Here is a 61,118-nt window from a genome sequence, read left to right on the forward strand (position 1 = left end):
ACTGCAAGATCTGGCTCTACCTGTGTGGTCATCATGTTGTGGATATTCTGAAGTGGTTCTAAATTTAAATCATATTCTATATACACATTTTTAACAGTATGTTATTAAATGTGATTTAGTATTTGTGACTTTACAAGTGTTCTCATATAAATTATTCATAGATTGAAAATCAACCCTTGATTGGTGAGCCCAGTTTGGGGGCCTGAAAATGAAGTCATTATATTAAGTGGGGTCATTTATAAAATTTTGCATGTATAAAATTTTAACTGCAAAACAGAGGCAGAGTATGAGAAGTGTAGATCCTAATCTCAGGGTTATTTGCAGCAAAATGACCCCAAGGGACCTTGGAGAGTGGCCAGGGTTTGGAGGCTCCAGGAAGGCCAACAGGGTGTCAAGTCAGAAAGAGGGAAGTAGCCACATCAGGTCCCAGGAGGACACTGGTCAGCCGCAGAGCACTGCACCCTGTCCTTCTGTGGCATCTGCTGCCTCCACGCTCAGAAAACAAATACTTAACATGGAGATCAAGCTCCCACTTGGCTGGGAGGAGATGGTAGCCCCATCGTTCCTCACTTTTTAACAAAAATTCTTTTTATCTCCTCCCATTGCCCACCCTGTGTTTGCAAGGTTCTTCTTACCATACTGCATTTAGTGACAATGGAATCTCCAAGAATCAGACATTTATTACTGCCAGCCAAAATTTTATTCACAGGAAACCACTGAATTGATTGAATTCATTATTTTAACAAATAATTATTAAGTAATAATGGTAGCCCTGGAGCTAGAGCCAAGGGTAGAAAGATAGGGAGGTCCTTGCCCTCTAGGGAATAATAGGCTTGAATGCACATTTGGGTCAGAAGTTGCTCTGTGGCTTGCAAAGTGGGAGTTAGGTTTAGGAAATGGACAGAGAAAACGAAGGCGGAGGACCGCATCAGAGACACACTTGAGTCAAAACTTGAAGGATGAATATGAGTTTCCAGGCATATGGGAGCTGGGGGTGGGTGTGGGGGTTATGGGTCCCTGCAGAGAGAATAGCATGTGAGGTGTAATAGGAATAACTGAATCACTAAGGACGTGCTGTGTTGGGCACTGGAACAAGAGCTTTACAAACATTATCGTGTGTACTCTTCACTGGGTGCCTATGAGGAAGATACCTTCATCCATTTTCATCCCTAGGAAGCAAAGGGACTTCCAATAACTGCCTGAGGCCACACAGTTAGGAAGAGATGAGGCGGGCCTGATTCTCTGTCTCTTGGATTCCAGAGCCTACGACCACTTCAGTATCTTTGGGCCATGATAAGCAACTTGCTTTTGCTGGAAAAGTGCGGGTCAGAGACCCCTCCCGTAGGCTGTAGCAGAGCACGGCAGCCTGAGCAGCATGGGACAAGCCTAACCTGCATTTCCGTCACTCTCTCTGGCAGCCTGTGAGTGCACAGCCCCAGCAGAAGCCCATCCCGGGGACTGGCTGCACAGCTGTTCTGCAAACTTAAAGAAACAGCACATCTCCTCAGTCCTTGCACATTACTTCCTGGAAATGTCCAAATCTTGGTAGGGTTTCCAACATATCGCCCCTGGACTCCCATTCTAACCTGATGTCTTATAAACATTCAGGGGTTCATTGGAAAACCCAGGATTTCTCTGAGGACCCAAGCCCATCCACCTGCTATGTAAGCAAGCCCCCCTCAGATGCATTCTGGAGGGAAAATCACATAAATTCCCTTCCAATATGTAACTCTTCTTAAAGTCTTCCTTAATGCAAACTTCTGGCACACACACGTGCCAGGGCTGTACCTCTCTAAAGGAAGGGAGAACAGCTGTGGCCTAGCCCAGGCCATTTGCCACACTTGCATGAAATGTTTCCCCTATGGAAACTTATTGTGGAATATAGTTATGGAGGAAATTGAGATAAACAGGCTTTTCCTTTTTTGGACAAATATTTGAGATGAAATCTATTGCACACAGCAAGACACTTAGCTTCTGCCCAGAAATGGATGTCACTTGGGCAACTTGTGGTGACCACATCAACTGAAGCTGACAGTGACAATGAAGAGCATCCTAGGTGCAGCTGGGCACCCCCACCCCATCACTCTCACCCCGTTCCACCGTTCCCGGGCCACAGAGGCAAGAGGATACTCTCAAAACTTAAAGATAGCTTTAGTTTTAGGAAAATATGGCAGAACAATATTTTATGCCTCAGAATAATAGGTGGAATCCAACTGCTCCTCAAGGTAGCATAAACATAATGTACAAATAGGCTTACAAAGGCTTTCCCTAGATTGTGGAGGATTGATTTGTGGTAGGCTATTCAGGGAACTTCAGGATGGCCAGGCTATTTTGAGGCTAATGTCTTGGAGAACCCTTTCTCTCTTCTGCAAACCACTCCCGTGGCATCATCTCAGAGACAAGCTGCTGGCCTGTGCAGCCCACACCCTGACTCAGGGCGGTATTTTTCTCAAGTCCTCTCCTTTTAAGGCCATCAGGGATCTGAGCCCCCACGGGTAGGGAACAGGCCAGGCAGCTGGAGCGTGCAAGAGTCATCACTACGAATAGCTTGACTCAGAAGTTTCTAAAAAGGAACCTGGACCACCTGAGCCTCCCCAGAAGACGCCTCAGCCACATTTACCCTGCTGCTGCTGTTGGTATCAGGCAGAGCCATCTGCACATGCGGGAACATGAAGGGCACTTTGCAAGACTTCAGCTGGTGGGTTAAATGTGGCTTACAGCTGTCGCTGAGGCACACTCCCCAAAATAGTCTCAACACAGCAGTAGGAAAGATGACACAGAGGTGACTGAGACTAATAGCAATACAGTATTACTATTATCCCTGGAATAAAGTATATAAATCAAGGTGTTAACCATCAGCAGCATAGAAAAGCGAGGGTTAAGTATAGGAACTTAGCTGCAAAAAGAAAAACACAAACAAGAAAAAAATACCCTCAGTTAACGGGCTACATAGTCTAGAAAATGCATTATTTGAGAAAGCAAGTGGTATTTATATTATTAACACAGAGCAGGGAAACAGGATAGAATAGAAACCTGTTAAAAACAGGCAACAACAGAAACAAAATAGACAACAACCCTAGAAGAAAAATGCTTTGCCTTGAGGGAAAAACTGGAAAATCGTGAGAGGCCTACCAGTGGCCCGGCTGGGTGTAACGGTCTCCTCATCCTGGACTTGGTCATGCAAACCTCCAGGAAGGGGAAACGAACACTAGAGTGAGAGGCTCAAGTTGAATCTGTGATTCTGTGATCTAAAGAAAGTTTGTGTCTATTTTTAGACACTAAAGTTTATCTCATATTGATATAAACTCAAAAATCAATGATACTTTGAGATATGTCATATCACAAAAAAGATTTCTCTTCTAGTATATTATCATTTAACTGATACAGACAGGTCTAGACCAGGTGTGGTGGTTCATGCCACTTTGGGAGGCTGAAGGGGGTGGACACCCAGAGCCCAGGAATTTGAGGCCAGCCTGGGCAACATGGTGCAACTCTATCTCTACAAAAAGTATCCAGGTATAGTGGTGCACACCTGTAGTTCCAGCTACTAAGGAGGCTGCAGTAAGAGGCCCACTGAGTCCAGGGAGGTAGAGACTACAGTAAGCCATGATCACCACTGCACTCTGCTGCCGGGGCAACAGAGGGAGACCTTCTCTCGAAAAGAGGCAGGAAGGCAGGAAAGCAGGAAGGAAGGGGAAGAAAGAGAAAGGGGTGTAATTTGATTTGTTAATCTAAGCAATAAGATTTATATGAACATAAGTTGCTATATTGATGATAAGTCAAATATAACCTAATCAAGCTTCTAAATTTAACTACAAATTTATAGGAAAAGATGGGACAGAAACTACAAGAATGTAATCAGTTATATCTAGAATGTGGAGGATTCCGCATGACAGACAACTTGGATTCTTCAACATGTGTATTTCAAGGAAATGAGAGAGACTTATTTGCTTCCAGATTTGAATGACATGTTAATAAACATTTATGAGACTATAAGGGAAATCTGAACATGGACTGGATATTGAATGTTGAGGGATTAGAGTTAATTTTTAGAGGTACAATTGTGATACTGTGATTTTAATTTTTAAATGTGATTTATCTTTCAGGAGCACTAAAATCGTTACTAACGAAATCATATGATTTCTAGGATTTACTTCAAAATAATCTGGGGTGGGGATAATAAAATAAGATTAGCCATAAATAGTTACTGAAGTGGGTGAAATGTACGAGGGGCTTATTAGACATTTTCATAATAAAATACATGAATGAATGAACAAAGCATTATAGAAATTCAAGTAAAAAATAGCTCGCGCTTAGCAATAAATCAGAGAATGCCGGGCACTTTAAATGATAAACCAAGATAAGATCTTGCCCTCTAGAGGACAATTCCAATTCAGGACAGACACACTCATGCCCTTGCCCACACGGGAAGAGTCAGGATGAGATGTGCTGATTGGAAGGTGGCAGGGTAGGGGAGGGGAGAAGGTGAGGTTGATTGATGGGTACAAACAAACAGTTAGATGGAGGCAGTGAGACCTGATGCTGGACAGTAGAGTAGGGTGACTAGAGCTAACAACAACATATATTTCAAAACAGCTGGAAGACGGGACTTGGAATGTCCCAACACACCGAGTTGATAAACCCTCAGGGTGATGAACACCCCAAACACCCTGACATGAATATGTACAAATATTACAAAACAATTTTAAAATTCTCACAAGAATAATGCGAAAAATTCAAAAGAGAATGAGATGTGCTGATGTATATGGAGGGCCCAGCTCCAGACTGGGTGCAAACTTCAAGCCACTGAAGATTTTATGTCCAAGTTTTTCTACTTTGAAATTCCAAACTTATTTTTCTACCGGATTTATAAGGGACATGGGACAACATAAACTGGGTCAAGTGGTAAGAGAAAGTAAATATGCCCTCAAACTTATACCAGATCTTCTGACAAGTCTTGACTGGTAATTGTTTCCTTCAAATTTGTGAAAAACATTAGAAATCATGTTCATCTCTCATTTTTAAGTGTCAACACTTGGCGTTACTCAACAGCTTCTAATGGAATAAAAAAGGGCTTTGTTGTTTTCCATGAGCTTTTCCTTTAATTTGTGTGTGTGTGTGTGAACATATTGGTTCTAAGCATTTATTAGCCCAACATTTTTGAGTGGAACTCTCCACTTGGCAATATCATTTGTCTTATTAGATTTTTGTAATGTGTGCTGAAGGTTAAAACTCCTTTTCCCCTTCACGAAGTCTGAGAGGTGTCTGTTTTCTGGGTTTTCTTGAGACAACCCAGAGGCTTTGCATACCTGTGTCTAAAAAGTCTCCAGATTTTTCTTACTAATTATGCACTTTTGTAATCAAGTGGACAAATGAGAATATGACTGTGGTGAGACCGTCATCTAAACTAACAGTCTTTATGTATAGAAGCAGCACTGACAAGGCTCATACTCCTCTGTTAGCAAGTCAGCACCTTCCTCTTGCCAGCAACCCACCCCAGGATATTTGCGGCTTATCAATACTTATGAAAACAATAGTCATTATTTACTAATTAGGAGATGATCAGATATATCTATTGATAGCAACAGGCTATTTAAAAGTGAAATAACCACAGCCGGTCGCGGTGGCTCAAGCCTGTAATCCCAGCACTTTGGGAGGCCGAGGCGGGTGGATCACGAGGTCAAGAGATCAAGACCATCCTGGTCAACATGGTGAAACCCCGTCTCTACTAAAAATACAAAAGATTAGCTGGGCATGGTGGCGCGTGCCTGTAATCCCGGCTACTCAGGAGGCTGAGGCAGGAGAATTGCCTGAACCCAGGAGGTGGAGGTTGCGGTGAGCCGAGATCACGCCATTGCACTCCAGCCTGGGTAACAAGAGCAAAACTCCGTCTCAAAAAAAAAATAAAAATAAAAATAAAAATAAATCAAAATAAAAGTGAAATAACGTATCAAACAGATTTTTTACCAACTCAAATTCCAGTTAGATATTTTTCATTAAGTTGATTGTTAGATTGCAGCTACAATCAAACTTAAATATTATAAGAAGTTTCGCTGGTCTTTTAAAATCATGCAAAAACTCAAGGGGCGCTATTAAATGTAGAATTCCCAATTAAGTTTTGTTCTAAAATGGTCAAAATGAACGAGTCCACTGGTTCACATTAATTTGGATTCTTCTTCTGCACTGTTTTCACATACCTGTAATCATTGTGTACTATTTGTGTTCTTTCGATTTCCATTTAACGTTCTGCTTTAATATTCTGCCATGTTGCTGCAAGGTCTTCATAGCCACCACCAAGATTTCATGTGGTAAACATTTCAAAAATTACTTAACCATGTCCTAATTGTTGGTTATTTAAGGAATTTACAACTAAAACACCACTCTTGTGACAAAGCTCTGATGTATCCAGACGTGCTCATGGCAAGCCGTCCATCAGCAGCTCTGCTAAGCGCTGTCAGAGCCCTTTCCAGAGGAAACCAGGAAACATCTTACAAGAGGCTTAAGGCCTCTACAAAATGACTTCAGGTTTAGAATTTCAATTGCACTGTGAGGCACCTACAAGAACCACTACGTTGTTTGGCTTAGAATTGAGGGAAGTGTCATTTCGTTTCTGTTCTGCCTGCCGGCTCCTCCCTAGGCCCTGCGCTGTCCATCTCTCCCCATCCTCAAGCCCTTGTCACCTTCCAGTGGCCCTTGTTCAAAGCGTAGCCTCTGCTTCCCACCCTGCCTCCTCTGACTACCCAGAACCCTGAGTTTGTCAGTGTCTCAAACGCGTGATTACGCAGTTTCACTTTGACTGATTTATTTCTTTCCCACTTAGAATACAGTATGAGCACCTAGAGAGGAAGGCTGATTCTGCTTTGCTCATGGCTGCACACCCCCAGTGCCTGGCACAGAGCTGGTGACAAGACCCTTGCTCTCATTACTGGCTTTTTCTTGTTATTTAAGTCTCAGTGCAGTTTCTCCACAGTCACAGAGTTGATGCCCACCCACTCACTGCACCTCACCTTCCAGGTCACTCAAGGAGTTCTCACCAATCAATTCTAAAAAGCAAGCGGAAAATGTCAATAGAAGCCTGGACACAGTGGCTCATCCTGTAATTCTAACACTTTATTAAAGTACATAGCTCCAAAAAAATTAGTGTTCTGATTTCTGTCTCTCCAAACCACAACCACTGCCCTGCTCCCTTCTCTCCTCCCCGCCTCCCTTTCTCCCATCCCCACCCACGCCTAGGACACCTCCAGCATGGGTTACTACTGGTTTTGCTGGATTTATCTCCTGTCCTTTACACTTTGATCTGAGGAACAGCTGAGATTTAGGACAGCAGCAAGGTGCACCTCTTTCCAGGTTACGAAACAGGATTTATGATTAGGTTCAAGGACCCCTCCTAGTCACTCAGTGAAGTCTGTGCACCGGAAAACTGAGGTAGCAGTTTTCTGAGCAGCAGAAAACGGTGGTCCTCACAGAGGCAGAGCGGCCAGGCTGGATGAGTCAACACTGCCATCTGGTGGCCCCTTGGAGGGTGATACGGATTCTGGCTTTCATTGAAGATCAGGTCCCTTGCTTTCCTGAACCTCAGCCACCTCTCCAGCAGGTTCTCACTGCAGAAGAGGTGAGGCCATTGGTCAGCTTGAGGACGAAGTAGGAGGACCACACTTTCGATCACCTATACTTGCCCTGTGGACATCAGCTCATGTCCCAGGCTGCTTTTAAAATATTTTCCCATTATAGAAGAAATATTTTTCAAAGATGATTCACAAGCTCCAGGGGTCATTCAGACAAGGGAGAGCAGCGTGACAGCTGAATTCAAGAGTGGAGCAGATGCACATGAAGCTCCGCCTGGCAGAGGCACAAGACGCTGAGTCTGGCTTGGAGGGCGCTCATGGCAACAGCGGGCACAGGCCTCTCCTTCCATTGGACATAGCGGCCACACAAAGCGCCTCAAAATGTACCCACACACACTATGGACCCTTCCAGTCTAGAGAGAAAAGAGCATAGTAGGTCAACAGATACATCAGCAGCGATCCTGTGGGTCAAGCAATGCACTCACACACTTTGTCCTGCTGATCAGAACTCAAGGGTGAGGCACTCACCTTCAGGCTCCTCCAACATTCCAAACTGCCCATGGACAGAGCTACTACCCCTCCATAGAAATGACAACTTAAAAAAGGGATTTGAAGCTCCTTTCCAAGTTTAGACCCAGGCCTGCTACTAGAAACTCCAGAGGAGGGATGGGGAGAAGTTTGCACTGCTCACAGATTTAATGTTTCTCTCACAACCTGAAGTAGGCAGCAGAATGGATTTTCAATCAACACCAACAAACGGATCACTCCTAGGTCCTTTAAACAAATTCCATGTCTCTTTATAGATTTTAGGTGCCTCCTATGTGTCCAAACTTTGTAAAATAGGCATATAAATAAGGTAAATGAGAGGGACAATATTTAAGAAATAACAGCAAACAATTGCATTAATATTTGATATAAACTATAAGTATCAAGTTAATAGAAGCTCAGAAGAAATTCATAAAATATAGAAAAGTTGGAAAAATCTCAGTAAAGAAAATAAAATTTTATCTGGACTTTAAGAGTATGATTTATAAAATTCAAGGGGAGTGTACACAAAGTCAGACAATGTTAGTTAAATCACGGAAGAATGAGAATATCACACCCACTTAACCAGCCTGTCCAAGAAGTATGTCGAAGAGAAAGGTAGGGAGTTGAGTAGGGAGGAGAGGATGGTGTGGAGAGTTCTGAAAACTGTTAACCTTAAATAATGAGATTCAGAAAATATGATTAAGTACAGAGTTCATTCGAGGGCAAAGCTTGAGAATGGCCACCTGGAAACTGCCTCTAAATCAATAGGGTTAATGTTTCAGAGTGGAGAAGGTTTCACTTAGAAATTTTAGCAGGATCACGTTTTCCATACAAGACCAGGGCATTTGCCACAGCAATTTGATTGGTTACAGATTGCCACTCATTCCAAGGTTACATTATTATGCTGTGAGAAGGGTAGTGATCTAGGGGATCTTAGCTCTCGTGCTCTTTTGTCTCAATTATTTATAGGGGAAAAAAAGGTAGATGTTGCACCTGCATGCCACATGACTCAGGATGCATAGCCACATTTCTTTCAAGGCTCAGAATAATTTAAAGTTCCAACAGATTTAGGCTGTATTATTTTAAGTTTGAATTAATTTCATGAAGCCAAGAAGGAAGATTTGGACTTTATGGAGTAATGAGACTGGTGATGGGTACTGAACAACTCTGGTGGGTTTGCACTGTGTGGGCCTAAGATGCAGAAGGTGCAGTGAGGCAGTAGCCATCTGCTCTAGCACTGCTGAGCAGAGCTGTCACCGCTCATGCGTGTTACCTGTTGACTCACCCGGTGGCCTGGGCTGCCCATGGGGTCCCAGCTCCTTAAGCTCCTGCCAGGCCCTTCTACAACTTCTCCCAAGCTCTTGGGCCAGGTATGTGTCTAGCCACGACAAAGGAGGCCAGTACCTGATCACCGAAGTAAAAGGTCTAAGGCAGTAGGACTGCCACAGGTGTCCCCATGGTCCCGGGTCACAATCCAGTCTGTTGGCCCTCTCCATTCACATCATTGCCTCCCTGATAGCCTGTGCCATGGGTTTTAGGCTTAGCATCAGAAACAGGCTTATATATATCATCTAATCAGCTCCGGCTACTTATGTGAGCCCAAACTCTATAATAAATCTCCTTTTATGTTTCCTAGCGCTTCTCTGATTGAATCTGTCTGCTGAGGAGATAAGAAATTCTCAAATTGTGTATGCATAATAATCATCTGGGATTTCCATGTCCTATCCCAGAGACTGGGACAATAGGTCAGTTGAACCTGGAAGTTCATTTGGAATAAGTGCTCTGTGAAATTCTGATCCAGGCAATCTCCCAGTTACAGTTTCAAATTCACAAATACAAGGAATGAGGGATCTAGAGGCAGAAAGCTTTTTTTTTGTATGACATAACCACATTTATTTAAGAATGTTTTCAAATGGCAAATAGCAAATTTCAAAAATGCAAAAACCGCAATTGCTTTTGCACCAAACTTAAAGTGAATTGTGTAAGCCCAGCAATCCATGGGTTAACAAGCCCTCCAAGTGATTCTGATGCATACTTGGCTGACTACAGCAGCTGTCCTCCCTCAACCCCTCCCTCCAAACCTTCCTCCTTTTTTTTAAATTGCATTTTAGGTTTTGGGGTACATGTGAAGAACATGCAAGATTGTTGCATAGGTACACACATGGCAGTGTTATTTGCTGCCTTCCTCCCCATCACCTATATCTGGCATTTCTCCCCATGCTATCTCTTCCCAACTGTCCCTCTGATATTTCCCCCAACAGACCCCAGTGTGTGATGCTCCCCTCCCTGTGTCCATGTGTTCTCATTGTTCAACACCTGCCTATGAGTGAGAACATGCAGTGTTTGATTTTCTGTTCTTGTGTCAGTTTGCTGAGAATGATGGTTTCCAGGTTCATCCATGTCCCTACTAAGGACACGAACTCATCGTTTTCGATGGCTGCATAGTATTCCATGGTGTATATGTGCCACATTTTCCCTGTCCAGTCTATCATCGATGGGCATTTGGGTTGGTTCCAGGTCTTTGCTATGAACATTGTAAACAGTGCTGCAATGAACATTCGTGTGCATGTGTCCTTATAGTAGAACAATTTATAATCCTTTGGATATATAACCAGTAATGGGATTGCTGGGTCAAATGGAATTTCTATTTCTAGGTCCTTGAGGAATTGCCACACTGTCTTCCACGATGGTTGAACTAATTTACACTCCCAACAGTGTAAAAGTGTTCCTTTTTCTCCACATCCTCTCCAGCATCTGTCTCCAGATTTTTTAATGATCACCATCTAACCGGCCTGAGATGGTATCTCAACGTAGTTTTTATTTGCGTTTCTCTAATGACCAGTGATGATGAGCATTTTTTCATGTTTGTTGGCCTCACATATGTCTTCTTTTGTAAAGTGTCTGTTCATATCCTTTGCCCACTTTTGAATGGGCTTTTTTTTTTCTTGTAAATCTGTTTTAGTTCTTTGTAGTTTCTGGATATCAGCCCTTTGTCAGATGGATAGATTGCAAAATTTTTTTCCCATTCTGTTGGTTGCCAATTCACTCTATTGACTGTTTCCTTTGCTGTGCAGAACCTGTGGAGTTTGATTAGGTCCCATTGTCTATTTTGGCTTTTGTTGCCAATGCTTTTGGTGTTTTGGTCATGAAGTCCTTGCCTATGCCTCTGTCCTGAATGATTTTGCTTAGATTTTCTTCTAGGGTTTTTATGGTGTTAGGTCTTATGTTTATGTCTTTAATCCACCTGGAGTTAATTTTAGTGTAAAGTGTCAGGAACGGGTCCAGTTTCTGCTTTCTGCACATGGCTAGCCAGTTTTCCCAACACCATTTATTAAACAGGGAATCCTTTCCCCATTGCTTGTTTTTCCCAGGTTTGTCAAAGATCAGATGGTTGTAGATGTGTGGTGTTGTCTCTGAGGCCTCTGTTCTGTTCCATTGGTCTGTATCTCTGTTTTGGTACCAGTACCATGCTGTTTTGATTACTGTAGCCTTGTATTATAGTTTGAAGTCCAGTAGTATGAAGTCTCCAACTTTGTTCTTTTGCTTAGAATTGACTTGACTATGTGGGCTCTCTTTTGGTTCCATATGAAGTTTAAGGTGGTTTTTTCCAGTTCTGTGAAGAAGGTCATAGGTAGCTTGATGGGGATAGCATTGAATCTGTATATTACTTTGGGCAGTATGGCCATTTTATCAATATTGATTCTTCCTAACCATGAACATGGAATGTTTCTCCATCTGTTTGTGTCCTCTCTTATTTTGTTGAGCAATAGTTTGTAGGGCTCCTTGAATAGGTCCTTTATGTTTCTTGTTAGTTGTATTCCTAGGTATTTTATTCTCTTTGTAGCAATTGTGAAAGGTGGTTCATTCTTGATTTGGCTCTCCTTAAGTCTCTTATTGGTGTATAGAAATGCTTGTGATTTTTGCACATTGATTTTGTATCCTGAGACTTTGCTGAAGTTGCTTATCAGTTTCAGGAGATTTTGGGTTGAGATGATGGGGTCTTCTAGATATACAATCATGTCGTCTACAAATAGAGACAATTTGACTTCCTCCTTTCCTATTTGGATACCCTTTATTTCTTTTTCTTGCCTGATTGCTCTGGCTAGAACTTCCAGTACTACATTGAATAGGAGTGGTGAGAGAGGGCATCCTTGTCTAGTGCCAGGCTTCACAGGGAATGCTTCCAGTTTTTGCCCATTCAGTATGATATTGGCTGTTGGTTTGTCATAAATGGCTTTTATTATTTTGAGATACGTTCCATCAATACCTAGTTTATTGAGGGTTTTTAGCATAAAGGGCTGTTGAATTTTTTCAAAGGTCTTCTCTGCATCAATTGAGATAATCATGTGGTTTTTGTCTTTGGTTCTGTTTATGTGGTGAATTACATTTATAGGCTTGCGTATGTTGAACCAGCCTTGCATCCCTGGGATGAAACCTACTTGATCATGGTGGATAAGTTTTTGATATGCTGTTGCAATTAGTTTGCCTGTATTTTATTGATGATTTTTGCATCTATGTTCATCATGGATACTAGCCTGAAGTTTTCTTTTCTTGCCAAGTCTTTACCTGGGTTTGGTTTCATGATGATGTTGATCTCATAAAATGATTTGGGAAGGATTCCCTCTTTTTGGATTGTTTGGAATAGTTTCAGAAGGAATGGTGCCAGCTCCTCTTTGTATGTCTGGTAGAATTCGTCTGTGAACCCATCTGGACCTGGGCTTTTTTTGGGTGGTAGGCTCTTAACTGCTGCCTCAATTTCTGCCCTTGTTATTGGTCTATTCAGGGTTTTGACTTCTTCCTGGTTTAGGATTGGGAGGATGCAAGTGTCCAGGAATTTATCCATTTCTTCAAGGTTTACTAGTTTATGTGCATAGAGTTGTTTATAATAATCTCTGATGATGGTGTGTATTTCTGTTGAATCTGTGGTGATATCCCCTTTATCATTTTTTATTGCATCTATTTGACTATTCTCTTTTATTTTTTATTAATCTGGCTAGAGGTCTGTCTATTTTGTTGATCTTTTCAAAAAACCAACTCCTGGATTTATTGATTTTTTGAAGGTTTTTTTGTGTCTCTATCTCCTTCAGTTCTGCTCTGATCTTATTTATTTCTTGTTTTCTGCTAGGTTTTGAGTTTTTTTGATCTTGGTCCTCTAGTGCTTTCAATTTTGATGATAGGATGTTGATTTTAGATCTTTCCTTGCTTCTCATGTGGGCATTTACTGCTATATATTTTCCTCTAGACACTGCTTTAAATGTGTTCCAGAGATTCTGGTACATTGTGTCTTCGTTCTCATTGGTTTTGAAGAACATCTTTATTTCTGCCTTCATTTCACTGTTTATCCAGTCAACATTCAAGAGCCAGTTGTTCAGTTTCCATGAAGCTGTGTGGTTCTGAGTTCGTTTCTGAATTCTGAGTTCTAACTTGATTGCACTGTGATCTGAGAGACTGTTTGTTATGATTTCCGTTCTTTTGCATTTGCTGAGGAGTGATTTACTTCCAAGTATGTGGTCAATTTTAGAGTAGGTGTGATGTGGTGCTGAGAAGAATGTGTATTCTGTGGATTTGGGGTGGAGAGTTCTGTAAATGTCTATTAGGTTTGCTTGGTCCAGGCTTAACTTGAAGTCCTAGATATCCTTGTTAATTTTCTGTCTTGTTGATCTGTCTAATATTGATAATGGGGTGTTAAAGTCTTCCACTATTATTGTGTGGGAGTCTAAGTCTCTTTGGAAGTCATTCAGAACTTGCTTTCTGTATCTGGGTGCTCCTGTATTGGGTGGATATATATTTAGGATTGTTAGCTCTTCTTGTTGCATTGATCCTTTTACCATTATGTAATATCCTTCTTTGCCTCTTTTGATCTTTGTTGCTTTAAAGTCTATTTTATCAGAGATGAGAATTTTAACTCCTGCCTTTTTTTTTTTTTTTTTTTTTTTTTTTTTTTTTTTGCTTTCCATTTGCTTGGTAAATCTTCCTCCATCCCTTTATTTTGAGCCTTTGTATATCCTTGCATGTGAGATGGGTTCAGTTCCTGGATACAGCACACTGATGGGTTTTGGCTTTTTATCCAATTTGCCAGTCTGTGTCTTTTGATTGGGGCGTTTAGCCCATTTACATTTAGGGTTAATATTGTTATGTGTGAATTTGATCCTGCCATTTGGATGCTAGCTGGCTGTTTTGCCTGTTAGTTGATGCAGTTTCTTCATCGTGTTGATGCTATTTACTATTTGGTATGTTTTTGGAGTGGCTAGTACTGGTTGTTCCTTTCCATGTTTAGTGCCTCTTTCAGGAGCTCTTGTAAAGCAGGCCTGGTGGTGATGAGATATCTGAGTACTTGCTTGTTCACAGAGGATTTTATTCTTCCTTCACTTATGAAGCTTAGTTTGGCTGGATATGAAATTCTGGGTTGAAAGTTCTTTTCTTTAAGGATGTTGAATATTGGCCCCCACTCTCTTCTGGCTTGTAGGGTTTCACTGAGAGATCTGCTTTGAGTCTGATGGGCTTCCCTTTGTGGGTAACCTGATCTTTCTCTCTAGCTTCCCTTAGCATTTTCTCCTTCATTTTGACCCTGGTGAATCTGTTGATTATGTGCTTTGGGGTTGCTCTTGTTGAGGAATATCTTTGTGGTGTTCTCTGTATTTCCTGGACTTGAATATTGGCCTGACTTGCTAGGTTGGGGAAGTTTTCCTGGATAATATCTTGAAGAGTATCTTCCAGCTTGGATTCATTCTCTGTCACATTCAGGTACACCTATCAAATATAGATTAGGTCTTTTCACATAGTCCCATATTTCTTGGAGACTTTGTTCATTCCTTTTTACCCTTTTTCCTCTAATCTTGCCTTCTCGTTTTATTTCATTGAGTTTATCTTCAACCTCTGATATCCTTTCTTCTGCTTGGTCAATTCAGCTGTTGAAACTTGTGTATGCTTCACAAAGTTCTCATTCTGTTTTTCAGCTCCATCAATTCACTTACATTCCTCTCTAAGTTGTTTATTCTTGTTAGCATTTCGTCAAATCTCTTTTCAAGGCTCTTAGTTTCTTTGCATTGGGTTAGAACATGTTCTTTTAGCTCACGGAAGTTTCTTATTACCCACCTTCTGAAGCCTGTTTCTGTCAATTCATCACATTCTCCATCCAGCCTTGTTCCCTTGCTGGTGAGGAGTTGTGATCCCTTGTAGGAGAAGAGGAATTCTAGTTTCGGGTGTTTCCATATTTTTTTGTGCTGGTTTCTTCCCATCTTTGTGGATTTATCCACCTGTTGTCTTCGTAGTTGTTGGCTTTCAGATTGGGTCTCTGAGTGGACATCCAGTGTGTTGATGATGAAGTTATTTCTTTCTTTTTCTTAGTTTTCCTTCTAACATTCAGGACCCTCTGCTGTAGGACTGCTGAGGTCCACTCCAGGCCCTGCTTGCTTGGGGAGCACCTGCAGCAGCTGCAGAACATTAAGGGTTGCTGCCAGTTTCTTCTACCATTGTCCCAGAAGGATACCTGCCCAATGTCAGTCTGAGCTCTCCTTTATGAGGTGACTCTTTGGATATATGGGGGTCAGTGAGCTGCTTGAGGAGACAGTCTGTCCTTTATAGGAGCTCAAATGCTGAGCTGTGAGCTCCGTTGTTCATTCAGAGCTGCTGGGCAGGTACGTTGACTTCTGCTGCAGCAGAACTCATAAACACCCCCCTTTTGTCCCAGGTGCTTTGTCCCAGGGAGTTAGGGCTTTATAAGTTTCTGTCATGCTGCTGCCGTTTTTCAGGGCTTCTCTGCCCAGCAAAGAGGCAGTCTAGTCACTGTCTGCCTGCAGAGGCTTTGCTAACCTGCTGTGGGCTCCACCCAGCTGCCGTGTGAACTTCTCTGCAGTCCTGTTTATACGGGTTTAGTTAGAATTGCCTCGGCAACAGCAGTCCACCTCTGTAATGGCTCTCTGTAATGGTGGGCTGTCTCAGCAATGGCAAACTACCTCCATAGTGGTGGACTGCCTCGGTGATGGTGGATGCCCCTCCCCAACAGAGCTGGACCCTCCTGGGTTCTGATGTGCTTGCTGTGAAACTCTCAATCCAGAGTGATTCAGATTGCTGTTTTTTTGTGGGGGTGGGACCAGCCAAGCCTGATCGCCTGGCTCCCTGCCTCAGAGTCCCCTTTTTTCTTCAGTTGAATGAGTGACTCTGTCTCCCAGGTGTTCCAGTCGCCTGTTGAAAAGGTGCCAGGATCTGTGTGATTTCCCATGAGGTGACACAGTATGCCAGCTGAAACAGCCGCGCTGAGATTTGTGGCACTTTTTTGCCTGGGAATCTCCTGGCCTGGCTCCGTTTCAGTGCCTTTTTATTGGTTGAACGGGCAACTCTGTCTCCAAGCAGCTCCAATCGCCAGCTAAAATGGTGCCCGGACCTGTGTATTTTGTGTAGAGACCCGCTGTGCTGGGGCACCGGCCAAAACAGCCATGCTGGCGACCCTTGGGGCTCCTCTGCCCGGGAATCTCCTGGTCTGTGGGCAATAAAAATCAGTTTGTAAATGTGGTGTCCACTCACCGTCTGTGCTTTCACTGGGAGCTGCTCCTAATTGGCCATCTTTGATCTGTCCATCAGAAAGCATGTTAATATGCTTTTGTGCCAATAAGGGTTCACCAAGGTAACAGGTACAAGAGAAAGGCAGAAAAAGAAACCTATCAGGGTAATTAAGACTTTTTTTTTTTTTTTGAGACAGGGTCTTGCTCTGTAACCCACACTGGAATGCAGTGGGGCAATCACAGCTCACTGCAGCCTCAACCTCCTGGGCTCAAGTGATTCTTCCACCTCAGCCTGCTGAGTAGCTGGGACTACACAGGAATGTGCCACCATGCCTGGCTCATTTTAAAATTTTTTATAGAGATGGGGTTTTCCATGTTGCACAGGCTGGTCTCAAATTCCTGGGCTGTTGTGATCTGTCCACTTTGGCCTCCCAAAGTATTAGGACTACAGGCATAAGCCACCACGCTTGGCTATTTTGGTAAGAAATACTGTTTTCCTACTAAACTGTCTATATTCCTCTTGGGTAGGCTTGCAAAGTCACTGTGACTAGAACAGGAACTATGGCGGCATGGGAATTATGGAGGCACAAGAGTGGTATCTGGCAATCATAGGCTCAGCTTGTTTCCAACCTCCCAAGTCAGCACAGCCCCACTGAGCAGACTGCTGGCAAGTATTTAAGCCATCTGTCAGATAATTAAGACAAATCTAAACATCTACATGCATTCAGTGTATATAAATGGAGTCATAGCTAACCTCTCCAAAAAGAAAGCAGTTTTCCATCAATCATTTGTAATATTATCAGATACTTTCAATCCCCTTGCATGCAGGAATGAAGAAAAAGTCTCTATATAGCAGCAGCTTCTCACTGGAATCTTAAAGGCTAACTCTAAGAATGAATTCTACTTCTAATCTTTATAAAGGCTGCCTTTTCACACAAGGAACGTGCCTGAATGATCTATAAAAGCTACCCAAATAATTAGTAGCCAAATCAATACGCCAAGCATCTTCGGGAGTTGGTGACACTGACTCCAAAACTGAGGCCATGCTAAAATGTTAGCTGAAGGTTGTAAATAAACATTATGAAACACTAATTATGTGCCAGCAATCATTACTCAATTTGTAGAACTTCCCTATAAACCTTGGGAGGTGAGAACTTTATAGAAAATCTCACACACAACTTTAGGTACTATAGAAAATTCCAAAATGGGAAATCCTTTAGAAAAAGAATATACCTAGTATACACAAAGATGAAAAAATACAGATTTCAAATGGAATAGTCTAGTTTTTACTTGGGACATTGAGGTAATTTTAGGTGTCAACTGACTGGATTAAGGGATATCAAGACAGCAGGTAAGTGTTACTTCTGGGTTTGTCTGTGAGGGTGTTTCCAGAGGAGACTGGCCTATGAGTTTGTGGACCGAGGGCAGATTGGCCTGTGTGAGCTGACACCATCCAACTGAATGGAGCCCAGATAGAACCAAAAGGCAAAGGCAAATAATTCACTGTCTCTCTCTCTCTCCCCAAGCCAGGATTCCGTCTTCTGCCCTTGGGCAACACAACTCCAGGTTCTCCAGCTTTTGGATTCTGGGACTTGATCAGCAACACCTCACACCCAACTCCTTATTTTCAGGACTTTGAGAGTTGTACTATCAGCTTCCCTGGTTGTGAGGCCTTCAGACTTGAAATGAGCCATGCTGCCAGTTTCTCTGGTTCTCCAGCTTGCAGACAGCCGGGCATGGGACTTCTCAGTCTCAATAATCGAGTAAGCCAATTTCTTTAATAAACCCTTTCTTATCTCTCTGTACACACATATCCTATTGGTTGTGAGTCTTTGGAGAACCCTAATATAGACACTGTAAGAGAAATATGAACCAGGTTTTACCACTGTGTCCCCAATGCACGTGATAGCAAGTGACAGTACTGATGTTTTGCAATAAATGTTTACAATGTGCACCTACTAGCTTTTGATAATTTGAATTATTCATAAAAGAGAAAATGAACAAAAGTGGTATCTAAGATTAACCATCAACTTAGTAAAATTTCATTTATACCACAGGTTGTCCTGGTACAAAGCAAACAATAACGCCGATGTTAGGTATAATTTGACTTGTTCAATAAGAAGAAAATTGTTAAAATATATTTAATAGATCTAAAACAAAAATTTTGGCTCTATCAAAACTTAGGTCTCAATTATAACATTACTAAAGTAGTTGTGAGAATTATCCCAGATTTCTGGCTAAAACTTGTGTAAAGGGTTATTTGTTTTCATAATTTTATTTTGGTTGAAGATTTTCTCCAAAATTCCAGACTGCTTAACAGTCCCAGAAGTGAAAAATCTTAAAGATAGTTCATTTATATCCATTAGAGTCTTAATAAAACCCTAGTCCCTTTAGGCAAGCTGGTGGAATAAATATCAGAGCCCTCTTCATAAGTTTGCCCAAAAGGTCAACTTTTACAGATAAATTCCTGGCTCATTAGTGTAAGGAAAAACTAATATGATCTGTTTTTCATACAACAACAAAAAACCCTCTGAAAAATAGTAAAGGGTGGCAAAAATGAATATGAAAAGAAATTCTACTTCCTATATCTGTCTTGCTTAGAGGAAACAGGCTGTAGCAAAATGAATACTACAGGTTTCGCTTTTAATAAACAAAACCATCCAAAGTACAGTTCCAAAGTACAAAATCAACCAGTTCTAGACTGATTAGTGATAACAGTACACAGATCAGTCCTTCCTTAAGGGAACAGTCTCCTCCCTGATGCCCTCTTTGGTCACTATGCAGATCCGGAGTGCATCCCCAGTGTACACGTCTCTCTCAGCCGCAGAAATGAAGACATCTTTCACCAGCCGCATGGCTCTGTCCAAGGACAGTGGGACATGCTCCACATTCTGCATGTTCTTAAAACCAACCTGGTGGGACAGGAAACTTTGGTGAGATGTCATGTGACAGTAACAAGTTTCCTTCAATACTCTCATGTGTATGAGGATTTGTGATGAAAACACTACACAAAATTAAAATGTCCCTCAGACTGAATATAAACTCTTCCAGACCTGGATGAACTACACACATCAGAAATCTGACAAATATTCACTGTGAAAGCTCCCACGCTTGAGAAGCACATGACCTAGAGAGGTAGATGTATGGAGGCAAGTGATGAGGGAATTGTTATAACTAAGAAGAAAATAAGAGCCAGAAGAGCCCCAATAGCTGTCCATTAAGTCTCCTAGAAGAAGAAAGGCTTCAACTTTCAGCAGACAGGACTTCTGAGTAGGTGAGTGCTGAAGGCTACACTGAAGAGCATAGAACATTCCAGACTGAAGATGTGGGATGGAGTCAGGAAGAAGACATCTTTTCTGGGAAAAGCAGAGTTAGGCTCTGGGTAGAGTGGGTGAAAGGTGAATAAGCAATAAGCAGAGGAGTAGCTATATATAATTTATTTCAGAAAACTGAGCAGGATGAATTAGGGAAGTAAGCTTGTAGGCAGAAAGGATGTTAGGAAATAAATCCAATAATCTGATAATGCAGATCTGAATTTGGCTAGCAGTAAACAAAAAGAGGGACAAATTAGAATACAGGTGACCAGCTGGGTGTGGCTCACGCCTGTAATCCAAGCACTTTGGAAGGCTCAGGTGGACGGATCATGAGGTCAATAGTTTGAGACCAGCCTGGCCAAGAGACCAGCTTGGCCAATACGGTGAAACCCCATCTCTACTAAAAATGTAAAATTAGCTGGGCGTGGTGGCTGGCACTTATAACCCCAGCTACTCAGGAGGCCGAGGCAGGAGAACTGCTTCAATCTGGGAGGCAGAGGTTGCAGTGAGCTGAGACTGCACCATTGCACTCCAGCATGAGTGACAGGGCGAGACTCTGACTCAAAAAAAAAGAAAGAAAAAAACCGTTGTTGATCTTTGAACAACAGTTTTCAACTCCTCAAGTCCATTTATACATAAATTTTTTCAATAAACATACTGGAAATTTTTTGGAGACTTGCAACAATTTGAAAAAACTCAGATGAGCCACATAAAGTATTTTTAAAAACTAAGAAGATGGTATGTCACAACTGCATGTAGATACTATTTTATCATTTACTACCATAAAATACACATAAATTGATTATAACAAGTTAAAGTGATCTCTCAAGGTTCTCCTTTGTTTTTCACTGTGTTTAGTGCAGTATTATAAACCTTAAATAACAAGTGACCCAAACAAAGCACTATTAGTGATGTTGGAATTGCTCCCTGAGAAGCAGAGAAAGTCATGACATTACAAAAAAAAGCTGAATTGCTTAAATGTACTGTAGATTGCCACCACTCCAGACAGATCATTCTCCTTATAAACAGATGATGCAACTTGCAGTATTAATAAATACAGTATAGTACTGTAAATATATTTTCTCTTCCTATGATTTTTTTAAATAACATTCTATTTTCTGTAGTTTATACAGCACTTAATAATACATACATAAAATATGTAACAATCGACAGTTTACATTATTGGCAAGGCTTCTGGTCAACAGTAGGCTTATTAGTAAAGTTTTCTGGGAGTCGAAAATTGTACGTAGATTTTCCAATGCTCAGGAAACTGTGCCCCAATTCCTGTGTTGTTCAAGGGTCAACTATATGGTTGGGTGCTAAAATACAGTATTAGGTAACACAAAAAGGGTGAGTAAGGGGAGAAAGGCATTTTTATGATCTTCAGGTAAAGGTGGCAAGAGAATTAAAAACATGGGTGGAACCACTGCAGACGTAAAGGGGTTGGAAGTCATAAGAATACAGGAAAACAAAGCCATGGGAGTAGGTTAGGATCCACGAGAGAGTAGGGAGAACACACAGAGAGATGATAAGGTTTGTGTAGGACACATTAGCCAAACTCAAACAGTAATTTATAAGAAAGTCTTTGTATCTCCACTCTCCTAAGCTAATGAAGAGGAGAACTTGGAGGAAAGCACTTCAGCTGAACATCATGACAACTTGGACAGTATCATTACCTGGACACAGTATTACCTGGTTGTCAAGCAGGGGCTGTAGCATGGCACTTGCTGAGCCTCCAGCCTTGAAGGAGTCTCTCTGGTAAGACCCTACTGGGTCAAAGCTGTATACAGCCCCCTTTCCTTAAAAAAGAAAACAGTATCCATAAGGATGGCATCCAATCACAATCCCAAATCATTGCAAAAATAAATCAGGTCAAAACGTGACAAAAAATGGACTATCGCCTTGGCTAAAACTTCAGGGAAGGGTTGGAACACAGTGACTTTTGCACTGGTGACAGCTGCACCACACACTGTTGCATGGTGAAAGACAGAACAATCACCGTTGCACAGGTACCACTCAGCAGACAGCCCCAATCCCTGTGTAGGTGTGTTGTTCAAGGTTCAACTGTATGCTTGGGAGTTAAAATATAATACTGGGTAATAGAGGAAGGGTCAGTATGAGGGAGAGAGGCATTTTTATGATCTCTGGAAACATGGACTGGAACCACTGCAGACATAAAAGAGTTGGAAGCCATGAATATAGAAAACAATCAAAGTAGGTAAGGACCCACAAGAGAGCAGGGAGAACAGAGACAGAGAAGGTTACGGTTTGTGAAGGGTACCTCAGCAAACTCAAACAGTAGTTTATAAGGAAGTCTTTATATCTCAGCTCTTCTAAGCTAACGAAGAGAACTTGAAGGAAAGCACAACTTATGTATATGTCCACAAGACAAAGCAAAAAGAAGACAATTCTGTAACATGTATAATACAATACTATTTTTGTTTAAAAGAATAAGAAAACTATTTATTTGTACAAGCACAAAGTATGGAAACAAACTGTGGATGGTTATCTTTGAGCACTGAATTTGAGGCAAGAAGGGAATGACTTCATACGCTTCTGTATTATTTGAGTTTATTACAAAGAACACAGGTAGTTCTGTAATTTTTAAAAAAGGCCTGTTAAAAACAACTGTGCCTGGGCATGAGAAATCACAAATAATTTACAAAATAATGATTTTTAAAAAATATAACTGATTTGGAAAACACATCATATACCAGAACTTAGTTACGCAGGGAGATGTGATATGGGGACAAACTTCTTACTAACCATGTACAACCACCATTAGCGTTGTATGTTTTCTACTACAGAACTGCATAAACTGAATTCTCTGGGGGAGGAGGCACCATCTGAGGTCACCTAAGAAACTGTGGTTAGTGTTTTTACTGGAAGGGAGCTTGGGAAAAGACATGAGATCATAGCAGGTAACCTACTAACCTCAATATACAAAAAAAGAAAGAGATGTAATGTGTACAGGCAAAAAAAAAAAAAAAAAGTTGTATCTCTCATGAGACCGACAGGCCACAAGTAAACTGAGGCCCAAAACTTTACTTAAGGATGGAATCAATCTCAGAAAACCACACACAACAAATTTAAAAAAACAAACAAAAGAAAGGGTGGGATATATCTAAGAACATAGCTTTAAAGACCCTCTAGAAAAAGCAAGAGAGACACTGGTAAAATCAACACACACATACACAAAATAAGAAAATAAAAATAAATCAACGTAGAATGGCATCAATCTTGATTACAAAGTGCTCTTCCTCGTCAAAGTAAAATCCAAAAATAATTTCCATGTAAAAAAATAAAATCAGACAAATTTTAAAAGAAATACAGGTAAGCTTTGGATGGGAGGGGTTTTTCTAACAAGGCAGGAAACTGAATGTCTTAAAGAAATTATCGACTGATTAGACTGTATGAAACACAGAAATTTCTGTGTAGTGAAAGACATCACCCAAAAGAGAAAAATACCACTCTTGGGGGTATCTATAAGATTACAGAGGGTTGACACAGTTGAACATAGTTCTTGAAAATCAGTAAGAAAACTAACCTGCAAATAAGGAAATGGGGGAAAGTTAATATATGAATCAGTCTCCAAAGAGGAAATTTAAAGTCAATATATGTATGAAAACATTGCCCATAATAATATAAATTAAAATAATGGATTGTTTAATGGGCAAAGATATGTTTCAAAATGTGTTAATTCTACTGGGAAGGTTACATAAAATCAGGTACTCAGGATACTGGTGTGTCCTTTAGAAAGGGTGTAGTCAACAAAATACAAAAAAAAAAAAAAAATCTGGCCCAATACTTCTACTACTAGAAGTTTATTCCAACAAGCCAAGCATAATCGGAGAAGTACACAAAAGTATATTTACAAAGATGTTCGTCATATTGCCTGTATTAAGAAAACAGGAAACCAAACGCCCTTTAGAGGACTTATTAGGTAAATGACGGGACAGCCATACTGTGTAAGTCAGCAATTAAAAATCATTGTGTTATAGCAGCAAAAACAGAAGGAAAAAAAATATACAAAATCATTATGCATATAGCTTAGATCTCGATAATACATAATGTATATATAGTTACAGAAAAACCGATACCAAAGTCCTACTTATATAAAACTGCATGCGTGTAATGTATAAACATGTACTGATTGTTTTCATTAAAGAAAAACAAAAGCCACTTTTAATTTGGGAAAAAAATTTTTAAAGGCATGACAGCAATTAAGAGATTAAAGACAGAGAGGTTAGTGTGGACAGTGGTTGATATCAAACCAAAGAGTTGTGGACCTTGCAGTCCTAAAGTTTCAATATGGAGCACTGCTCTCCAGGTCCCCACATCGACCAACACCGAAGACAGTAAATGAAGTCTCCTGAGACATTAGCAGAGTCTCCGGACTTAGCGGACCAAGCTCAAGAGTAGCAAAGGGTAGGAGCAAAAACACATGAGATGGAAAGCTGATGTAAACAAAACACAGACTTTCAGTCCCCTTCTTCCTCCAAGGCCTAAAGCTGCCAACCAGGTTTTTCTTCCTGCAGTCCCACCTCATTCCAGGAAAAAAGATTAAATAAATTCCTGGCCAGCTCGGTGGCTCACGCCTATAATTCCGGCACTTGGGAGGCTGAGGTGGGCAAATCATGAGGTCAGGAGATGGAGACCATGCTGGCTAATGTGGTGAAACCCCATCTTGACTAAAAAGAAAAAAAAAAAAATCCAAAAAAATTCAAAAAGTAGCTGGGCGTTCTGGCAAGTGCCTATAAACCCAGCTACTCAGGAGGCTGAGGCAGGAGAATTGCTAGAATCCAGGAGGTGGAGGTTGCATTGACCTGAGATCACACCACTGCATTCCAGCCTGGGCAACAGATTAAGACTCTTGCCTCAAAAAAAAAAAGATTAAAGAAATTCTTCATCTGAAGAAAATGCTGCTTAAACACCCAGTTAATGGCTACAAGCCATGTCAACAAGGACTTATAATCAAATTTTGGTATAACACTTTTCAATGTGAATGGACACCAAAAAAAAAAATCAGAAATTTGAAGGAAGCCTCTAACAGAGAAGACAGAGGCTAAAAATGAACAGACATTAAAAAAAAAAAGCACTGTAATGAAATATAGAAAACTGCAAAGAGAGTACACGACATCTAACAAAAACCGGATTTTTTAAAAAAGAGTCAGAAAATAAGAAAAAGCTCTTAGAAATTAATGTCACCAGAAATAAAAGCAATCAATAAAGAATGAAAAGCTAAAATTAGCTGGGCGCGGTGGTTCACACCTGTAATCCCAGCACTTTAGGAGGCCGAGGCAAGTGGATCACGAGGTCAAGAGATAGAGACCATCCTGGTCAACATGGCGAAATACCGTCTCTACTAAAAATACAAAAAATTAGCTGGGCACGGTGGTGTATGCCTGAAATCCCAGCTACTCAGGAGGCTGAGGCAGAAGAATTTCCTGAACCAGGAGGCAGAGGTTGCGGTGAGCCGAGATTGTGCCATTGTACTCCAGCCTGGGTAACAAGAGCAAAACTCCATCTCAGGAAAAAAAAGAAAAGCTAAAATTAAGAAAATCTTCATACAGTAGAGCAAAAAAGACAAAGAGATGGAGAATATATGGAGTAAAAAATAAGCACCGGGTCATAATCTAGGTGGTTGTAGAGAAGGTGGGGAGGGGTAGGGCAGGAAGAGAGGAAAAGAAGGTGGAGAAAGGACAAAATAAATAAGAAACTCGAGGCAAGGAACATCACTATACAATTTCAGAACACCAGGGTAAAGAAAAGATCGTAAAAGCAAAGTCTCAAAAAGGTCCCGTTTTCAATTTTCAGAAATCTCTTCTAAAATAAGGAAATAAATCAAGAAAGAAGACAGCACAGGATGTGGTGAAATCTCAGGATGGCAGTGTACGTCTGTCTTAGCACACCTAGTCTATCCTTAAGCAAAGGGAAAAGAGACCCACCTATATTATGTGAGGTCTGACCATCAGACGAATTGTATTCAGAGTGTACAAAGAACTGACAAAAAGTTTAAAGAAATCTGAGCCAATTACAGAGATAGTTAATTTGAGAAAAAAGTAAAAACGAGTTACACGAGAAAGAAAATATCAACGCATACTACTTGGCGCAACAAAGATGATTCTCTATCTGGTCATAATATAAACATTAAAGGTCTATGTTATCAAAAGTTTGATGTGTTGTTATGGGAGGATGCTAATGAGGAAGAGGACACACAAGAGCTAAGAACCATCATCTACCAGAACAAAACACCAAAAGATATCTCAAAAGAGTGCAGTATAGTTTTGGAAAATGGAGGTAAGTGCCAGAAAATACAAGTAAAAGAGCTAAAAATTGTCTCAGGAGGGCAATGGAAAAAGAAGGTAGAGGACTGCTATATTATTCACACAAATTCCTCTATAAAATAAAAACCAGTTTAAAGAACACATAAAGCCAACCCGACAGACAAGCTTAAACAGACACTTCTAGAGACACCTGAGGTTGTCACCAAAACTAGGAACACTGTTACATGGCAAATCAAAGCAATGGAGCTCTGAAGTGAAACAAAGCCAAACCTAAGTCTTAGGTCTGCTGCTTAGTAAATATCAACTTTCCCAGATTAGACTAACTCTCAGAAAAACTCAAGGATCCTGTTCGGCCTGCAGAAATTCAATGGCAACAATTTTTAATGTTGCTAAAATCTGAATCTATTAATCTGACATTCAAGTCAAGCATAACGTAAGTCAAAAAAGACACCAGAAGCATCCAGCATGCTAGGTTAGGCAAACTAATCTGTAGCTAGAATTTAATTACCCAGGTTAAGGGTAATTCATTTCTATTTTTACTATTTCTATACTTTTTCTCTTAGTTTTCAAGTAAAGTTGAAAGCCTTAAAAAGAAATTTTGTCAACCTAATTTGTCTACACCTAAACCAGGGTAGGTAAAATGATCAGTGTGTTTCCCAAGGATGTGTATGGGGGCAGATATTAAGAGCCCGAGAGAGAGCGCATGCAAAGAAAATGCTCATGGAACAGAAAGGGACAGGAGTCAACACTTGAGACGTAGGGTTCCCCAGTCCCCTTTTCTTTCTGTGTCCACCTGAGAAAGAGAGAGGGCTTTGACTGCTCTGTGATGTGGCCAGCTGCAGGTATTCCCCTGGAGGCTCAGACCCATGCCAAAGCCTGCCTTGAACATTCCCAGGCACTGATAATATTGTTTATGCTATTGCTTGAAAACACTGAGAAATTACCCCTGTTGCTAAACACACAGAAACTATCCCTGGCCTTTAACCTAATTCCTTAAACACTCAGATAAACTCCCTAACTAGACTCCCTCACTGTGGACACATCTTTTCCTGCTGTCTGTTGAGAGGACTGCTGCAGCACTAAATGCTTTCAACTGATCACCCTGAGATTTAGTGTTCTGGAACCCCAACTAGGTTCAGGGCAGTCCCTTACAGGAATTCCTTTGCCACCACTTTTAGGGCAACTCTAGCCACTGATTCAGTCAGAAGGAACACCAAAGATGGGCTTACTCCAATAATGTCCTCGTCTAGAGATTTCCTTTATTTTTTAAATTTTTTATTTTTTAATTTTTTTTTGCTTGGTCAATTTCGTCTAGAGATTTCTGTCACTTCTTATCTCAATGAACTATTCTAAATGGTGACACAGATCTGTCCTGGAGATTGTACTTGATTTTTTAGAAGCAACCAGAAGCCAATCCAAATGAGAAAACATCAATGCCCATAGGGCATACATGTGGGGCAACATAGCTTTGGATCAAAAAACAGATGAAATAGTAAGTAACAAGACTAATACTCTCAGGCACCCCTGGTCTGACTCTGACAGAAAATCAAAGAGGCATTTCAAAAAGTTCTGAAAACACTGGAGTAGATTCAAATTATTAATTACCCCAAATGACTTCTAAGACTTTTCAAGACATACTTCTAAGACATACTTTTGGAAGTACGTCTGTTAAGAAAAAGTTTTAATATTCAGAATCCTGTTTAGGTCCAACTTTCTAGGTCAGATTTCTTTGTATGAGACAAAAATGCCTAATTATTTATTATTATCGTATGCGAGATCCCGAAAAACTAGTAAAGTAACTGGCTGCTTAACATTCACTATTAGAGCTTTAACGTGTCTTTGGATATCATATATTTCCCTTTCAGCTTCAATCTCGTCACTTTCAATATCAGAAATAAAATGAGAATGGTGTTAGATGGTATTTTCAACTCTAGCTGGAAATACATACATCTAGGAAATAACAATTCCTTTTCCCCACCATTTTCCAGAAAACAGAAATTTTACCTTCTTCATCAAGTCCACCAATGATGTTGTAAACATAGTACGGAAAGAAGCGCCTTGAATACAGGATCGTAGACAGCATTGCAGCAATTGCCCCCGTAGTCATGGCCTTATTATTGGAATGCTTATACATCTGCAATTATTGATAAAAGTAACAGGCATGCAGAGGCAGAGGCTATTATAGACCAGAACAAGCAACAGTATAAAGTGAATAAATAAATGCATACCACAGTGAAAGGGGAAAGCATGCCAATTTCTTTCATGCTCAACCAACAGAGTATTACTAAGATACAATTTTAAGGGAAGGAATGCCAAGTTTGCCCTCAGCTCTCTGGTTTAAAGACTATTCTCTATAGCATCCTTATGTAAGGTACTGCCAATCCAAGAGCTAATGTGCATGAAAGGGCACATGAAATGGCCTAAGGAAGATGGGTTCAAATCCATCTTTCTCCCTCACTCTGCATCTAGACTGGGGTCAGCAAATTACAGCCCAGGGGCCAAATCCAGCCTACCCCCTATTTCTGTAACTATTGTCCGTGGCTGCCTTTTCACTACAAAAGCAGAAACAAATAGTTGTGACAGAGATCAACTAGCACATAAAGCTGAAATATTTCCTATCTGGTCCTTTACAGAAAAAATTATGCCAATCCCTGATCAAAACCCAGATCTAAGTCCCTCTCTTTGTGGACCAGATCTCTGTGACAACAGAAGACATAAGGGAACACCCTTATTCTGCATAATTTTAATACCCAGCAGTGGTCGTGATCCTGAAACATCTACAGTAGAGAACGCAAGCGTCCAAAACAGGGTCTTAGCATGACAATACAGTGATTGCAAAATCCTACCTGTACCATACCCTTGGGAACCCTACATTATCTACCGATAGAGAAACTTCACAAAAATTATAAACATAAAATGAATTTAAGATCACTAATTTTATTACCCATATAGCAAACATCTCTAAAGAGAAACGTAAAGCCAGGCATAGTGGCTCACACCTGTAATCTCAACTGAGGCAGGAGAATGTTTGAGCCCAGGAGATGAAGTCTACAGTGAACTATGATTGAACCACTATACTCTGGCCTGGGCAACAAAGCGTGACACTGTCTCTAAATAAACAGACAGATACCTAACTAGCACTGTAAAATCAAACAATGAGTCAAAACACTAAAAACTGATTAGAGATCAACTACACTACAAGTAACAGATAAGTCATTTTGCAGAGTCTTTCCAAGACAAAAACTATAAAAAATTATTCATTCCATTTCAACTCAAGACCAACAATTATTTACTTCATCATTTAATAAAGTATGACAGAAAAACTTCAGGAAGGAGTGTGTATTATGTTGACACCACCGTTTCTTGTTTGATTAACAATGTCATGTTTACTTTTGTCTTCTAAATCCCATCTATAAAATAAGCATTAGGAATTATAGAAATATGTCAACAAATGTACATCACAGCTTTCAATATAAGTTTCGAAAAAAGTATTAACAATTGATAAATATTGAGTGAAATCCTTTCTACACAATCAAAAAGCACGTGTCAGTAAAAAATGACATTACATACTCCAGTGACCACTCACAAGTGTAAATAATCTCAAGTGTTATTCACATGGGCAAAACCAAATGTGATCACTCATGACTTCTGGCAGCTGGCTATCAAATGAAGCCTGTCAGGTGATAGAAGTTAATGGTGTATGTTGTGCTTCTCATCCAGGCTCCTGGCTTATTCATTCTTTCGTATTTGTACTCATGTATCCTGCCAACTAAGAGCACAACACTGTAAAGAGGGAAAGCTTGTCAGCTGATGGTGCCGCAAACCAAGCTCCTGTGTCAAATCTTTCCGGGGCTCCTTCCTGCCACAGAAATTGATTTGTTTTGTTTTTGAAGACAGAGTATCTTCACAAGAACTTCTCCTAGGCTACTTCTAAAATGGTAGAGAACCCTTCATATGATGTAAGACTTTAACAAATGGAATGTGCTGTTGTTTCACATTATGCTACTTGAATGACCCTGCATTAATAATATAATTTCATTTATGGGCCGGATGCAGTGGCTCACGCCTGCAATCCCAGCACTTTCGGAGGCCGAGGTGGGTGGATCATGCGGTCAGGAGTTTGAGACCGGCCTGGCCAAAACCCCATCGCTACTAAAATACAAAAATTAGCCAGGCGTGGTGGCAGGCGCCTGTAATCCCAGTTACTCAGGAGGCTGAGGCAGGAGAATCACTTGAACCCGGGAGTCAGATGTTGCGGTGAACTGAGATCATGCCATTACACACCAGCCTGGACAACAAGAGTAACACTCCATCTCAAAAATAAATAATAATTTCATTTCTAGGATACATTTATAATTAATGTACTAACCTAGTGACTCTCTAGCTATTCTGACCAATAGTTAAGCTGTATGTTTAAATGAATATAATAAATTGCTATTAATTTAAAAATAGTGTAGAAATATATAAAAGCATCTACCTTTAGTCTTGCTTCAATAATCTTTGTCAGGGTAAGACAGTCTCCATGAAAACCGCTGCATCCAATGACTGTTTTGTCTGTTCTGTAAAAAGCACATTTCAGAAAACTGAGCTGGTTAGATAGAGTAAAACATACGTTGGGCAATTTTAAATTTAAAACTCCTATTCCTACTATTCCCTAAATGGTAACAGGACAAGCAGCCACCCTTCAGCGGTGGGGGGCAGATGTCTGTACTCCTATGTCTCACTCCTTATTCCAGATAGGTGGATCAAAGACTTTAAAAATGTAACTATGAATGGACTAAATAAATCATGGGTGAATTTTTTTTACTATCTTGGGCTGGGGAAGGTAGGTAGGTTGATTGATTATTTTTGAGACAGTTTTACTCGTTGCCCAGGCTGGAGCACAATGGCACAATCTTGGCTCACTGCAATCTCCACCTCCCGGGTTCAAGCAATTCTCCTGCCTCAGCTTCCCAAGTACCTGGGATTACAGGCACCTGCCACCAAGCCCAGATAATTTTTGTATTTTTAGTAGAGATGGGGTTTCACTATGCTGGCCAGGCTGGTCTCTCCAGCACTCTGAGATTAGAAGCGTGAGCCACCATGTCCAGCCTGGGGAAGGTAGATTTAAACATGACACAATCCAAGGGCTACACAGAAAGATTTCATAAATTTGACTCCATAAAAAGTTAAAACTTCTACAGAGAAATTTATGAATAGCTTTTTAAAACCCTAACAAAATATACTGGTAGCATCTACTACCAAAGTTTAATTTCGATTCTACAAAGAGTTCTTATAAATCAGAAAAGCAGTAATAACATAATGGAAAGATGGATTCTATGAACATTCTATAAACAAACAAGTCACAGAAAGAAGAGACATTAAGTCACCATAAACATAAGAGCCTCTATGTTGCTCAGAAATCCAAATCTAAAAAAAAGACTATTTCAACCAATTATACTGGCTAATAATGCCTAACTAAATGCTGATGAGGTTATGGAAACAATATAAACTGATTAACTTGTTAGATGAGCAACTTGGCAGTATATTAAAAATTTAAATACAAACCACTTTCACTAATTCTATTGCTAGAAATCTAGTTTGTCAATATCTTTACGCAAATATGCAAAGGGATGCTCTAGATTCACCAGTGAGTATACATTTAAAAAGCGCCCCCAAATGAAACAAAACCTAAATGTCCATCTGTATGGAACTGATTAAATTTTGGTACAGATATACAAATTCAACCTTGTATTTCAAAAATTAATTCCCAGATCTTGATATGAATCTATAAAGAAACCTAAACAATGTTTTGAAGAGGCCACCTTTAGTCTTGCTTCAATAATCCATGAAAACCCGCTACTTACTTTTGGAAACTTACGAATGACTCACACAAACCATACTCGTTCTACTAGGAGAGCAGCTGACACCTCTGGGGTCATCACTACCATCACCTGATCTATCCCTACTACCAACCTCACTGCACTGATGTAAAGACCTCCAATTTCCTAGAAGGCTTTACTGCCTTTACTAACAAGATTGGTTGATAATACCAACAGGGAAAAATCTTAGAATTTCAACATCCTTCCCCAAATATCCAGCTGCATCAAAGAAATGGGAGTTTTCATGCAAAGAATAGAGTCTCGAACAGGTTTGGAAGAGGCAAGCTTGGTTATAGGTCAGCCCCACAGGACATGGGATGAGGGATATATACAGGCATTCATTAATGCTGCATTGTTCCTGTTCTCTATCTCTATACCTGACTTGTTTCATTTTAAAAAAAGAGGGGGTAGGGGCTCACTTCAGCAGCAAACATAACTAACGCATTACGAAGATGAGTAAAAGCTAGTACAAGGGTGGTATCCATAAAGTTATGTTTTAAAATCTTATTCCTCATATTTACTCCTTTCAAGTTGTACAATTGTCATCCTTGAGGAGAAAAAGGTAACACCAGAGCATTATAAACAGAAAGCAGAAAGGGGGTATCAAAAGATGGACGTGGACAGAAAGAGAACTGGGAAGATGAAGACAAACTTCATTGCTTTTTTTGGTTAAGATGTGGGCCATCCCTGGGAGCAGGAAAGAAAACAGATCTTTACTTCTTTACCTACTCCCTACAATACAAGGAGGGCCTGTCCAAAGGACCTAAACCTTGTAAATCCCATTCCTATTACAATTCAAGTTTAACAGGCTTTTGTAATTAACCCAGCAATTCATGACCATTTATAAGCATTTCCAAAACTGTTCAAAATCACTGCTAATCTGCAATATATATTTAGGTAATTTGTGCAGGCTCTGTTTTTTAAGTTTTGGCTTTATTTTCATGTTTGAGGAAAAATACAGCTAGTCTATAAAAACCGAGCTGTGGATATAATTGCTTAGGATATATCTAAGATGAATGTTTCAGGTTAAAAAAAGTGTGGGAAGGCAGATTTAAAAAAAAACAAAACAAAACTAAACACCATTTAATGGATTAATGGTGCTATGGTTTGAATGTGACCTTCAAAACTCATGTTGAAATTTAATTGCCATTGTGAAGGTACTGGGAATTGGGAACAGGTGTTTAGGTCTTGAGGGCTCAGCCCTCAGGAATGGACATTATCATCAAGAGTGGGTTTGCACTCATTTGTTCTCTCCTTTTTCTCTCTGTCCTTACACCATGTTAAGACACAGCAGGAAAGCCCTCACCAGATGCCAGCCCCTCAATCTTGGACTTCCCAGACTCCAGAACTGTAAACAAGCATATTTCTGTTCATTATAAGTTATGTAGTCTATGGCCTTCTGTTATAGCAGCATAAAATGGACTAAGACAAATGTAGATGGAAAAAGTGATACAAAGTAATTACACCTCAGACCTAACAAACAATAAGACCTAGGTGATGGCATATGGGTTTTCATTATGAAACTCTCTTACTTTTGTTGTATATATGAAATTTTTCACAGTAAAATGCTGGGGTGAACACATTTAGGTTACAGAAAGGGCAGTTGGTACCCTGAATATGGTAAATGTTTAGACTGCACATTGAATTATTAGGAAACATTAACTTAGAAAATGGTTTTCTAACAAAATTGCTCCCAAAAGCAACCTAAAAACTCATGAAATCAATCACGTAGAAGTAGAAACTCTCAAAGCATTAAATCATTACAAAGGTATTGTGAAGTGTCTTTAGAAATATTTACTTACAATTTGTAACATTTGGGGCTATCCCGGGTATGAATTGAAAACCCTTCACTCAATCGAGTATCCGAAGCAACGATCGAAAAATCTTCTCCAGCAATTGCCAGTACAGTACTGAGGAAAAAAGACCAAAAAAAAATTAATTCTCCAGAGTGGCAATCCTATTTCTACAAATAAAAGAATGCTCCATAGCATATAATGGGATAAAATACTCTAGATGTGAACAAAAATAGGATTCAAATGGGAAGACGAAAGATGAGGGGGAAGAGAATGAACCCCTGGCTACAAGTTGTCTGGAAAAAAAAATTATTAACAAGCCTAAATCAGGGGAAAGTGTTGTTGGCAGGAAGTAACAGAAAAGCCAATGAATTATCATCACCAACACATTAAATACTTACTCGTGCAAGGTACTACAAATACAGAACAACTAAATGCTACATTTGTTCCCCTGAGGATCAGGTACAAACAGCGGTACTACAACGCAAGCTCTGTGAGTTTATAGAAGATGGGATTCTTTTTTTCATTTCTTTATATCCAAGTCCTTATATAATGCCTATTTCTTTATACTCAAGTCCTTATATAACAAATAAACAGGCAAACAGTAGTATTTTCCCTCTGTGGCTGTACAATTTGACAGCTTATCAAAGAGACTTACAGTATGAATTTCAAAAGCAGACTGCCTTGGTTCTAATTCTGGCTTTCCCATTTAGTAGATATGAGGCTGTGGGTAAGTTACTTCTCAAAGCCTCAATTTCAGAGATCATATCAGTCGTTACCTCATTAGGGTGTTCAAAGAATCAAATCTGTAAAGCCCTTATTGCAGTGCCTGACATGTAACTGGTCCTCTAATAAGTGTCAGCTATGACTGCTGTGGCACTAGAATATGATTAATCACCTGGACCCTGGAATGACATTGAGACAGAGACCCATCTTGCTATTTACTAGGTATGTCATCTTGGGCAAATTCTCCAAATTCAAGTTGATGGTAACAGTACCTGTGTCACAGGTGTGTATATTTGGGTGTGTATATCTTAATGTACAAAGCTTGACTGGTAACTATAACCACTGCTTCAATGCAGTAGTGGAAATTAAGGCATGGTGCCTCACAGACATAAGGACTCAGAAAACTTTAGCCACTATTTTTACTGAGGTGGGATTTGTGTTAAAGCTCTCACATAGAAAATGACGGCATTCCAGGTAAAATAAACAGAAAGTAAAGGCAAACAGGTAATAATTCAAACAGTACATACATTCAAGCAACTCATTCAGGTGGCCCTTTCTGCATAAGCACATGTAGTAACATAAGGTTTATGTGATGGACAGGGTTCCTACTGTAGAAAATTCCAAATGCCAAGCTAAAGATTTTGGAATTTTAGCAAGGTATGATGAAGGTTTTCTGAGCAAGAATGATCTGTAGTTGTAACTACTCAGGAGGCTGAGGAGGGAGGACTGCTTGAGCCCAGGTGTTCAAGGCTGCAGTGAGCTATGACTGTATCTGGGCATTTTAGAGTGAGACCTGGTCTTTAAAAAAAGAAAGAGAGAGAGAGAAAAGTCCCATTTAAAAAGTGGGGTTTTAGGAAGACTACTCTGACAATACATAATTATGAAATGGGATGGAAATATTGTTCTAATACTACTAACACAATGGTAAGGTAGCAGGTGAACAGGGAACGAACAGGTAAATCCAAAATCATCACAAATACACAAAATAGACATGTTTTTATATCTACTTAAATGTGTTAGGAACTGGGAAAACCAATAATAACATCCAAGGTTTAGAACTTATATGAGCAGAATGATGGCATAATTATAAGTATTTTAATGGTGGAGAGGAGGCTGGGCACAGTGGCTCATGCCTGTAATCCCAGCACTTCGGGAGGCTGAGGCAGGCGAATTTCCGGAGTTTGAATTTGCCTGAATTCAAGAGTTTGAGACCAGACTGGCCAACACGGCGAAACCCCTCTCTACTAAAAATAGAAAAAATTAGCCAGGCGTGGTGGTGGGTGCCTGTAATTCCAGCTACTCAGGAGGCTGAGGCAGGAGAATTGCTTGCATTCGGGAGGTGGAGGTTGCGATGAGCCGAGACTGTGCCACTGCACTCAAGGCTGGGCTACAGAGTGAGATTCCATCTCAAAAAAAAAATAATAATAATAAAAACAAAGGAGGAGAGGAAATTGAGAGGAATAATTAGCTTGCTTTTTGTTTTGTTACCTGTCTTGATTTACCATAAGAGCAGAAAAACCCGATAGAAATGTTTTTCTGGCCAGGCATGGTGGCTCATGCCTGTAATTTCAACACTCTGGGAGGCCGAGGTGGGCGGATCACCTGAGGTAGAGTTCAAGACCAGCCTGGCCAACATGGTGAAACCCTGTCTTCATAAAAATGAATGAATGAATGAATGAATAAACAAATAAAAAGAAACGTTTACTGAAGAAGCAAGAATCGAGGGACTCATGAGAGGCAGAACTAAAAAATCAGATTTGGGATTAATCCTCCCAGGAATGAGACATTAAGAGTGCTGAGTGATAAAGCACCTAATGATTTGTTTAACTACATCTAAAGAGAGTAGAAAGAAAGAACTAGGCCTCATTTTGTGGAAGCAAAGACTACCTGAGAGCCAGCTGCAATAAACACGAAAGAAAAAGAACAAACGCTAAGGAAAAGTAATCAGAAAGTTCTAAGTAACTTTTAGGGCAGTAATGGCATAAACCGAATTACAAGGGAGTAAAAAGCGAGTAATGAGTAGGGCATACTTAACACTGAAAATTCTTATTTATGGGAAATAGTCTTACAAAATGGGTCCAATAACCCTCCCTACAATATATAACTTAATGAGTCATCACAGGAAGTGTTAGAGGATTAAATAAGATGACGGCTTACAATTTACAAAATACATCTCTCATGTTTCTCACCAAAAACTATGAAGCTGCTAAGGAAGATAAGGAAATTTAGGTTCAAGAAGTTCAGAAGTACCCAAAGACCACACTATCCTTTAGTGGCAGAATCGAAGCTAAAATCAGTCTTTCCTTATCTATCACACTCCAAAAACGTGCGTTAATATTTGAAATTTATGAGGAAGCAATTAATATTTTTGCTTTTTAAATTTTTTTAAAGTTTTTTTTTGTAGAGATGGGGCTGGTCTTCAACTCCTGGCCTCAAGAGATGATCCTCCTGTCTTGGCGTCCCAAAGTGCTGGGATTACAGGGGCGAGCCATGGTGCCCAGCCAATATTTTTGATTTTCTTAAAGAACCATCTGTTCTAAATTGAGTGTTTATATTTTAATATACTAAGCTTAATTGATAACTATAACCACTGCTTAAATTTACAGCTCTTCCCTGTCAAGACTCTTAAACAGAGCATCTTTCTGTAACTCTAAATCTCTGGTGTACCACCACGGGAAATTTTATTACTCAAAATAAAGCTGGTAATTAAAATAAAAACCAAACTTGAACATGCAAGAACCCACATATTACAAGGTCCATCTTCTATTTTTTTTTTCCTGAACTTAAGCCGAACGTTAAAAAAAAAAAAAGCACTTATCTACGAAATTGTTTGCTCAATCAATCCCACCTTCTATTTGAAATAAAAGACAATGACTAAACTGCACAATTAGAGATAACGGAAGTCAGGCAGCTACAATGAGACGTTCCCTACCGACACAACTATGCATCTAACAACACAGACCAAACAATCCTAACTTTTTAGTTTCAGACGCTAGACCTCTGTCCTCGCCTGCTGGCTTAAGAAACGTGTTCAGACTCTGCGAAAAGCTAAGATAGTTTTAAAGGTCTTCCATATGGGCGGAAGCTGTCGACCGTCTTACAGCAGCAAGGAGCATGGAGTGGCGGTCCGCACAGACCCAGCCAACCAGGCGGTAATGGGAAACCCTAAAAACCGAGGCTGTATCGCAATCACCAAGTAAACCAGAGCAAAGCGAGCCTAAAGGGGGAAACAGCGCAAGAGAGGACGGCAGGAAGACCGGCCTTGTGCGGACCCACTCAGCTCAGGGTTCTGAGGCCTGCAGGGGATCTGGGCAGCGCCTTCGCGGCGGTGACCCCCAAATAGGCTTCAGCAGATGGGGGGAGGGCGAAAGTGAAAGCTGCGGCTCTCAAGGGTTTTTACCCTCCGTTGAAAGCGTAGGGCGAAAATCGTAGCTGCAGAGGTCCCGCAGCTCTGTGCGGCTCCATTCCCAGCTCTCTGCCAGGACCCGAATACATGGCTGTAGAGGACAACATCTCACTGAAGCGCCCGCAACTCCGGCCGCTACTCCTGCTGCCTCACGGCGAGATGGCCGCCCTGACCGGACGTTACGCCACTTCCGGCTTTCCTGTAACTCGCTCCCGGCCTCTCTATCTCGCACTAGTCGTTGCTCCTGGAGGGCTGCTCTGCCGCTAGTCCCTTTCATAGTTGGGTCCTGCCCATTACCAGAAAGATATTAAGGTTTTTGTTTTTTGTTTTTCCCCCGAAGAAAAGATTGGAATTCACCCATATGGACAAAATTTTAAAAGTCTGACCGTGCAAAAATTTGCCAAAACTGTGGAGCAACGGCAACTGGAATAATAGTAACAGCCTAAATTGTCCTGGCTAATACAAAATGTATGTAACATTTCCTATCCTTAAAGAGCTCACAACCTCACTGATAATAGAAAGTCCAAAGGAAACAAGCGGTATAATATATGATTCCGCCAAAACGAACTATAGAAGGTAAAATAAAGGCGTGCTGACGTCCCACTAGGAAACAACTGCGGATCGAGCCTTTGACCACAGTGCCTGAAGCGGCTTGTGTTTTGCTTAGTGTTCCTAGTCATTCTACACGCTTGAAGATCAGCTAGCGTTGTTGCTGACAGGTAAGGAGCACGCGCTTACTGAGTGCCAGGCACTGCTCAGGCATTGACTGTCAGTCTCCAGAGAGCCCAAAGTTAAGCACTAGTATCATCATTATTAAATTTTACAGAAGAAACTGCGGGGAAGAAGTCAGGGAACTTGCCAACGGTAACGCCTCTAGTTGCTTGAAACACACACACCATTTAAAAATTGATCTTTCCTATGCCCAGCAAGGGCCAATTAGAGACAGCGGTGGTGCGCCCGCCCAGTCCCGGAACTCCTCAAGAGCTTCGCCCCTCCTTCCCTTAAACTACACGCCTACGGAAACACAGGAAGTGAGCAAGTGCCCACACTTCGCATGGCCACGACCCCAGTGAGAACAATTCGCTGAAGCCGAGGGCAGAACTGGCGGAAGTGACATTATCAACGCGCGCCTGGAGTTCAGTGGGGTCGGGCAGGGTTCCTGTGGCGGGCGCCTGGGCCGCCGGCTGTTTAACTTCGTTTCCGCGGGCTCATAGTAATTTCTGCAGTGACCCAGGTAACAGCTTGTCCTCTTTTCTGAGGGTTCGGGCGGAGGCGACCACTGCATTGAGGCCTGGGGGCGATGGTGGGGAAGAGACAAGGAATTGGCGCGCGCAGGCCCTGCAGGGGACGTTCCTCCCGCTCGTGCTGCCGCCGTTCCGGCCTGTAACGGCCACTCGGCCGCCGCTTTCGCCTGGTGCCCTATTCCGCTGTGGTTCGCAAGCGGCTTCCCGTCATACGAGCGTGGGGCGCAGGGTACTGGCGGGCTCGGCGGCGGCGGGCGGGACAGGGCAATCCCTTGCATCGAAGACCCGAAGTTTATTCTGCCCTGGCCTGCCACCCGCTTCTTCTCCATGTTTGAAGGCAGATTCACTGTGGTCTGTGCCCGCCTATTTTGCTACCAACATTGAGACTTAAATACTTTGTCAGAAGCCTGAGACAGCGGACACAGTAGCGCTTAAGATACAGTACACATCACTTTGTTTACAGGGCCTCCCATCTCTCGGTTCAGGCCATCATGGTTTTCCAAATCTCTAGGTAGGCTTTTCTGTGAAAAGACTATGCTTCATTTAGATATACAGACACTAGAAGGCTATGCAGAGTTAGATTGCCTCCAAAAAATATCGAATTTGATGTTTCAATTTCGAAGAGATGAAGAGACCCAGCAAACAACCCTTTTCTAGGGAGAAAGTGCAGTAACCACTGTGCGGTTTCTTCTGTAGACTTACGTGCAAAAAGTGATAAGAGCCTACCAATATTTGCCGTCTCATCTCCTGTAGTGACCTATACAGTCATACTAAGCTTGTCACCTTCATACGGCATGCTTTTTCAATGTTACCTCGTTTATCTGAAGCCCTGACCTGTAAATTCCTATTCACCTTGTGAGACCCAAGTTAGATGGTCCTTGTTTTGTGAAAACACTGCCCCTCTTCATAGTAGTGTGCTGTTAGTCTATATGTCTTCTCTTCCAGGGGCATATATGCACTTATTCATGATCACATACTGTATTCCAGGCATAGTGCTAGATGCAGGGATGACAAAGACTGGTTTCTACATTCAAGAAACTTAGCTGGCCGGGCGCGGTGGCTCACGCCTGTAATCCCAGCACTTTGGGAGGCCGAGGCGGGTGAATCACGAGGTCAAGAGATCGAGACCATCCTGGTCAACATGGTGAAACCCCGTCTCTACTAAAAATACAAAAAGTTAGTTGGGCGTGGTGGCGTGTGTCTGTAATCCCAGCTACTCAGGAGGCTGAGGCAGAAGAATTGCCTGAACCCAGGAGGCGGAGGTTGCGGTGAGCCGAGATCGTGCCATTGCACTCCAGCCTGGGTAACAAGAGCGAAACTCCGTCTCAAAAAAAAAAAAAAAAAAAAAAAAAGAAACTTAGCTTAGGGCACACCTGCTATTATACTATGTTTTATAGTAATGATTTGCATACCCTTTATATTGAACATTTTGATGCCAAGGACTATAACCTCCTAATCTTTACATCCTCATCTGCATCACTTCTGTTATTGTTATTATACGGTAACTGTCAAAAAGTATAATTTTAAAAACATCTCTGATATTTTTATTTTCAGAAGCAGAGTTCGCTTGCTTTCTTTTTTGGCCATTTTTTCAGTGATGAGTAGGTAGGATACAGAGTCTGGGGGCCTTAGCCCTTTCAAAGCGATCCTCAGAATCTTTCATTCCTTCACAAATATCTGAGTGTCTATTGTGTACCAGCACATGCTTGAAGTGCATATGCCTGAAGGGTCTTTGGACATATAATTTGTAACTTTGAGACCTGAAGTTCTGGGTGAGAATATGTTGTTATTATAAACTCATTTCAGATATGGACATGAGTAAAGAGATGATGATTTAAGAAAAGCCAGATAACAGGCACGGTTTGCATTAATGTGTTCTAAAGAGGTAAGGTTATTATTTACAAAAATGCAGGGTTTTATCTTTGTGCAGCTTTTTTTTTTAGTTTTATTATAGTAGGAGCTCAATAACTGATCACTGAAGTATATTTACTTAATTTTTTGCCCAAGACATTATAGAGGATATAAAATTGGAATAAAGATCTGAACTTTGCTTAACTGTGCTGTATATACAGTGCTTAACGAATACTCTGCTGTGATATTACAGTTTGCTTAGGAATTAGTTTCCTCTCAGTATTTTTCCTCAAAAGTTTTTGATGCATCATCATAGTATTTAAATGCGTAACAAAATGACTTTTGTTGGCGATTTTACATGTAATCACAGGAAACATGGAAGGAATAAGACTTCAGGATTATAAAGCAAAAGGCAATGTATTCCAAAATAGCTTCATTGGTTTTCTTGTTTGTGTTTTGTATAGCCATGGAACTGGCTTATAGGACTGTACAGGTTACCTGAATCCTTACATTAAACTTCAGGCTTTTTTCCAAAGCAGCATCACTGTCTCTTGGTGTGTGAAGATAACCCAAGGAATTGAGGAAGTTGCTGAGAAGAGTGTGCTGGAGATGCGCTAGGAAAAAATTGAATGGTGAGACAAGTTCCAGCCCAAGGGTTTCTGGTTTGCCAAGAAGGAAGTGAACATCATGGATCAGAACAACAGCCTGCCACCTTACGCTCAGGGCTTGGCCTCCCCTCAGGTAATACAGCAGGAGGAAGAGAATGAGAACAGGGAGGGCAGAAATATGTACTTCAAGAGATGGTATCAAAGGGAAGGAAGGGTATTTAATGATCTGTTTTTGAAAATGATTTTATATATATTTTTAAGCCTTATTTTGTTGAAACTTTCTATTAGGCTTTGAATTGGCACAATAGTGTTTTATTTGGGGAGTCTGTTTGGAAGCTAAATTAAATATTTGTTAATAAAACATTAATCTTTTGGTAAACACTTATGAGAATGTTCCAAATGATTATATAGGTTCTTTGATTTTGAAAATCACCGTCATCAAATTATTTTCTAGTTTTATTTTTCCCTTTTTACATTTCAAGCTCTCAACCACCCATCTACTTTAATAATTTTTCTGGCTAGGAGTGGTGGCTCACGCCTGTAATTCCAGCACTTTGGGGAGGCCAAGGTGGGCAGATCACCTGAGGTCAGGAGTTCGAGACCAGCCTGTTGATACCCCATCTTTACTAAATATTCAAAAATTAGTCAGGTGTGATGGCGGGTGCCTGTAATCCCAGTTACTCAGGGGGCTAAGGCAAGAAGAATTGCTTAAACCTGGGAGGCGAAGGTTGTAGTGAGCAGTGATCATGCCACTACACTCTAGCCTGGGGAACAGAGCAAGACTCGATCTCAACAAAAAAAAAAATCAGTAACTTCTGTTCAAATATAATTTGTATACAATAAAAATACTCATTTTAAATGTCAGTTGTTCTGATAATGTATGTACCTGTGTAAGTTAGGGAACATTTCAATTACCTTAGAAAGTCCTTTCTTCCCCTTTATAGTCACTTGGTTGGCCCTAGGCAACTACTGAATCTGCTTTTCAATGCTAAAGATTAGTTTTGTCTATTCTAGAATTTCATATAGATGGAATCATACAGTGTATGCTTTTTTATGTATGTATGAGTTCCTAGCCCAGTATACTGTTTGTATATCAGTAGCTAATCCATTTGTATAGCCAAGTAGCTCTCCGTTGTTTGGATGTTCCACAGATCCATTCTCCAGTTGATCACATTTGAGGTCTTTCCAGTATGGAGCTATTATGAATAAAAGCACTATAAATATTTGTGTAGACTTTGAATTCACTGTGATTTCTCATGGGTAGGTACTTAGGAGTAAGACTGCTAGGTCCTTTATCAGTGTATGTATAACTTTATAAGAAACTGCCAAGCCGTTTTCTGAAGTGGCCATAGTGTTTTGCAGCGTGAGAGAATTTTAGTTGCTCCACATCCTCACCAACACTTTGTGCTGTCAGTCTTTCTACTTTTCCTTTTACTCTAGTGATTGCTTATAGTATTTTACTGTGGTTTTGATTTTTATTTGCCTGATTACTAATGTTCCCGAGCAGCCACTCACACACAGGCCCACCTCACTTTACTGCACTTCACATTATTGCACGTTTGACAAATTGAAGGTTGTGGTAAACCTGTACCCAGTGAGTCTGTTGTTGGCATTATTTTTCTAACATCAATCTTGGTGTTAGATTTTGGTAATTGTTGCAGGATTTCAAACTTTTTCGTTATTATTTCTTATTGTTATCAAACGTTCTCTTTTCTTTTTCTCTTTTTTTTGGCAGACAGAGTTACTCTGTCACCCAGGCTGGAATGCAGTGGTGCAGTCTCAGCTCACTGTAACCTCTACCTCCTGAGTTTAAGTGATTCTTGTGCCTCAGCCTCCCAAGTAGCTGGAATTACAGGCATGCGCCACCACACCCAGCCAAATTTTGTATTTTTAGTGGAGATGGGGTTTCAGTATGTTAGCTAGGCTTGTCTTGAACTACTGGCTGCAAGTGATTCACCCACCTTGCCCTCCCAGAGTGTTGGGATTAATAGACATGAGCCACTGCACCCAGCCAAACCTTTTCATTATTGTCTGTTACTGTGATCAGTGATCTTCGATGTTACTATTATAATTGTTTTTGAATGCCATAAACTGCGCCCATATAATACAGGAACTTAATTGACAAATGTCTATGATCTGACCAGCCATTCCCCCATCTCTCCCTCTCCTTGGTCCTCCCTATTCCCTGAGCTACAACAATATGAAAATTAGGCTAATTAATAACCTTACATGACCTTTAATTAAATGTTCAGGTGAATGGAAGAGCTGACATCACTCATTTTAAATCACAAGCTAGAAATGATTATGCTTAGTGAGGAAGGCATATTGAAAGTTGAGATAGGCTGAAAGCTAGGCCTCTTGTGCCAAATAGTTAGCCAAGTTGTGAATGCAAGGGAAAAGTTCTTAAAAGAAATTAAAAGTGCTACTCCAATAAACTCACAAATGATAAGAAAGCAAAACAGCCTTATTGCTTATATTGAGAAAGTGTCAGTAGTCTGGATTGAAGATCATACCACCCACAATATTCTCTTAAGCCAGTGTAATCCTGAGCAAGGCCTTAACTCTCTTCAGTTCTGTAAGGGCTGAGAGAGGAGAGGAAGCTGTAGAAGAAAATTTTGAAGCTAGCAGAGGTTTATTCATGAGCTTTAAGGAAAGAAGCCCTCTCTACAACAAACATAAAAATGCAACATGAAGCAGCAAGTTATATGGAAGAACTAGCTGAGATAATTGATGCAGGTGACGATACTAAGTAACAGATTTTTAATGTAGATGAAACAACCTTCTACTGGAAGAAGATGCTATCTAGGACTTCTGTAGCTAGAGAGAAGAAATCAATGCTTAGCTTCAAAGCTTCAGAGATTGGCTGACTGTAGTTAGGAGCTAATGCAGCTGGTGACTTTAAGTTGAGGCCAGTGCTCTTTACCATTCTAAACTCATAGGGCTCTTAAAAATTATGCTGTATCTACTCTGCCTGTTCTCAGTAAATAAAACAACAAAATCTGATGACAGCATGTCTGTTTACAGCATAGTTTACTGAATGTTTTAAGCTCATTAAGACTTACTGCTCAGAAAAAAAGATTCATTTCAAAATATTATTACTAACTAACATGTAACTGGTTGTTCATAAGCTCTGATAGAGAAGAACAAGGGATTAATATTGTTTTCATGCCTGCTTAAATAATATATCCATTCTGTAGCCCATGGATCAAGGAGTAATTTCAACTTTCAATTCTTACTATTTAAGAAATACAGCCGGGCATGGTGGCTTATGCTTGTAATCTCAGTACTTTGGGAAGTACAAGGATCCTTCCCAAAGGAAGGATCGCTTGAAGCCAGGAGTTCAAGACCAACCTGGGTAACAAAGCAAGTCCCTAGAGAAAAAACTTAAAATTAGCTGCTCATGGAGGCATGCCCCTGTAAACCCAGCTACTTAGAAGGCTGAGGCAGGAGGATCACTGGAGCCCAGAAGTTAAAGGCCACGATGAGCTGTCATCACACCACTGTACTCTGGCCTGGGAAACAGTGAGACCCTGTCTCAAAGAAAGGAAGTGGGGAGCGAGGGGCATATGCTGTAGCTGCCAGAGATAGTGATTCCTCTGATGGATCTGGGCAAAGTGAATTGAAAACCTTCTGGAAAATATCCACCATTCTACGTGCCATTAAGAACATTCGTGATTCACAGGAGGAGATCAAAATATCAACATGAATAGAAGTTTGGAAGAAGTTTATGCCATTCCTTGTGGATGACTTTGAGAGGTTCTGGACTTTAGTGCTAGAAGTTACTGCAACTGTGGTGGAAATAGCAAGTGAAATAAAATTAGAAGCGGATCCTGAAGAAGTGACTGAATTGCTGCAATGTTTTGATAAAACCTGAACAGAGGAGGAGTTGCTTCTTGTGGATGAGAAGAGAAAGTGGTTTCTTGAGATGGAATTGACTCCTGGTGAAGAGGCTGTGAGCATTGTTGAACTGCTGACAAAGGATTTAGAATATTACATAAACTTAGTTGATAAAGCAGCAGCAGGTATGAGAGGATTGACTCCAACTTTGAAATAAGTTCTAGTGTGGGTAAAATGCTGTCAAACAGCATCGTATGCTACAGAGACATCTTTAGTGAAAGGAAGAATCTGTGGCAAACGTCATCAGTCTTATTTTAAGAAATTGCCACAGCTACCACCCTGATCAGTCAACAGCCATCAACACTGAAGCAAGACCCTCTGTTAGCAAAATGATTATGACTTGCTAGAGGCTCACCTGATCGTTAGCATTTTTAGCAATACAGCATTTTTAAATTAAAGTATATACATATTTTTAGACATAATGCTATTGCACACTTAATAGACTACAATATGGTATAAACATAACTTTTAAAGACACTGTGAAACCAAAAACTTCATACTGCTTGCTTTATTGAGATGGTCTGGAACCTAAACCGTAGTATCTCTAAGGTATGCCTGTATCTTCATTTGTAATATGTCCTTCACATTTTTTGCCCTTCTTAATTATTTGTTGATCTTCTTTTATGGAGTTGTCGGAGCTCTTTATTATTCTGTTTACCAGACCTTTCTCAGATGTATGTGTTTCAGGTATTTTTTTTCCCAGTCTGTGGCCCGCCTTTTAATTTTCTCAGTGGTGTCTTTCAAAGAACAGAAGTTTTTAATTTTCCAAAGCTCAGTTTATCAATTTTTCTTCATGTTTATCCACTATGGGATATTAAGGAAGAAAGCAATGTGTTTAAGAATAGCAGGTTCTTCCCTAATTAATGTCTAACAACCCCATTATTCTCAGAAGGCATCTGCCTTTGCACATCTCACCTGCTGTTCTACCAGGAAAGTTCCACCAACACTTAGCACCAGCTAGCCTAACCTGTTTTTCTCCCTGCTTTCCACAGGGTGCCATGACTCCTGGAATCCCTATCTTTAGTCCAATGATGCCTTATGGCACTGGACTGACCCCACAGCCTATTCAGAACACCAATAGTCTGTCTATTTTGGAAGAGCAACAAAGGCAGCAGCAGCAGCAACAGCAGCAGCAGCAGCAGCAGCAGCAGCAGCAGCAGCAGCAACAACAGCAGCAACAGCAGCAGGCAGTGGCAGCCGCAGCCGTTCAGCAGTCAACATCCCAGCAGGCAACGTCCCAGCAGGCGACACAGGGAACCTCAGGCCAGGCACCACAGCTCTTCCACTCACAGACTCTCACAACTGCACCCTTGCCAGGCACCACTCCACTGTATCCCTCCCCCATGACCCCCATGACGCCCATCACTCCTGCCACACCGGCTTCTGAGAGCTCTGGGATTGTACCGCAGCTGCAGTGAGTACTTGCTGTTTTATATGTCCTCCCCCTTAGGAGTCCCTTTGAGCTGTGTTCCTGCTCTGTTTTTAGATGCATCCTTCTATTAAGGGAGTGGCACTGATGGCGACTGTGTATCAAATTGCCTTATCTCACACTTGGGAAAGGGAGCAAAGCTGTCTTAGTGCCCTCAGTGAAAGGCTCTCTTAACAGGTTCAGAAATGTGGTCATTTGTGTTTATATACTTGAAACAACAAAATTTAATCTGAATTCCACTGTTATTATTATAGACATTTCCCTGTATCTGATATCGCTGAATCACAGTGTTGTGATTTAGCTTGTGATTTATATCTTCAAAGATATAAATCTTTGAAGGCCTGTGTCCTTCCCACAAAGTGAGAATGACTGTTCTTGTCCTAAATGGATTTTTCTACCTAAATGAAGTGGGTTCTATATGTAACAGGGTACTTGGGGTAGGAAATAATTTCATCTTCCTGAAAAACCAAGCAAGTATTTCCAAATAATCCCAGTCAATAAGAAGTGTATACCTTTTCATTTTAGAAAGCTTATGACCAAATGAAAAGGTTACTTGCAGTCTCTGCATCTCCTCAGTTTTCTTGTACAGATACCTCCCTCCTTCTTACTCCCTTTAGATCTAGTATTTCCTGTCTGCATGTGTTCATCTTGTTACACGCATGGTTGTAACATCCCCACTTCCTTTCTTTGAGACGGTCTCACTGTTTCCCAGGCCAGAGTACAGTGGTGTGATAACAGCCCATCGTGGCCTTTAACTTATAAGCTATCTCTGATCATTTTTGGAACTAAGTGGTGTGTAATTGTGGATGCTAACTTTCACCCAAAGACCTAAATCTTTCCTCCACAATTTTGTTTGAACCCACGCACAATTTTAAAAATAATTTTAGTGATTTTAGAGAGAGCCTTGTTAGCTCACCCTTGTCTACACCACTCCCATGTGTCCAGCATGCCTGTCTGACTCCCAGGGATGTTTAAGTTTGCATTTCTGATTTAAATCATAAACAGTCCAGTCAGGTGTTTGTTTCTTACCAGTGCCTTTGTCCTGACACTCTATAGAGCATCCAGTCATCCACATTCCTGAATTTCCACTATCTACTAAGAGCCCTACTAGTTTGTAATTCAGTGCCCTCTAAATCTTGTAGGCTTAAAGGAATTAAGGTAATTATTAAATTATTGAAAATATATGAGAATACATTCAACAACTATGTGACTAAAATCTACTTGATATAGTTCATAAGTGAACAAACACTAAAGGCAGGTGTGTATACAAAGGTGATTCGAAGGAAAGAGATGATACAGAAATGAAAACATTGTGTTGATCACCCTAATTGGCTTTACAGTTGTGTATCTTAGATTGCCATTCTCTGTTGAACAAAATTATGAGCCATCAAGTTTTCACAAGTATTGCATTTTGAGAGTACAAGAAAAAGAACCAGAAGCAACAGTGAGCTATTTGAACCCTATGCATTTGAAATCTGGAATCAATATTCTTGGGATGGTGATTTCCAGGTCTATGCAAGACAGTTTTTGAGCAGCTGATACATTCAGAGGGCATTGCCCATTTCAAGTATATATACTTTCATAAGCAGAAAAATGTATAATGAAAATAGGAGTTTGTTGTTTAAATTTTTATTAAAATTTCTAATAAAGTTACTTTTTAGTATATCTTTATCCTTATGTAATTATCCACTAATTTATTGAAGAACACTGAAAAATGAAAAGGGTCAGTGGACACAAATGGCTGTATTTACCCTTATTTACTGAGAGTTCCTTAGAGGAGAAAGCAGGGTTTTGCTTTTTTGTTTTCTGAAAACACTTAGCTCTTGTTTTTCCAAAAGATACTTACTTTGAGAGAACTGAGGCAGTTCATGCCTGTTTATCTTCAATATAAATACTGACTTCTTTTAGGAATAGGGTGGTAGTGGTGGCTTTTCAGAGCTCACAGGTGACAGTTGAGTTTGTCTATGAGGAGGCCAAGGGCGTGGCTCTGGAAACAGATTCAAATCCTGGCTCCACGGTTTGGGAGCCATGTGCATCCTGAGCAAGTTGTACTCCCTTTAAGCCTCAGCTTATTTATCTGCATGTGGGAATACTAGTAACTTCCTCAGTGTATTGTAAGTATTAAGCGGAGTAATCTATATGAAATGCTCAACATGTATGTGATACATGTTAAACACTTAATAAATGTGAGCAGTTTAAAAAAATTAAAGCCTGGTTGAAATAATCAGATGTCTATGTAATATCTAACATCTCATCCTGTGAAAGTTCAGTAATTTAAATAGTCATGTTTTCTTTTTAAATTTCTTACAGAAATATTGTATCCACAGTGAATCTTGGTTGTAAACTTGACCTAAAGACCATTGCACTTCGTGCCCGAAATGCCGAATATAATCCCAAGGTTAGATCTATTTTAATGTATTTTGTTTTTTTTTTTTTGTCTTCTCTGCCGTGTCTCTATATTTTTAATATAGCTCATGCTATGTAACAAATGTCTGTAGATCAGGCCAGGCACAGTGGTTCATGCCTGTAATCCCAGCACTTTGGGAGGCCAAGGAAAGAGAATTGCTTGAGCCTAGGAGTTCAAGACCAGCCCAGGCAACATGGCGAGACACTGTCTCTTAAAAAAAATTTTTTTTTGGCTGGGCTTGGTGGCTCACGGCTGTAATCCCAGTACTTTGGGAGGCTGAGGTGGGCAGATCACCTGAGGTTAGGAGTTCAAGACCAGCCTGGCCAACATGGTGAAACCCTGTCTCTACTAAAGATACAAAAATTAGCTGGGCGTGGTGGCCTGTGCCTGTAATCCCAGCTATTCAGGAGGCTGAGGCATGAGAATCGCTTGAACCTAGGAGGCAGAGGTTGCAGTGAGTGGAGATCATGCTATTGCATTCCACCCTGGGTGACAGAATGAGACTCTGTCTCAAAAACAAAAATCTGTGTATCAAAGATTGTGTTATGCTTGTTTCTTGACACCAACAAAATGAAGATCTAAAGTGAAATGTGCATTGTTTTATATCTTGGATATTTAGTGAATAGAACAAGTTCATCTCATATTAGGAGAATTTATAATGATTTATAAGAATCCTTGGGAATATAGCAGTCTATGAAATAAGCTAAGTTATATATATACACGTGTATATATATAACTTAGCTTATTTCATAGACTGCTATATTCCCAAGGATTCTTATATATATAGTATCTGGATCATGTAAAGAATTTTGTATATGTATAGGGATGGTGTTTGCTGGCTATAGTAGATAAAGTAATTTGGGTAAACATTAGCTGGACTGAGAGAAATGTTAAGTAATGAACTTAGGGTGCATTTTTAAATCCCTGAAATGTAACGTCTAAGATCTCAAAGATAGCTAAGGGTCTGAAAATCACCTTTTAACCACTCATAGTGAGTCTGTATGACATGTGGCATTCAAAGAATTAATATTTTATCTATTATAACTGTATTTAGTTGAATACATCATTTTATGACTTTATGATCTTTAGTGAAGTGATATTAGTTATTTAACAAATAAAAATAATAGAGGAGCTGTCATACCTGTAATCCCAGCACTTTGGGAGGCCGGGATGGATAGATCACAAGGTCAGAAGATGGAGACCATCTGGCTAACATGGTGAAACGCTGTCTCTACTAAAAATATAAAAAATTAGCCAGGCGAGGTGGCACGTGTAGTCCCAGCTACTCGGGAGGCTGAGGCAGGAGAATTGCTTGAACCTGGGAGGCATACATTGTAGTGAGCCCAGGTCGCACCACTGCACTCCAGCCTGGGTGACAGAGCAAGACTCCGTGTAACAACAACAAAATATATATATATGTATATATATATATATATATATATATGTATGTGTGTGTGTGTGTGTGTGTGTGTGTGTATATATATGTGTATGTATATATAGTAGAGGAAATTCCGGAAATTCAAAATAGCTAGGCTTTTCCTGCGACTTATGTAAACTGCAATATACTGCTAGCATTTTTAGATGTTGATAAAGTCACAGGGAAGACATAGAGCAATTTTTCTTTTTTTTTTTTGAGATGGAGTCTCGCTCTGTCACCCAAACTGGAGTGCAGTGACACAATCTCAGCTCACTACAACTTCCACCTCCTGGGTTCAAGCAATCCTCCTCCCTCAGCCTCCTGAGTAGCTGGGATTACAGGTATCTACCACCATGCCCAGCTAATTTTTTGTATTTTAGTAGAGATGGGGTTTCACTGTGTTGCCTAGGCTGGCCCCGAACTCCTGACCTCATGATCCACCTGCCTCAGCCTCCCAGAGTGCTGGGATTACAGGCGTGAGCCACTGTGCCCAGCCGACTTAGAGCAGTTTTTAAACTAAAATTGTTAAACGCTGGGCATGGTGGCTCAGACCTGTAATCCCAGCACTTTGCAAGGTCAAGTTGGAAGGACTGCTTGAGGCTGAGAGTTCAAGATGAGCCTGGGCAACATAGTTAAGAGCTCGTTTCATTAGAAAATTCAAAAAATTATCTGGGGTTGGTGGCACACACCTGTAGTCCCGTCTTGGGAGGCCAAGACGGGGGGATCTCTTGAGCTCAGGAGTTCAAGGTTGTAGTGAGCCATGATTGCACCACTGCACTCTAGTCTGGGCAACAAAGTGAGACTCTGTCTCTAAAAAAAATAATAAAATTGTTAAAGCAATCTAGTTTGTTAAAAGAGTCATCTTAATTAGAAATATATAGGTTTTATTGTATAATTAAATATTATGTATTAAATAATTTATTTCAAAGTAATTATTTGCTTTTGATCATGTACCTAATAACTGAGGCCATTAATTCAACCCACAGTTGAAATATTTTCCCCTTAAGTTACTATCTTAGTTCTCAAAGAATTAACATGTTTCAAGCATAAAAAGCAGAAAATAAAAGTTAAAACTGGTTTTCTCCCAATTTGAATTTGTATGTGTTTAACACACTAATATAGTTTCTAAAGACCAATTGGAAGCAGGATTTTACTTCATTACATATTGATATGCTTGTAATATGATTTATTCCATTAAGGTTTGGTTTATTTGCCTCAAAATCCATATTAATAAAACAAAAGTTATTGTTAGAGAAGCTATAGTCATTATAAGCAGCAAATATAAAGTAGAAACAGAGGCACTGGTATTTATTGAAAACATAACCACATTTTGCAAACATTATTTCTTTTGCTGGAATGCTCACGTGAAAGAACACACAGATCTTGGTATAACTTACTTATTAGTCACAATTGACTGTTTTCTGTTCCTTATGCAAAGGAATATTTGTTATGTGTGATGGTATGCAAATCCTTTACAGATACACAGAAATACAGGGCAGATATTTTGATAACTTGATGTACTATGTCCTTCTAGTTGTGATTTGTCAATGTGTATGTAGTTCTCCTAACAAAATTAAGCAGTTTGGCATGACCTTAGTAATGATTCTCTCTGACCATTTTAGCGGTTTGCTGCTGTAATCATGAGGATAAGAGAGCCACGAACCACGGCACTAATTTTCAGTTCTGGGAAAATGGTGTGCACAGGAGCCAAGAGGTAGCCGTAAGAAATTCATTCTTCTAGTCTGTGGGTTATGAACGAAAAGGTGATATCTCATTGTTTTTAGGTTATAGGTTAGTGCTTTAACATGTTATTATTGCTTTCTTATTAAAATGGTTGATTGTAATAATTTTAGATAGCAGTGATTTCATTTTCTTAAAAATTAGATATGGGCCAGGCATGGTGTCTCACACCTGTAATCCCAGGAGGCTGAGGCGGGCAGATCACTTGAGGCCAGGAGTTTGAGACCAGCCAGACCAACATGGTGAAATGCCATCTCTACTAAAAATACAAAAATTAGCCAGGCCTGGTAGTATATGCCTGAAATTCCAGCTACTTGGGAGGCTGAGGCACGAGAATCTCTTAAATCTGGGAGGCAGAGGTTGCAGTGAGCTGAGATCACACCATTGCACTCCAGCATGGGAGACAGAGCAAGACTCTGTTTCCAGAAAAAGAAAAAAAATTAGGTATGATATAATATAATATCTCAACTATTAATAAAGTTCCCTTTATGTAAAAAATGTTGTACTTCTTGAAATGGAAGAAAAAGTTGATCAAGAATTAGAACATTTCAAAGCTAATGGTCTATGGTCTTTGCAGACTTTATTGGGCCTGACAGCGTGACAGCACCACGTATTTTGGCCACAGAAACCTGCCGTCTCACTGGAACTAGCTTTCATTATGAGTGTTTGAGTTGTGCAGATCTTAAGGAATACATCCCTCTTATAAAATGTCATTGCCTATATTCTGTATCCGAAGTGATCCTGTCTGAAAGTTAGTGCTCTGGGGCCTTCACTGTTCTAAACGGAGCTCATATACCTGGTAGAAGTCAAAAACTGGGGGGATAATTAGTGACATTAGCTTCATAAATGAACTGAACAAATAAACTAAAACTTTTTGGCAGGGCGTGGTGGCTCATGCCTGTAATCCCAACACTTTGGGAGTCTGAGTTGGGTGGATCACCTGAGGTCACGAGTTCAAGACTAGCCTGATCAACATAGTGAAACCCTGTCTCTACTAAAAATACAAAAAATTAGCCAGGAATGGTGGTGGGTGCCTGTAATCCCAGCTACACAGGAGGCTGAGGCAGGAGAATCACCTGAATCCAGGAGGCGGAGGGTGCAGTAAGCCGAGATTGTGCTACTGCACTCCAGCCTGGGCAACAGAGCGAGACTCTGTGTCAGAAAAAAAAAAAACTTTTAAAGTGAAAGAGTATTAAAATGTACTTGGAGGTATCAACACATAGAAGGGGGTTGTGGACACTTGCTTTTTCTGAAGTTTAAAATTGTCTTTCAGTGAAGGGGATGCCATTGGCATGGACATTCAGGCTCCTGGTCTCCGAGTTTTTTCAGAAGGCAGGACAAGAATCTGTCTTTGCCTTTCACTTCCCCTTGGCCACAACATGCAGGAGTAACCTCTTTAATTAGGAGCCTTTTTGTTTGCTTGTTTCCCCCTGCATGGAGTAGCAGAAACTTGGTTTATCGCGGCAGGCTTTTCGTGCAGCATTAGCCCTTTTTGTCCCAGAGCATCTGAAAACAATACTGTATATCTAGTTGGATGACTATTTCATCAAGGCAAGAAACCACCAATAAATTTACCTGAAAATTAAAAAGCACAGCATATATATATATATATATATATATATGCTTAATTTTTGTTTATGCCAATATTTTCACATTCTGCTTTTCCTTCTCCCCTCCCCTCCCCTCCCCCCCTCCCGTTCCCTTCCCCCTTCCCCCTTCCCCATTCCCCCTTCCCCCTTTTCTTTTTTTTTTTTTTGAGGTGGAGTCACCAAGGCTGGAGTGCAGTGGCACAGTCTTGGCTCACTGCAACCTCTACCTTCCAGGTTCAAGTGATTCTACTGCTTAACCCTCTCAAGTAGCTGGGATTATAGGTGCACGCCACCATGCCTGGCTAATTTTTGTATTTTTAGTAGAGATGGGTTTCACCATGTTGGCCAGGCTGGTCTCGAACTCCTGACCTCAGGTGATCTACCTGCCTTGGCCTTCCAAAGTGCTGGGATTACAGGTGTGAACCAGCATGCCTGGCCCACATTCTGCTTTTCTTATGTAAGCTCTGAACTACTAAGTAATAGTTTTATTCAACAAATGACATCATAGGAATGTTTATGATGAGTCTTGGTATAAAAGAGGATAGAATTAGTGAATACATTGTTCAATAATAAATCTCATCTACATTTAATGATCAAAATGAAGCTTGTTAGTTTTTCTCTCAGTAGAAATGCATGGGCTAAAATATAAAAATAGTGATGATTGATGATGATGATAGAATTCATGTCCATAAAATCTAGGAGTAATTTTGCAGTAATTTGGTGAATTGAAAGTGTGATCATTTTGGCAGGCCTGTCAAGGACCTTTTCTGTCAAGGACCCAGGAACACTTCATAAGGAAAGTGTGAATGTCTGCCAGTCTTTTCTCCTGTTGCAAGGGGGCTGACCGCTTTACACTTTATTAGTTTCCTGTTTTGGACTTTTTATAAGTTATCAGTCTAAATAATTATTTTAGCTGGCTCTGAGTATGAATAACTCATTTTTTCCTTTCCCTAGTGAAGAACAGTCTAGACTGGCAGCAAGAAAATACGCTAGAGTTGTACAGAAGTTGGGTTTTCCAGCTAAGTTCTTGGACTTCAAGATTCAGAACATGGTGGGGAGCTGTGATGTGAAGTTCCCTATAAGGTTAGAAGGCCTTGTGCTCACCCACCAACAGTTTAGTAGGTAAGCGTGAAATGTACTATGATTGCTTTTGGCACCAGTTCATTTATAATCTAAGCATTGTTCAGAATAAAACAAATGCAAAATATTCAGTATGTGAGAACAGTTGGCATGGTTATAGTTGTCTGTATTCTTGCAGTGTCTTCCCGATGTTCTCAGTGATACGTATCACCCTCACCAGCCTTCTGCCTCCCTTATCACTTAGTGGTACCTATAACTCCCCTTTACTGAAGTGAATTTGATTCTGCTTCTGTATGTTTCATCGTTTTATTGCCAAAAACACTTGGAATGCATGATTGAACCTAACCTCTTGTATCAATTTTTTTTCCCAGTTTGGATCTTATCTTTTAGTCAACAGTGTATCAGATCTACCACTAAAGTGTGAAGTTGAGCCATAGGAACAACTTTCTAATTATCTTCCTGCTACTTACAGATGAAGACTCACAGGCAGGCAGCCCTGCCCACCTCACAGCCTCATTTCACAGTCTTCTGGAGTCTGTTCATGGGCACACTAGTTCTCTGAGCCCCTCTGGCTCACTTGGTTCCTCCTGCCCTCCGCCTTTGCACGTGCCACTTTTATGCCTAGCACATTCATTTCCCTTTTCACCTAGAAAGCTCCCACTTGAGTTCCATATATCTACCCATTCCACTCTCCCTTAGAGAAGCCTGTCTTAAATTTTCTCTTAGGTCAGACACACAGACACAGAGAGGCATCCTGTTTTCAGTCTCTCCGAACTAAGATAAATTAGATTACTAGGCTTAGAAGAATATGCACCAGGCCTGGCGTGGTGGCTCACACCTGTAATCCCAGCACTTTGGGAGGCCAAGGTAGGCAGATCACTTGAGGTCAGGAGTTCAAGAGCAGCCTGGCCAACATGGTGAAACCTGTGTCTACTGAAAATACAAAATTAGCTGGACGTGGTGGTACACACCTGTAATCCCAGCTACACGGGAGGTTAAAGCAGGAGAATCACTTAAAACTAGGAGGAGATTCTTAATTCTTATAATTCTTAATATATATACCCCCACACACACCAATAGTCCATTCAGTCAGACAGCTTAATCAGGTATAAGTTAATTCACAGACTAGTATATCACTTTGGTTAAATTTCCTGACCACAGTTAACAGCTAGAGAATATTTCAATTTAAGGAGGTGAGATATGATTAACAGTTAAACTGTCAGTATCAGATCTTAGAAGTAAATGATTATTAGGACTGTAAAAGTAAATGATTGTCATCAGAGACTGCAGACATAAATACAGGGCTCTTTTTCTTAAATCAGAAAATCCAGATTGAATAGAAATAGAGTAAAGTATAAAAGGACAAATAGCCTCCCATCCAGTGGTTATCAAGTGATGACTGCAAGTCGGCCTCAGTGGCTTTAATTATTCTGTCCTTGATGTTGCTTGAAGAACTGTGCTTTACCTATTGACTAGTTTGTTTGTTTATTCAGTTATTTTTCCTTGTACAGGTCCTCATTTTATCTAAAAGCATGGAAGTCTCTTAATTTCTAAACTGTTTTCACAATTTTCCTTCCAGTTATGAGCCTGAGTTATTTCCTGGTTTAATCTACAGAATGATCAAACCCAGAATTGTTCTTCTTATTTTTGTTTCTGGAAAAGTTGTATTAACAGGTAAGTTGTAACAGAAAGTGGTATCTGAATGTTTGTAAGTTATGGCATTTTGTCAGTGCTGAAAATAAATTTCCCTGTTGGCACAGTGGGCTAGCTTCTTTTACAAAGGCCTCCCACCCAAAGTCTGATGAGAAACATGCCCACTAGAGCCACATTGAGAGCAGGGAAGTCTGACCACAGCCCTGCAAGTAGACTTCATTTACAGCGGGAGGTGAGCACTGTATTGAATAAAAGATGGCGTTTTCACTTGGAATTAGTTATCTGAAGCTTTAGGATTCTTCAGCAATATGATGACAAGACAAGAAAGGAAGATTCAGAAAAGAGCTTAGTTGAAGACAGCAATTGGGAGAATAAGATTTGGTTGTTTTCATTGCTGTTCTGCTTGGTTTATGGCCTGGTTCAGGACCAAGGAGAGAAGTATGAGGACATGCCTCTTGAGCTATAGAATGAGACACTAGAATCACTAAAATGACTGTTTAAAAGTACTGTTTTATAAACCAAAATAAGATTGTGACAGGCGATTCCACCATTAGTGGTTTCATGCCTGTGCCTGAATCTGACTGGGTATGTTGAGATTTGTGCTTGCAGCGTTGTTTAAAGGTAATAATTTTCCCTGCTTAATATGTTAAGAAATGCCATTTCAGTCTCTTATCTCTACTCCAACTTGTCTTCTTAGGTGCTAAAGTCAGAGCAGAAATTTATGAAGCATTTGAAAACATCTACCCTATTCTAAAGGGGTTCAGGAAAACGACGTAATGGTTGTCATCTACCCTTACCTCCCCCACCCACTTGTTTTTTTAAAACAAATCAGTTTGTTTTGGTACCTTTACATGGTGGTGGTGTGAGGAGATGGATGCTGAGTTGCAGGTTGTGGCACCAGGTGATGCCCTTCTGTAAGTGCCCACCACGGGATGCCGGGAAGGGGCATTATTTGTGCACTGAGAACACCGCGCAGCATGACTGTGAGTCGCTCATACTGTGCTGCTATTTGGGCAGCGCTGCCCATTTATTTATACATAGATTTTAAACACTGCTGTTGACAGTTGGTTTGAGGGACAAAACTTTTAAGGTTAAAGCCACCTCTACAATTGATTGGACTTTTTAATTTTAATGTTTTTCCCCATGAACCACAGTTTTTATATTTCTACCAGAAAAGTAAAAATCTTTTTAAAAAGTGTTGTTTTCTAATTTATAACTCCTAGGGGTTATTTCTGTGCCAGACACATTCCGCCTCTCCAGTATTGCAGGACAGAATACATGTGTTAATGAAAATGAATGGCTGTACATATTTTTTCTTCCTTCAGAGTACTCTGTACAATAAATGCAGTTTATGAAAGTGTTAGATTGCTGTTATGATACCTTGTAAGAGTCATGTGATCACACTGTTTTCTAAAAAGTTGTATTTTAGATATAACATCTGAAGCCATTTTGGTGTTTGCTTGTTTGTTTGAGTCAATATTTCATTGTATGCTGCAATGAAAACACAGTAATGATCTAAGAACTCACAGTTGCTCAGGAAATGTGTATTTACTGCCTTCCATATTTTGAGCAACTGTTGTTTTCTAGGTACTTTGCATACAGTGCCGGGAATCCTCACAAAGCTGCAGTTAGGTTTTGTTCCTGTATTAGAGGTGAGGAGATACAGGCCCCAGCTGAGGGACCTGGCTGAAGTTACACAGCTAGTAAGTGGTACAGATGGGCTCTGAGTGAGTCCTTCAGGTGTGGAAGCTGCTGTCCTATCCACAGGTTGCCATCTCTCTGCAGTAACAGTTTGTTTTTGTTTTTTTTCTCATGGAATATCAGGTGGACATGTGTGGGTTCTTAGGTTTTATTGTTAGGGTGGTTTGTTTTTTTTCTTTTTAACTGTAAAAGTCCATCTTCACACAACTCAGGAATAAAATGAGGGAAGTCCTTCCTTTCCTTCTCCTCTGCCTGTTTCCCTAGGATAGCGACCAGATTAGTGGGTATCTTCTAAGCCCTGTTCTGTGCAAATTTTGTTTTCTGGGCATGGCGTTTGATCCCATTTTTGGAAAAAAAATATAAAGGAATCCATTCAATTTTACAGCTTTCCCTTTTTTCCATCAATATATCATAAACCTACTTCCATGACTGGGAATCTAGTACCTTCAGTTACTGAGCTCTTCCTTTAATTATGGTCACTTACAAGACCTCCAGTTTTTCAGTATCGTAAACAGTGCTGCAGGGAACATCCTTGTATGTGTGCTTTTTGGATAAGTGCAGGTATTCATAAAGGAAACTTTCCTAGAAGAGGAACTAAAGACTCTACATTCTGAGTTTTAATTGATTGATAGCAGATTGTAGTCCAAAGAGAACGGTGTATGAAGTGCCCTTTTCTTGCATTTCCCAATCATTACTGATGCCACTAATGTATGGATTAATTGGAAAGACATCATTTCAATATTATTTCCTATTCAAGAGAGAAGTATCTCTTCAATGTATGGAGGTCTTATATTCCTCAGTAAAGTTTTATAATTCTTTTCACACAGGCTTTTATATTTCATAAGTGTTAATTCCTTAATTCGCAAGTATAATATTATCGTTTCTGTTGTTTTATTAATGGAAATTTTTCATAACACTTCAAAATTTATTGTTGGTATATTTTTCTTATTCCAAGTTTATTGACCTCCTATTACTGCTGTTGATTGATTGATTGATTGATTTTTTGAGACAGAGTCTTGCTCCGTTGCCAGGTGCCAGGCTGGAATGCAGTGGCGCAATCTCAGCTCACTGCAGCCTCCGCCTCCTGGGTTCAAGCCTCCTGGATTCAAGGAATTCTTCTGCCTCAGCTTCCTGAGTAGCTGGGACTGCAGGCACATGCCACCACGCCCAGCTAATTTTTGTATTTTTAATAGAGACAGGGTTTTACCATCTTGGCCAGGATGGTCTCGATCTCTTGACCTCATGATCCACCCACCTCGGCCTCCCAAAGTGCTGTGATTACATGATTTAGTTGATTGCATTGAAAGTTCTAGGCATGTAGTCATTTGCAAATGGTAATTTTATGTTTTCCTTTCCAATATTTTTCCTATCAGTGGTGAGGACTTTAATGTACATAACTTAAAAAAAAATGTTCTCTTACAGTTACAGACACATACACGGGAACCTAACAAATGTATAGCATAATGTATTATTTAAAGGCAGACACTCCTGCAGCTACCACCCAGGTCAAGAAACAGAATTTTTGCTGCCTGTCCTATCCAGCCACACACTCCTGGCTTCCCTCAAGTAGGAACTATTATCCTGACTCTTATGCATTTAAAGATAATTAAAGTTCTTTGTCCATTTCTTTCCAATTTATAGGCCATTTAGTATGTAGAGCTTCTCATAGTCTGGGGGTTTGCTAGTTGGAAATTCATGGTGTAGTTTCTCTGTTCTCTGTATTTCCTGCAAATTGGCATCTGCTGCATAATTCCTACATCTATTAATTCATTAATGGGTTGCAAAATGACATGTCAGTTATTTCATTTGTTTTTCATTTAGTAACTAGAATACTTTTATAAAGTGTTGTACTCCACATAGCAGGATAAATACGTGCTGCTTTTCCTTTTTAACTTTGCAAGATAAAACATGAGTTCATATTAATATGTCCAATTCACATTCAAAACTTATAGGGCTTTTACTTAACCAATTCTCTATTATATATACACCCTTCTTCTACACTGAGAATCTTTAATTCTTAAAGACATAGGGAATGATGAAGTAGAATACCTCATAATTACTCATTTACTTTATGTGTATTTATCATTACTTTATCTGTTATTTGTGCAATATTTTTTGAGACACAGTCTTGCTCTGTTGCCCGGACTGCAGTACAGTGGCACAGCCATGGCTTGCTGCAGTCTCAAACTCCTGGGCTCAAGTGATCCACCTTAGCCCCCCATGTACACCAGCCAACACATCCAGCTAATTTTTCTTTTTTTACTTTTTGTAGAAACAAGGTCGCTAAACTGTTGCCCAGGCTGGCCTTGAACTCCTAGACTCACACCATCATCCCACCTCCACCATAGCATTCTTAAGAGTAACAAAAATACTATCATCAATATGATTGCCAAAAATACTTTTTTTGTGTGATATCTAAAATAAGGCTACTGTCTACAGCAGAGGAGTGCTGCTGTGGCTGGACAGAATCTGAAGTAAGCAGATCTTAAACCTTTGTAGGTGTTGAGAAATGGTAGATGCA

At 40.3% G+C, this 61,118-nt stretch overlaps 2 protein-coding genes across 6 annotated transcripts; one reads left to right on the forward strand and one right to left on the reverse strand.

The window, feature by feature from the left end:
* Positions 1 to 19,220: 19,220 nt before the first annotated feature.
* Positions 19,221 to 38,159, reverse strand: PSMB1 (proteasome 20S subunit beta 1). The gene is made up of 6 exons (XM_002747201.7): positions 37,976 to 38,159; positions 33,859 to 33,966; positions 30,673 to 30,754; positions 28,200 to 28,329; positions 21,601 to 21,707; positions 19,221 to 19,506 (listed from the first exon to the last, which is right to left on the reverse strand). Exons 1-6 carry the CDS (start codon positions 38,086 to 38,088, stop codon positions 19,321 to 19,323), a joined length of 726 nt encoding a protein of 241 aa, XP_002747247.2. The 5' UTR covers positions 38,089 to 38,159; the 3' UTR covers positions 19,221 to 19,320.
* A 961-nt stretch (positions 38,160 to 39,120) lies between these two features.
* On the forward strand, positions 39,121 to 58,259 carry TBP (TATA-box binding protein). Of its 5 annotated transcripts, none has more exons than XM_002747202.6 (8): positions 39,121 to 39,215; positions 41,613 to 41,817; positions 46,574 to 46,995; positions 49,321 to 49,408; positions 52,457 to 52,548; positions 55,118 to 55,285; positions 56,823 to 56,917; positions 57,594 to 58,259. In XM_002747202.6, the coding sequence occupies exons 2-8, from the start codon at positions 41,764 to 41,766 to the stop codon at positions 57,671 to 57,673; spliced, it is 999 nt and encodes a 332-aa protein (XP_002747248.2). In that variant the 5' UTR covers positions 39,121 to 39,215; positions 41,613 to 41,763; the 3' UTR covers positions 57,674 to 58,259. The 5 variants fall into 5 exon arrangements, with proteins under 5 accessions (XP_002747248.2, XP_008993664.2, XP_035153146.1 ...); XM_008995416.5 differs by having other exon boundaries at positions 41,616 to 41,817; XM_035297255.3 differs by lacking the exon at positions 39,121 to 39,215 and adding an exon at positions 39,370 to 39,736.
* The last annotated feature ends 2,859 nt before the right edge of the window (positions 58,260 to 61,118 follow it).

The sequence above is a fragment of the Callithrix jacchus genome, chromosome 4 (assembly GCF_049354715.1).
Source record: "Callithrix jacchus isolate 240 chromosome 4, calJac240_pri, whole genome shotgun sequence".
NCBI lineage: Eukaryota > Metazoa > Chordata > Mammalia > Primates > Cebidae > Callithrix > Callithrix jacchus.

Bases quoted from the DNA above. Each gene is read 5' to 3' on its own strand.
- PSMB1 (XM_002747201.7), bottom strand. From the start codon at position 38,088: ATGTTGTCCTCTACAGCCATGTATTCGGGTCCTGGCAGAGAGCTGGGA. The intron at 30,755-33,858 runs GTAAGTAAATAT...TGCTTTTTACAG, and splicing joins AGCCCCAAATGTTACAAATT to AACAGACAAAACAGTCATTG. The intron at 21,708-28,199 runs GTAAAATTTCTG...TTCTTTTTTAAG, and splicing joins TGGTGGACTTGATGAAGAAG to GAAAGGGGGCTGTATACAGC.
- TBP (XM_002747202.6), top strand. From the start codon at position 41,764: ATGGATCAGAACAACAGCCTGCCACCTTACGCTCAGGGCTTGGCCTCC. The intron at 46,996-49,320 runs GTGAGTACTTGC...AATTTCTTACAG, and splicing joins GGGATTGTACCGCAGCTGCA to AAATATTGTATCCACAGTGA. The intron at 52,549-55,117 runs GTAGCCGTAAGA...TCCTTTCCCTAG, and splicing joins GTGTGCACAGGAGCCAAGAG to TGAAGAACAGTCTAGACTGG.